The sequence below is a fragment of the Aythya fuligula genome, chromosome 18 (genome assembly GCF_009819795.1).
Source record: "Aythya fuligula isolate bAytFul2 chromosome 18, bAytFul2.pri, whole genome shotgun sequence".
In the NCBI taxonomy this organism is placed as follows: Eukaryota; Metazoa; Chordata; class Aves; order Anseriformes; family Anatidae; genus Aythya; species Aythya fuligula.
In genome coordinates, this window is record NC_045576.1 from 3,128,614 (window position 1) to 3,199,434 (window position 70,821).

Sequence of the window (70,821 nt, forward strand, 5' to 3'; positions counted from 1 at the left end):
TGCACATCCCAACCCAGTGCTTGTGCTGCTTCTGGGAGAAGAGACACTGTGCTGTGCTTCTGGGACTGCACATAGCACTTCCCTAACAGTTCTGCACACAGCTGGGTGCGTTTGCATGCTCTTGTCCCATGTTGTATATGGATTCGTGCCTGTTCATGCCAGAAAAAAAAAGGAGCATCTTTACATCACCTGGTTGTACGTCATATGCATGTTTGAGTTTGCGCAAGTGGGCTGTGTCTGCAGCAGCTGTCACGCATGGCCCAGGACCTGGAGCTGGGGGGATGATTGCACCATTTGGGGCTGTGTTCAGCTGCTTCCTCACAGCATGTGTGGGAGAGCTGCCCTAACTGTTCCAGGAACGGCAGAGATTTCTGTTCCTTCTAATACCAGAGCGCTATCTCCCATCAGTCTTGAGTGGGGACAGGAGTGGAGCTGTTACTGTGGGGGTTACATTTTACTGAAATGCGGGGGATAGGCAAATGAGTTTCATACTCCCTGTTTTGGTTCAGCTAATAGGAGAGGCCAATACAGAGCTGTTCCCTGAAATGGAATGGTTGCCCCCTGGGGCTGCATCCCGCTGCCTCACCAGCTGGCCATGGTGACCCCAGAAAGCAGCTCCAAGTGATGATGCCTTCATCCCCTGAGCACTTGGGGATTTCTGCCCATGGTCAAGTCTTCTGTAACACCATCCTAAAAGACTTCGCTTCACAATGTAAAGTCCCCTTGTGATCTCCAGCCAGACGTGCAGCTGTGCTTCCTCAGGGCACATCCATGCAGTTATCCCCGCTCCACAGCAGGGAAACTGAGGCACTGCCCACTCAAACCCAAGCTGCCCAGCACACCAGCCTCCTGGCAGCAATCCCAGTGCCAGCCACTAGTCCTGCAGTGACTGAAGATGAAGGAATACCAGCTAGGTGCCTGGGTCTCCAAAGAAGCAGCACTGGTGTTGTACTGGGGCTGTCAGGAGGCAGGGACTCAGGCACCTTGGTTGCCTTGCCAGGACTCAGGGGCATGCCAGGCGAGCCCCAAATCTCCCAAAAGGCTCAGAGTTCCCTGTGGAGAAGCTGGTGGGCTCGTAGCCTCCCTGACCCCTCAGGAGCACTCAGGACGAGCATGCTGGGGCCAGCAGCCTGGTCCTCCAAGCTCTGGCCTCACTGCCCCCATGCAGGAAGACCTGGGCCTGGCGGAGCCATGTGGTGGCATCCTGGCGGCGGCCCCGGCTCCGCTCCAGAGGCTGAGGCCTCACTGCACCGGGGCTGGTTGTGAGCGGAGCTTTTTCTGCTCTGAGCCTGGCTCTGAGTTGGTTTAGGTTTCAGAGGCAACGCATAAACATTCCCAGTAAAGAGGCTTCTTCCAAGGGGCTAGGCCAAGTGGGGCTTCCTCCTTCGTGTTTATGGGAAAGCATTTTGTTTAGACTGAAAAGCAAACGAGCAGCTCCCCGCATTCCTCCCCGGCACATCTCAGCCAGCTCGCGGGCCTCTGGGATGGGAGATTTAGTACAAGCTCGAGGGAAATTTTTAATAAAAGTCCCACACCAAAACCTCAGCAGTGTGGCTGTGGGACATGGGGCACACAGGATGGGTCAGGAGCTGGGAGAGGGCAGGAGTCCGCAGCCAGAGGCTGTCCTGGCGGTCACAGCAGCAGATAAATGCTTCTCTTAAGCACTTTTCTAGACCATGAATCAACACCACAACCTATTTACTGCCTGGGGAGGTTGGAAAATGTGGTACTGCTAGTCCTGTGTTTTTCAGAGCTATAAAAGAATTGATATTTTGGATTTTGCCTTTCAGGGCTACCACTAGGTTGAACGTTCACCTCTGTATAAACACCAGCAGAAGGCTTTACACCCAAGAAGTACCACTCAAAATGGGTTTTAAGTGAGAATTAACTGGTGTCTATACCTCTGAGCAGGAGGGATTTCCCCCGGGGGTTGAAAAAGTTCTGTCCGAGCCTTTCATGGAGTTGTTATTTCTTTGATTAAAGAGGGAGAAAAAGAGATGAAAATCTCCACTGAGAACAGCTGGCTAATTTTCTCTCTTTCTTTATAACAAAGTCCGGCCAAGATCTGGTTGCTGGCAAGCGCAGACCCAACATCTGCAGAAGGAGAGGCCTCCAGCCTCCCCAGCTCGCTGGAATTTTCCAGCTGATGTGAAATATTTCCCAAGATAATGACAGAGTCTGTCAAGGCAGGGATCGGGCAGCCAGGTGGTCATTTGGTTCTGCCCCAGCATGGTACATGGCCGGGGATGGTGAGGGTAACTGAAGGAATGCCTAGCCTTCTGCTGAGCTGGACAGAGCTAGATCACACTCCAAGGGGTCAGTTTTCCTTCTGTGGATGCTCAAAGGAACCGGAGTCTCTTAATCACATGTTGGCTCCTGAGGGCTGATGTACAGCACCCCCATGAACTTGCTGGAAGGGCTGGTCCATTACCCCTTACAGCTTTTTGATCTGACACCAGCTGCTTCCTTGTCCTTTCCACATCTGTTTGATGGTTTCAGCATGAAACACGGTGGTGGGGCTCACCCCGTGTGTCAGCAGAGCAGCAATCATATTTCCATTGGTATTTGCAGGGCTGGGAAATGGTGACAAGTGATGGCATCAGGAATGATCTTACCTCTATTTCTAATCAAGCCATAATCCCCAAGCAGAGGCATGAGAGGGCCCTGAATTACCTGCCATCAGTCTTACAGACTAATAGATCACCCTGGAGCAGTGATACAGCAGCTTCCACATATAAGCCCCTAAACCTCCTCCATCCTTCTCAAAATTCAGCCACAAACCGAAGTGATCCCGTTGCTGCCTGGTGACACTGCACATCCACGGAAAGGAGGCAACTCAGGGGTTAAGGCTCTTGGCAGCAATTCAGTTGTGCGATGCAATAAAATATTTTATGACATTTTTACAATATTGTGCAATGGGATTTCGAGCCCTCAAAAGAAAACACTATGTAAAAGTAAGATGCAGCTGAGTGGAGCAGAGACACCACAGGTAGGATTTTCTCCCTTTTCCTCCCCTCTCTGCCCTTCTCCCACTGCCCTCAGTGCAGCCAGGAGCCCTTGCTCCCTGCCCTGCGGCTCAGCCCAGCTTCCTCGGAGCTTCCCAGCACATCTGCACCAGTTTTATGTGCGTGCCACATACTTCCACAGTGAGCACATAGTACATGTTGCTGCAAACAGCCCCAATAAACGTGGGAGCCAAGTGTGCCTAAATATTACAGCATATTAAACACCTTTTAGCCTGATCCATAACCTTGTAATTGGTATAAAAATAACAAGGTTCATCTCTAAATGGGATTCCACTGTTGCTGTTGTCCAGGGCTCAAGATAGCAGTAGCAGAGCAAGCTGGTGACGAGGAGCTATAATCTTTCAGGTCACTGACTCAGTGGATGTTGAACCCCCAAAACCAACGCAAGGGATTCTGAGCCAAGTAACAACGTGCTCATCTCAAAAGGATAAGAGGGCATTTCATTTCATTTCATTTCATTTCATTTCATTTCATTTCATGGTGAGACAGGGAGAAAGGATGTATAAAGCAAGCACCAAAGTAAGTTCATCAGAAGTAAAGCTTATTGCAGATGTTCTCCATCTTCATAACCTCGTGGAGGTGGCCCTCATTGGAGGAGACCAAGGCTTATCCTCCCAGAACAGGGGATGATCCTGCAGCAAAAAGCCTTGAGCAGATGTGGGTTGTCACCCAGATGTTCTGAGCATGGGTGTATCTGTCACTGCACTGTTAGGCCTTGCAAGAGGTGGTCTAACGATGGGTGGTCCCTGAGCTGACCACTGAGGCTGCAAGAGCATCCTGGGGACAGGACATGGGATAACATCCACTTGGTCAGGACCAGCAGCGGCATTTTGACGATCTCCTGTTACCCATCCAGAAAGGAGGCTCCCTTTTGAATCCTCTGGATTGGTGGAAAATTTATCCATAGTTCCAAGGTAAATTTGACCAGGACTGCTCCAGACACTCGGAGGTCAATCAGTGGGTGGTAAAAGAGGAAACCTTAGCTCCCCCTCACACGCACTTCCTTTCCTGTCTCAACCCTTCTGGTAACAACGAGGGATAGGAATGTACTTTTTTAACCATGGCAAAGATCAGGTTCTTCTGTAATCACTTTATTCCAGGAACTCATGCTCTAGGAAAAAATCCCAGATCTCACAAGGCTTGGCATAAAATCGTACAAATTGGCAACACTACATTCGGAGCGAGGCAAGTTAAGAAAAGCCTAATCCAATCTCATGCCTTGGAGCAGCAGCAGAACGGCAGCAGCTTGCCTGGGGAGGTGGGAAGGAGCGCTTGTGCCCGCGCGGGACGTGCCCGGGCTCTGGGTATGGCAGAGAGGGGCTCTCAGAAGGAAACCGAGCGCTGGAACCTCTGAAAGCATCCAGCATCATGGCTTATTTGTCTGATCAAACAGAGCAAATCCCTCGCTCTGATCCCGCTGATGTCTCTAAATTGCTTTAACCATTGTTAAATGAACCACACAATATATTTTCAATGTAAGCAATTTTATTTTTTTTTCTTCTTAACAGCTCCTTGGCCTGACTTCAGGAGGTGTTTCACCTCCCTTGGAAGGCCCTGCTGAAAAACTGGTGTCTGTGAAGACTCACCTGGACTGGTTTTGCTCTTTTGTTTCCACCCATTGACTATTTATTCAGGTTTTATTACGGAGCTCCAGCCACACCCAGAGCTTCCTTGCACTGGGTGCTGTACACACTCACAAGGAGAGCACCTCTGTTCAGAAGCATGCAATTAGAGGCTAATTAAGCAAGAGGGACAAGGTCAATTTGCACAGGGTCAGCTGTCAAACTGAGGCTGGACATGAGCTGTCTGACCCTTCCCGAAATGGGGACTCCTCAGCTCCCCCGGGGAGACCTCGTGCTGCACCCCAAGGGATGAGGTTGCCCCATGAGGAGTGCATTGGGAAGGGTTCTCACCCCACTCATAAATCCCCATTTTGTCAGCTCCTGCCTCCAGTTCTCCACGGTGCCAAAGAAACTCCATGGGTAGAAGCAGCAAGAAATGCTGTGCACTGAATTACATTAAAATACTCAGTGATTCTTCCTCACCTTTTGCAGTTTGCTGAGTCTTATATCCCTGTGCCATCAAACTTCATTTTTTTTTTTGCAGAGCTTTTGGAACTGTGACAAACCTGGTAAAAATGGAGATATCAGAAATTCCTTTTTGCTTTTTGGCAAACCTCTTCCAGAGCTGCACAAGATCCAGTTTGCAGCAGGAGAAGATCCTGCAGTACTGGAGAGCTTTGGATGGAAAGTGGGAGCTCTGCAAAGGGACAGGCCATGAGCTGAAGCTCAGCTGCATTGGGGTGGGGAACGTAGCTGGGTGGTGACAGAAGGTGACAAATGTCCCTACCATGAGGGAGCTCTTCCTTGTGTGGCTCCTCCCCTGCCTGCTAACCCGTGTCAAATCACAAGCCTCCACCCCTTAAAAACCTTAAGGGAAATGAGAAAATCCTTTGGCCTAGGGGGAAGGAAAGGGATTTTATAAGTGATGGCAGGAGGGAAAAATCTGTCTCTCTGAAGCAGCTGTAACCAGGCACACCACACTTGTACCAAGGGATCTCCACACGGGCTGTCCTCTACAGCTCAGGAATTCCCACTGAGTGGAAAACCCAAACCCTTCCCATCCCCCTGCATATTTACCCAGGTCCCCCTCCAGCACCCCAGAGAGCCCATCATCACCTCTCAGCACATTGTCCCACCACATAGTACCTTCACCCATGGAGCTTCTGGTGCCCAGCTTGGGATCATAAAGCAGGTCATCAAGCTTGAGATCATCAAGCACCAGCAGGTCATCTCAAACACTTCTTCTTTCAGGGACCTTTACAAAGCATCTGCTGGTGGCAGTGGCTGTCCTGGAGAGCTGAGGGTGCCTGGACACCTTCCCAGGTTCCTGGGGCAGCTGCTATCGGTGGCATCACAACTAGGATTACATCAGTTCTTGTGACATTGCCCAACTGAAACCCTGCTCCCCAAGGGAAGCCCGGCTTAATTGAGTGTGGTTATTAATATTGTATTATCAGCAGCCAGATGGTCCAGAGACAGGCAGTTTTCATACATTTTACTGATGCCCTTCAGTGGAAAATTATTTCCACTTATCTTTCGTCCTCATATACTCGAGGTAGAACGAAGTGTTAGCAGCAGCACCCTCCGCTGCGAGCAAAGTCACCACGAGGAAGTGCCTGGATGGAGAGCCAGATACAAGATGGGGTTTACGGGGGGGGTAATTAAAACAGCTCCTCGAGATGGCTGGGGGTCGGGGGGCAGTGGTGGGTCCTTCCTGCCAAGCCTGGAACAAGACCAGGGGTGCTTTTCCTCCTTTGTTACTTTTTTTTTTTTCTTTTCCAGACTTTTTGGCTAGAAGAGTCCTCAGTGGTGGGTGCTGAAGACACACAACCCCCAAGGGCATTGCCAAAGGCTTTCCAGGTGCAGCCTCCACAGACAGACAGATGGACACACACAGCTCCCTGTGCCAGTCAGGGCTGAGCAGCCTGGGCTGCTGGGAGGGGTTCCTGCCCATGGCAGGGGTTGGAACCAGGTGATTCTTGATTTTCCTTCCAAAACCATTCTATGATTCTATGGTTCAGTCAAAGCCACAATATGTGAACAGATAGAGCTAAGGAGGAAGGGAAAGAGCATCTTTAACAGCACTGTCCTAGGTAGAAAACTGGCCATGGAGAGATGCTCTAGAGAGGTCCTTAACCCAGTGGCTTTCAGCCCCCATGGGAGAGTCAGTCCAAAGGGCTGGAGATGGGTGTCTCTTCGTGGGTCTTTGCTTGATCTTCATTCCAGCATCAGCAATTTCCACATTTGAGATTGCAGCTAAACTGGGCTTCATGCTGCTGAGGAAATGGTCCCAGGCTGCTCCACTCACATCATGGGGTTTGCCAGGACTCACCCTGCAGGAAAGCCTCTCTCCAAGGTGTGGTGGTGACAGGTTTACTGATGGCAAGCTAACACGTCCCTGAAAGTGTCACCAGCACGTCAGAGGGGGGACTCAGGCCTCTGTCACTAACTCCTAACGAGGGTTGCTGTTGACAGCCCCAGCACAACCTCAGAGAAGGTGTGGGGAGGCTCAGGGGGTGTGGATGGGGTCTCAGGAGAAAGCACTGGTGCTACCAGGGGCTCCAGGGAATGAGCTGCACTCAGAGGCACAATATGGTACAAATTCAACCACCTTCTTGCTGTGCAAATTACAGCTTCAGCCCAGTATGTTTTCTCCTTGTAGTAGGAAGGGTGTCATGGCCAAAGCCCACGGTCATCCATGGGCTTGGTGGGGAGTGGTGGAGGCACAGGGATGGGGGAGGCAAGGCGGAGGGGGATGCTCAGCTCTGGGCCATGCCAGAGCTGTCAGCCTCTGCTAGGTGTGATGGAGAGGCCACCAGAGATGAGGTAGGAGGCCTTTGGAGAGAGTTTGAATAGACTTTGGGTAACTAACAAAGTCGACAAGCTGTTCGGTGAGTTCTGGATCCTAGTGAGTGCTGGGGGGGTAGGAGTTCATTGTGCCCTGAGGAAGTTGCAGGGAACACAGCTCCCCAGAGAGAAACAGAAGTGAAATTCCTACCTCAGGCGTGTATTTAGGTGCAAATTGTTCACTGCACACTGTAGAGAAAGCCCAGAGCAATAAACATCTATTTTGGGGACCCGGTGAAGCACTTAGAATGAGGTGAGCTCAATGCTCTCTGAGCGACAGTGTCCAGGCAGTCACAGCGGTTTTGGGGTGCTGGATAATCCAGGACATTTTGAGATTTGGGACATCCACTCCTTGGCCAGCCGGGCGACTTGTCTGAGCTCAAGGCAGGTGGAACATCCCCTCTGCAGCTTCTCCTTGGCCCATGCTGAATGAGCCCTGGTGATGGGCCCAGTTCCCATGGGGTCCCACCACCCATCCCATTGGATATGCACACACCACCAGAAATGCTCAGTACTGGGAAGGGACCCAGCACTGCCTGACACACCATGCCAGGTGCTGCTTCTCCAGCCACCCATGGCTGCACCAGCACAGGCTGTGCTCCACGGGGGTGGCCAGGACCTGCTGCCTGGTGTGGCTGAGCCCTACTTTTGTTTATTTCCCCATTGATTCACCATCAGCTGGTGCCCATGCTCCAGCGTGCACTCCCCAGGCTGGTCACTTGCCGGGAACATCAGCAGCAAAATAGCAAACAGATGTCATCCAAGATCGTTCATAAATATTTCATAGCGGCCTGTGAGCCACCCGGTGAAAGACAGAGACCTCGGTCCAGGTCTGAGCTTATTACTGAACACCGGCAAACGCTCCTAATTGGGTCAGTGGCAATGCCAATATTATTGACGGCAGCAGAGCGAACAACCCGCTGCAGTTTATTTGCTTTGCTGTGGGTACCCGTGCTAATAAAATGGAAATTGAAGGTGATGGATAAGACTCTGTGGAGAGTCTCTTCTCCTTCTTATTAGATTAACGCAGAGACATAAGCAAAAAGAAAGAGGTGGGGAAGCAAGGGAAAGCCTGCAGGGACAAGCAAGGGAGCGCAAAGGGAGTTACCCCAAGCAGAAGAGCAAAAGGAGTCGCTCAGCATTGAGGCACTCAGCACTTTCAGCCAGCTGCACCCAAACGGGAGCCACAGAGGAGGATTTTCCAGAAATCCAAGCCATTTGCTCTTGGTTATGACAGGAGATGGAGGGAGAAGGGCACAAACCCTTCTGCAGGTCGGGTGCCCTTAATAATCCCACCGTGCTATGCGTTTGCACCACGACCAGGGCATTTTCCCAAATGGCTGCCATTGCAATCAGAGCAAAAATCCCATTTTCTCAGTGACAGAGACCTTACTGAAAAATGGGAAAAATTAAACAGACTGGGAGAGGGTGCAGGGCTCAAAAGGCTTTTGGTTTCTGTACTCAGCTCTGCCATTTGCTCCACACCACTTACTTCCCAGCAGCTGCAGAGCTGTCCCCATGTCACCAGGGATGATGTGACACACGAGTTGTTGCTGTTTGCAGAGCATTTTGAGGTTTTTGCTTGAAAGGAGCTTTTATTAAAGTTCCCACACACTAAGAACCACCTAGGACTAATAAACATGGTTTAAGAAAAGTAATTTGGGGACATGACAGCAGCTTGGTTCTGTGTGCTTTTGGGTGTGTAATCGTGTGTGTGTGTGTGAGTGCATGCAGTCTGCGAATTCTCCAGAGATCCCCTCCGTCTATTTAGAGGCAAAAGACTCCCATGTGAACAGAAGTCTTGGTATGGCAATATTTTATATGCAAGTTTTAATCCTCTCTCTAAGCAGCCCGTTTATTAAAACTCGGCAAGTTTCAATTTTTGAAGCTGGTTTCTCGAGATGTCATTATCCTCCTGCTGGAGCAGATTAGCGGATTGCTAGGAGGATGCAATTTGAGCTCAATTAATTCTGCTTCAAGTCCCAATTCAGTGCCGCTAAATAGCTCTCAAAACCCCCCGTCAGGATCCCCAGCACTCCGCTGCCTGGCGAATTCAGCCTTGGGAGCCCATTTCTACAGGGGTGGCTCTGCTGCCACTGCCCCACGCCAGCCCCATGGCACCAGCAGACACGCTCCAACCCTGCACCCTTTCCAGGAGGGCTTTTACAATACTTGCTGCTCAATCGCTCTAAAGCATCTTGTGTCTGGGGAGCAAACACCAAGCTGGTCCTGCAAAATACCAGCCCCGGCATTCAAGCTCATATCTCTTTTGAATCCCTTGTGTTGGATCAGTTCAACCAGTGGAGCAATCGTTTTCATGTCTGCTTGAGTACCATAATGAGACGGAATGGCAGAGTAAAGCAGGTAAAATGTAAAGCAGTGAAATAAAAACAGTCCGCTCACAAGTCAGAACGTTTTTTGTGTGTGTGTGTGTGTTTTTTCCCTTAGTAAGTCTTGCCTTGACTGTCATAAGCAGGATTAGACCAGCACCTTGATTAACCTGCTGGGCCCAGAGCCTGCAAGTCCTCACTCATGTGGTTAGGTGGAAATTGGGCTCCTGGCGTGTGTAAAGCAAAAACTGTGTAAATCACCACCCAAGCAGGGCCATCGGCCGCTCCTTCTTCCAGGCAGAAATTGTCTTTCCTCTACATGCCTCTGCAAAACCCGTAAAATTGGGCTCGGCTCCAAGACTACCCAAATCACTATTAATCTTGACCTAGTTTACAAACAGGTATCAAGTCCATTTCCTTCATTCCTGTCCTTCATCTCTCTTCCTTCCTTGCTCTCCCTCTTGTGCTCACAAGTACATACTGCACGTCCTCCTTCCTGCTGCCAGCCGGCATCAGTATCAACCAACCTGCCTTGTGTTTTTTACTCAAATATACACCTTTCATGACATTTGTCAGCTTCCCAGCTTACTGTGTCTACTCTCTCTGGAAGCTCAAGAGAAGGGAGTTGAGGTCCCAGGATCTCATCTAAGGCATCACCATCAGCACGAATACGAAGCAGGTGGCTCTTGTTGATGCTCCTACTGCTTTTCTTTTAAGACAAGGAGGATTTCCAAAAATGCAGACCACCTGAAAGAGAAGGGACTGGGGCAGGTGGGGGACAGGGCTGTCCTCTTGGCACAGGGAGTTTGCAGCAGTTGTATGCAGGGAGGGGAAGCCCCAGGGCAGCTGCAGCCTCATCGCCCACAGCCTCCCCTCACCCAACAACCAAGCAGCAACGTGACAAAGGAGACTGAAAAAACAGGGGGGACCACAGAGACCAGGAGCTGGAAGGAACCAGTGGAAATGCCACATTCCTGGATCTTTCTTAGTGGTTTTCTAGACACAGGGACTTGCTTTTGTGCTGCCACGGCCTGCCCACATCCTTCTGAGCATCACCCCAAGCCAGCTGCACTGAGAAGGGTTGGTCCCGCCGCATTGCTGCAAGCACAAAGATGCAAAACAGACCAGATGCTGATTGTCCCATGCCCTGAGCTCAGTGCCATCCTATACACCCAGCTGAGCATGAACAAGAACCTTTGGAGCTGGCAATGCTTCACACACAAGCCAAGAGCTGTTTGAGGCTCTGGCAGTGCAGATCAGCCTTTCTGAACCCGTGTCTCCAATGCAAGGCAGAAAACACAATTTGCTGAAAAATGTCAGCTTCAAAGGGATTCCCCGGGTGCCTGCCAGACACCTGGCCCAACAGGCAGCAGCCTGAAAAAATACTCAGTCCCTAAGGGTCAGCACACGTCTCACTGGTGGCCTGGCTAGGAGTGAAGGGCACAGCTGAGGGACATGCCAGGATGACCCCGCCGCTGGCCACAGGTGCTGCACACCAGGAATTCTCCACCCAAAATGCCTCTGCTGCCTTGGTGTACATTTTTTCATTCCTCTTTGCATTTGGGTTGGAGCAGAAAGCCCGTGCACCCTTGCTGCTGGTGACAGCCAGCCTGCAGTGCAGACCTGGGGACACGTGGGGACATAGGGCATTGCCCGCTGCGATGAGTGGGGAGCCTGGCACAGAGGTGGGATTAGGGCTTGGGGTCCGACCTGCTTGAGCCCTGCAGGGTCGAGTGTGGGAGCAGCCGGTGTCTTCTGCGCTCAGTGAGCCTGGATGCGACGAGGAGGTGGCCCGTGTCCCTGCCCTGTCCCCTCTCACTTGTGCTGTCAGCAACCCATGATCCAGTCCAAGATGTTCCCCTCCCCTGGGTGCACAGCTTGCAGGGTCGATGCCAGTTGCAGCCTTGCCTGTCCCGCATCTTACAGCTGAACACACAGTTGCATCGCTTGGCTTTCCTGATGCTGCCCATCACTCACGATCATGGTACCTATTGACCAAGGGAGCTGAATTGATGCACAATCTGTATTGCCTTTGTGGCTGGGAATCCTCCAAAATGCAGTTAAATGCTTGGAAAGGACCAAAGGAGGATTTTGCAGCTGGGGATCGTGACCCCAGCAGGTGCCGGTTCCTGTGGGGTCACTCTGCCTTTCCTGAATGTCCCCACGGGGTGATTCCCAGCTCATGGGAACCATCACAAACTACAGAGACAGCGCTCAGATGCCACCACACAAAATCAGCTTGCCAGCTCAAGGCCAGACAGCCCCATGAACAGACATAGTGGGCTGTCCCGATAACTCCTACCTGGGATAATCTTCATTATGGGGCATGATTCCCATCTTGAAGTCTTCAGGACATGGAGCTGAAAGCAGCTGGGTGCTGTGCTCTAAATTACAACCCCCAAGAGGAGCAGGAGAGCCACCCAGCATCTCCCACGCCAGGGCTGAGCCACAGGCCTGGACTGGAGAAGCCCTGCAGGCCATGGAGCCATGAAAGCTTCTCCACACACATTAATTTTCTTCAGAAAAATCCCAGGGCTTAGAAGACTTATAAGTGCATCAGCTAAATTGGGAGTGGGATCAGACCAGCTTGTGCGGTTGGAGGAGAGGGGCTTCAACTGTTACACTCTCTGCTAGAATTTCCAAAGCAGTTTTTCGCAGCTTACATCAACACTTTCTTTCATCCACTGCTCTGCCAGCCATCTAGCAGCTCCTAATGCCCAGCACTGCCAGGAAGAGAACAAACAGCCCCCAAAAGTGGTGGCCCCAAACCTTGCCACCAGCCCCAGCACCTGGAGCAGGGGCAGGGGCTGCAGGGGCAGCAGGCGTGCAGGAGATGCTTTTGGCAAGCAGGGAGACAATGGAGTAGCGGAGATTTTCTTGTCTTTAAAATGGACACCCCCCTGGGAAATGGGGGGCCTGTTTTTCAAGGATTTTCCGGGCGGTGCTGAACCCCTGCAGGAAATGACCTACCATGAGAATTACCATTCCTGATGGATTGCAGAAGGGCTGCCCCTGCCATCAGCCTCTCGGATGCGCTGCCCACCCTTGGCAAAACCAGCACCACCAAACCCCTCCAACAGGGGGTTCAAAGGCCTCACCCAGGGGTGAGAACCAACTCCACAACACCGCCTGGAAAAAAAGAGCAGCCGACACATCTCCAGAGTGTTTAGATCCCGAAAGTAGGTGATTTGTTAAAGCTGAGGGCCCGTGTCTTTTGTGCAGAGCCCGGACATCTGGCAGGAGCAGCGGGGCTGCAGTGCCCGGCTCCGGCCCCCGGCCAGCGCGCGGCGCTCGTGGAGACCTCGAGAACAATTCTCATGCAAATGGCCGGGCGGTGAGAACAGATGTGAAACATTTGGTTCTGTTCTTGCTGGCTTGTAAAGAAATAATGCGACTGGAAGGGGGGAAAAGAGGGGCGAAAGTTTATAACAATGGTTCTCCCTTGGTGGCCCGAAGCGATGGAGTTTATGTCAGGCTGTGCCAAATTCATATCTCTGAGTGAATGGGACCAGCCCTGTCAAGCTTTGAGGTAGGGGCATGCACAAATATTATAAATACAGGGAAGTGTAGAAGCTGTGTCATGTCCAGTGTGGAGCCATCCATCATCTCCTCCCCATCCTGAGTTTATAAAGTGGTTCTGACGGTGCTTAGACAGTTTACTCCGGCCGTGTGGACTGGCTGGAAAAGCTGACTGCATGCTCCAAGTATGTCGCGCTCGCTTGCAGGGAGCCCCGGCGAGGAGGTGCCCTGGCAGGTTTTGTTGATATTAGCAGACGGAAAGAAAAAAATCCACCGACGCAAAGAAGCCGGCGAGGCAAAACCACAGCCCACGGCGTGGCTGCCCCCGTCCAGGCTGCGAGGAGCACAGCGTGGCTGTTGCCTCCTCCCGCCCCTCGCCGATGCACAGGACAGGGAAACGAAGCCTGGCAGTGACACAGCACGTGATGATGCTCAGTGTCCTCACCCATTTCCCTCCTGGCTATCGAGTCACTGACAGAACACCAATATGCACATGGGTGTGTGCTGAAAAACGCACACGAGGCTGTTTTTCTGTGAACATCCATGCAGAGAAGCCTATGAACACACACAACCCTCAATGAAAAATATGCGTGGCGTGCCCGTATGTAGAGCTTGCACACTGCAAACACGCAGACACCCCCACAGCCCTATGCACGCCCAGACCGCTGCTCGCCTGTGCATGCACCCGGTGCGATTGCTCACACGCAGACATGAACATCCCTTTGTGCACACACACCGGATCCTGAGCTTCACTCTTTGGTTCTTTACCTGTGTGGAGACCTCTGTGTTGGGACACAAGATCACAAAATAAAGGGGAACCTCAAGGCCAAGCTTTTCCCACCTTTAGCAGAGACTGAGTGCTCCCAGAGCCTTGCCACTGGTGCCTCTGGCAGCTCCCAGGGGGACGTGAAAGGCTCATGGGCAGATGTGGAAGCCAGGAGGGAGAAGAGAGGGTGGGAAGGGGCAGGCTGAGGACTGTCGAATAAAATATCTGCCTAGTGCATGGCTTGTGGAGGCCAAGAGGAGATGCTGTAGGTTACCAGCAGGTTCAGACCAACCTGACCTCATCTTGGCCCCTCTCACCATGCCCAGGAGGTGACCACATCTCCCTGGGCTGGTCCAGCTGTGGCTGGTAAGACAGAGATGCTGGACATGAGCACAAAAGGGCAGGCTCCCCCCATCCCATGGTTTTAGCAGTCGTCTATCACCCATGGAAGACCCAGGAGTGCTCCAGGCATGACTTCACCCGCAGCTGAAGCCGAGCCTTCCCTGAGCTGGCAGCGCCTGCAGCAGCGCCTGGCAGGAGCGCTCCATCTGCGGATGGGATGCTCAGAATACAGAATTCAGCCCAAACTCCCGGGGTGATGTCAGCGGGCCAAATTTCCCATACAAGGCAGGAATGTGCGTCTCTCGTTCGCCCTTCCAGCAGGAACTAATGCTGTGTTACTGCTTTGCTTCCTTTTAAAGCACTCTCCCCAGCCCAGCCAAGGCAGGACATGGAGCTGTCACCAGTGCCGCTCAGCCGGGGCGCGGAGCTGTGGCCACACCGTGTCTCCATGGCTGGGGACAAACCCTGCCCAGGTGCTGACATCTCCAAGGCTTGGGCCTCCTGGGGTGTTTCAAGGGGTCACAAGGTAAGGGCAAGCCTCCCCCTCCCCATACCATCGCTGCGTTAAGGATGAGTTGTTCCCAAAAACCTCCTGTGAAGGGCTCACGGCCCCGACCTTCATTCCAGCCCAGGCTCTTCTGCCCAGCTCAGCTGCCCTGTCCCAGCCCTCGATGCTCTCCAAGCACCAGTTGATATCCAGTGATGTCATTAAAAAGTCTTCCCTTAACTTCAGTGCCTCTGGGTTAGGGTTTGGGGAGCAACAAGGCTTTGCCCTCTCAGGATGAATGAAGCCAGGACACGGGTAGCTCCCATCCCCACTTTGGTCCCTGTGGTGATTTTCTCCAGCCACCAAGCCCACAAGCCCATCCTGGACCAAAGGAACCTTGCCAGCACAGACAAAATTTCAAAAGCTAACCCTTCTCCCTAAAACTTTCTTCACTTTCCCCAAAAACACATTTGTAATAGGAAAAAGAATATATAAAAAAAAAAAAAAAGTTTTGTTGACAGTTTGAAAACAGCCTTCCCTGTGTGTTTAATACGGAACCATAAATGCAGATTTAGGGTTTAATTTTCCCTGTATTGTTTTCATTGTCTGGCTTGGCTCTTTTTTTTTTTTTTTTTTTTTTTTTTTAAGTGGGGAATATTATTAAAAAGTACAAAAGGCCCAGACGGTATTTATTGTTGTTTCAAGCCGTAGCCGGTCACAACCGTACCAAAGCCAGCACAACGAAGCACGCAGCGCACAAATAAAACGAGACACAAACAAAGGTAATAAAAGAGACAAGTATCTGTTTCAAAAGCCCAGGAAGAGCAGCAGGAGTGTAACTACTTCATGTTCCAGCTAATATAGCTGTCTGGAGTGATGCTCCGAAAGCTATACCAGGGAACGCTTTATGGGTTTCCCTGGGAGAGCTCTTGTAAATATTTGCCTGCAATGGCTGAGGAGCTCTGGTGACGTTGGGGAGCTGGTGATCCCTATGGTTTGCCAGCTGGGCTACAAAGCCAACAGGCAGGGTTGCCTGAATAGCATACCCCACACCGCAGGCTGTAGGCATGGACATGTCAGCACCCAGACCCCACAAAGCAGCACCCAACCCCCTCAAATAGCACCCAACCCCCTGCGTGCAGCACCCAGACCCCAGCAGGCAGCACGCAGACCCCTCACCCTGCAGCTGATGGAGGGAGGTGCTGCTGCTCGTGTGCCCATCTCGGTAGCAGCCCCAGTTCATCCATGTCATGAGCCTGGGGCACTCAGGGACACTGGCTGGGGAGGGAACGTAGGGGCAGCAGGGGGCCCAGGACAGCAGTGGGCCACCAAAAACACAGCCGGGAGCTGCAGCTTCAGCAAGCTGCTGGGAGGCAAGATCAGTCCCACTGGCCCATAAATCATACAGATAAATCACAGCCAGTATATCTCAGGGGAGGACAAACGGGGCTCATTCAAACGTCAGCCCTTTCACCCCCTAGGTGGTGGTGCACCAGCACGATCCCTCCATCGCGGTGGTGAGCATCCCTCCCCTCCATCCTTGGGGCTCCCCGAGCTCCTGCCAGGGCCTCGAATCCCATTCAGCCTCCTCCTCTTACCAGCTCTTATTAATTCATGCTCCGACCCGAGGCCTCCCAGATGTCCTCACATCCCTTGCCAGCTCCCTAATCAAGTTGGCCCCGTCTCCACCGCCGCTGGGGAGGAGGCATCGGATACGAGGGGGACGGAGCTGGCTCCCAGTGCCAGGGCCAGGCAGCGGGTATTGGATTTGTTGCCTCCTGCCTCAGCCAAAGCAGGAGGAAGACTTTGTCTGCTTTCTGCTCACAGGTCTGTTTGCTTTCTGGGGGCGGGCATTCAATATTCTGCAATGGGTCGAGCCATTTTGTCAGGTTAACTGAATGCAGAATAAATATACTCCCACAAACATTTTTTTTCCTTTTTTTTTTTTTCTGCTCTCTGTGACATTCTCTGTGGATCCACTTGTCCAAAAAAAATAATAATAATCCTGTCCCCACATTTTCAGTGCGTGTGTCTGAATACTTCAGGACATCTTTGCCAGCCCTGTGCCCACTGCAGCCTCCCCTGGGATGTCCCCACCACATGGCTCAGCCGCTGCCCTTTATTATGGCCTAAGGAGCCCACAAGTGAAGGACCACAAATCCTTTCTTTAAGGCTAGGGGAGCATCTGGCTGGCACCCCAATGTGCCAGGCTCTGTTCACATGTATTCTGCCCCAAAAGGCTTGGCGGGAAGGCCCAGGAACCAGAAAGCACATGGATGAGGACCAACATCCCTCCTGCCACCGCTGCCACCTGGGCTGGGGACTGCCCAGGGCGTCCTGGTGACAGCAGTGGCTCATCTTTGGCACTAGGGCTGCGGGTCCCACTGGTTATAGGGAACAATACACGTCCCCACAAGGCAAGAAGTCCTTGAACTTCCCATGTGATTTCAGGGGGGGGAAAGCCCAGGAGATTACAGAGATCAATAGAGGATTTGGGTACGACAGGACCCTCCATCGCCTCCTCCCTCTCCTTTGGGCTTGAGGACCCGCGGGCTGCTGTGGCCTGTCCCCATTAGCTATTGTTCCCATTCATTGTAGATGAAGGGGCTTTTGTTGTGGGAGCCCATGCGGGGTCACGTTGCCCCTTGGTTATCAATCTGCTTCCCTCTGCCCTGTCCCAAAGTCCGCTCCCCGCTACAATGGGATGTTTTCTTCGGGAACAGCTCCCTGACAGGCAGCGGCTCCCTTTGCCTCCAGACCTTATAATCACTCCTTAAGCTGTGCTTGCCTCGGGCTCCCCAGTCCCTTTTCCACCACACTCCCAGTTTAACCCCTGATCCCATCTACGCTATGGGTCAGTGGGAAAAGAGAAAAAATACAGCCGTGCCGGGGGGGCTGGCGTGGGCTGCGCATTCAGGAGGCATCCGGGCTTGAAGCCTTTTCCTGAGCCTTGCTGGCCGTACAGGAGCACCTGGAAATATCCAGGGCTGGGAGCCAGGTCTGCAGCTTGCCCAGGGGCAGAGCTGAACCCTAGACAGACTCACTTGTCAGAGGCTCTGCTGGCAGGCAGGTCTGCCTACTCACTGTCCCAAAAGGGAACTCCAGGGGAAGGGCATCCCAAACTGGGCAAGCTGTAGGAAGCCTCGTTAACGGGCTGCTGCTGCTGGTGGAGGGAGATTTTGGCAGCAGCTGGGAGAAGAGCCCTGCTCACGCTCAGGGGTGGCAGCAGAAACATCTCGTGCAGCAGGGCGTCCCTCGAGGCGGGGAGCAATACAATAATAAAGAGATAAAAGCAGAGAAGTACAGCCAAGCAGTGCAAGGAGCGAGTGCGAACAGGACTGGAGGGGAGAAGCTGCCAGGACCATCCCCGTGCCAGAGCAAGCAGCAGCCCTGCCACCCGCTGGGACCAGGGCTTGCCTCCACCATGCGGCCACCAGTGAGGGGACTGCGGGCACTGGAGAGCCATGCACATGTGGGACATGGGGTGTAAACAGCATAGAAATGGGTGGAATGGTCAAGGGGTGAGAAATTTAAGGGGAAAGAAATGAGGCCGCTGTAAAAATATGAAGTCAGTTGTGTAAGAGGCTGAGTAAAACAAAAAGCACCTTTTTCTCCAAGCTTCTAAAAAAAAAACCACCCCACATTATGCCTCAGGGGGTATTGTGGCAGGAGGGCCAAACAGATCAGGGTGGAAATTCTCAGAAGCGGATATGAAGACATCATCCGCCCAGTTTTTCTACCTTTACCAAACATCATTCAGCAAAGGGCCTTGGTACCAAGAGAAACTCATCCCAAACTAAGAACAAAATTGGTCTGCAAATGAACCCCCAAGTAGCTTTTTATTTGCAGCTGTGCTAGCAGAGTTTTCAATGATGTGGGGTACAGGGCAGGAAACTTTTCACATCTTAATTTCCCCAGCTTGCTCTTCCCAGCAGGTAAGACACCCTCCTTGTCAGAGAGCTGCTGCTGGAGCCCCCAGTGCCTTCGGCCCCAGCATGCAGGAGCGATGAGTCAGGCTCTGAAACAAATCGCAAGATTGCCTTACATCCCTACAGACCGTACGGCTGTTTTAAATACAGATATATTTGGCTTATTGCTTTCTAGACTCTAAAACTTTTAAATAGACTCTGGTCCTGTTTTCTCTAGGCAACTGGAGATTTTTTTTAAAGAAAGCTGAGATTCTCACCCATGTTTCCAGGACAATGCAGGAGGAAAGCAGCAGGCACCATGAGTCCTGCGCCACAGCCACAGCCCCGTGGCAGACTCGGTGCTCCCGCACATCTCCTTCTTGTTTCCTCTGCTGGAAATGACCATTTATTCAAACTGAAAACATAGCATTGTTCTAAGTGTCCAGAAAGGAGCATCATAATAAGCAGCAGGAAGAAGTCAGAGCACTTTCCATTGATCGCATTCCTTCTGCAGGGCCCGCTCCAAAGCCCATTGATGTCAGCGAAGTCTTTTCATTGACTTCAATGAGCTTGGGATCACAGCCCCGACTTATAAAGGCATTTAGGTTCCTAATGAGGTAAGTAGTTGCCTAGAGGTATTAGGGGCCTAACCTGCTTATAGCCTTTTGTAAATCACACCAGGCATCTACTTACATGTTGAAGCACTGAAATACCTGAAACACTGCGGTATGGTGAGGGCTCCAGACACAGGGGTTGGAATTGGGCTCGCGAACTTCAGATGAAGTGATCTGGCTGCCGTGCAGCTGGGGTGGGTATGGCTTTGGAAATCCATACGTTTGAGATAAGTTTCTTTGCTTAGAGAGGAGAAATGTCATAAAGTTGGGAGAAGATCTAATAGAATAATTCATTGCAAATAGCATTTGTTATTAATTTTGGCCTGTTTACTATTTGGAAACACATTTTTATTAGTCAGCCAGCTCTGCAGATGGCTGATTATTATTCATTGCAATTTTTTTCCTCTTTTCATTGAATAATTTGTAGATACACCAGCTTTGCTTCCAAGTGGTTGAAGTTTAATTCCTTAGCTAGGTCCACACAAAACAGAGGGGAGGAAAAAAAAAAAAAAAAAAGATCTAAGTCAAGTGTTTCATGTGCAAGTTTGTTTAAAAAGTCTATAATCTATGACAAACATTTCAAATTAAAAGGCCATTCCCACAGGCAATGAAATAACGAAGCCCTTAGAAGCAGGCAGCCGAGGCACGGAGCTGATAGCTCCTCGTACGTGTTACGTGCTCTCGGAGGAGAGCAAAGAGAGGAGAAAACTCGGAGAGCAGCCTCCCGATGGGGCTGTGGAAATTTCCTCCAGGTCCTGCGGCCAGGCTGCGGGCAGTTTGGTGATGTGAGCGGGGAAAAGGCTGAGTTTGGGTCCGGTGCTGGGCTGCCGGCGGTCCCGAGGGAGTTTTACAGCCCTGGCAGGCTGCCGGGGGCTGCTCCGGGCACAGCGAGGACTGTGTGCGCCAGGGCCGGGAAAATGGGGAATTTGGGCTGGGCCGGGGGGTGCCGGGGGGGGGGCCGGGGGCAGCCCGAGCACCTGGGCGGACAGACAGACGGAGGGACGGACAGACAGCCCGGCTCCATCCCGCTGCTGCCGAGAGCCGAGTGAGGCTGGCGGTGACCTGGGGGGGAAGAAAGGGGACACCCCCAGGGCTGGCAGTGACACAGGGGTTGGGGGGGAGGGACACTGGGGGACCCCCCAGCGCTGCCCCTTCCCCGCGCCCGCCCGGCCCGGCTCGGCTCGGCTCTGCCCATCCCTCCGGGGGGGCGTTTCCCGGTCCCTCCCCCTCCGTGCCATTGGCCTCGGCTCCCTCCCGTCCCTTCCCCTCCCCTCTCCCGGCTCGGCCGAACTTTGCCGCGGCCGGCACCGCACGTGGGGGCCCCGCTCCGAGCCCCCCACCCCGGCAGCGCTTCCCCGGCCGGACCCGGGGGCGGCGGCAGCAGCACCACCACCAGCAGCAGCAGCAGCAGCAGCGGCAGCATCCCTCCACCTTCCTTCTTCCTCCTCCTCCTCCTCTCCCTCCCCCCTCAACGGGGGATGCCCCCCTTGAAGCGGCTCCGCGGCGAGCCCCGGGGGGCGGCGGGGATGCTGCGGGGCTCGGCCCCCCCCCGCTGTCGCTGTCGCCGCTGCTGAGCGCTGCGGGGCGGCGGCGGAGCATGGCCAGGGCGCCCGGCCGCCGCCCGGGGGGAGCATGGCCGGGAGCTCGGCGACAGCCCCCGCCGCCGAGCCGCTGCCCCGCAGCATCTTCAAGAAGTTCCTGGTGATGCTCTGCTCCCTCCTCATGTCCCTCTACGTCTTCTACTGCCTGGCCGACCGCTGCCAGACCCTGCCCGGACCCATCATCGCAGCCGGCGCCGCCTCGGAGGAGGAGGAAGGGGGCGGCGGGGGGTACCTGGGGGGCTCCGCCGAGCTGCCCCCCTGGCAGGCGGCTGCGGCGAGGAGGAAGCGGCTGCTGCAGCGGCTCAAGCAGCAGCAGCGGCGGCGGCGGCAGGAGGCGGCGGGGGCTGGCCCGGAGATGCTGCCCGGAGCCGGGGGGAGCCGCCCGGTGGGCTCCGGCGGCGGCGGGGGCAGCGCTGCGGGGACCCCCGGCACCCTGACATCGCTGCTGGGGGAAGGCAGCAAGCGGCTGCCGCAGGCCGTCATCATCGGCGTGAAGAAGGGGGGGACGCGGGCGCTGCTGGAGTTCCTGCGGGTGCACCCCGACGTGCGCGCCGTCGGCGCCGAGCCCCATTTCTTCGACCGCAACTACGAGCGGGGCCTCGCCTGGTACAGGTAGGGCACGGCACGGGACGGCACGGCACGGGACGGGGCTGGCAGCCGTGCTGCGGGGCCGGGCCGGGCCATGCCCAAGCCAGCACTGCCCCCCGCTGGCCGCCGAGCCTCCCGGCCCCTTCCCCCAGCCCCGACCCCAAGCCTTCCCCCGCTTCCCACAGCTCCAAGTCCCCTCGGAGCCCGCTTCTCCCCTCCCCAGACCCCGCTCCCTGCTCGCCGCCACCCCGGTCCCCAAACCCCCGGTCCCCCCTCTCCCCCCGGTCCCCAGCCCCCTGTGTTGCTCCTGCCTGGGGCTGCTCCCCTCGCCCCGGGGATGTGAGGGGGATGCTGGGGTGTAGGAGAAAAGCCCCAAACCTCGGGTGTGTGGATTTTTGGGAAACCCGCTGGTAGCCCGAGTCCCAGCCGAGCCACCCCTTGCACAGCATCCTATTGCTGCCTCCTGCCACCCACAGCCTGCAGACACAGCCCCTAAAAGCACCTTTCCCATATTTCCCAGGCAAATGTTGCAGCAGCCCTGTTATGGGTAACCAAAGCTGTCAGTGCCAGGAGCACAATCCCTGTGTTCACCTGCCTTTAAAAAAAAAAAAAATGTAGCTGGAGTTCTTCTTTCAATTATCCAGTGTTTGGTTAAACCAAAGGTGTCCCTTTTAAAAGAAAGCAAACAGCGAGGCCAAGGAGCAGCGTTGTCATTATTGGTGTTCAGATATTTTCCTCGCGTGTTTTAAAGTTAAGAGGAGCGCATGTTGGCAGATCCCTGCAGAAAGGATTGCTTAGGGCACGGGAGAAGCTGCTCTTGTGCATAGTGTGTCTGTGTTTGTGGCTTTCGTGAATGCACAAGCAGAACGGGGAGGATTTGGGGTACCCCCAGAGATTGTTTTACTTTCAAGTTAAGCCCCACTACCAGCAGAGAAGGGAGGCTGATTTTGGCTCAGCTTGTGGTGACAGTACTGAAATGTGGAGTAGGATAGTACTGACAGTCCGAGTGTTTATGTAAAGTCTTAACACGTGGAAGCGATGAGCTTCCTTGTGTATCCGCCGGTGTCAGGAACGCGCCGGGTTTCTGCAGGCAGCAGTGTGGGTTCTCCGAGAGGAAAGATTTCCTTTTGTGTGGGCTGGAGCTGTCTACAGAATTATATTTTTAGTGCGCACTTATCCAATTTCCACATGCTGACCCTGTATCAGAGAGGAAACGTTTATAAGGAATCTGCAAACCTCAAGAACTTTAATCAAGCCTTGACTTTGAAAAATAAACACATGGCTTTTGGGTGGCATCTACTGAAATTTATGGTGGATATGCAGAAAAGCCCATTTATTGAGGATGCTCTTGAAGCCCTGGGGAGCAGGCAGGGGTGGGATAGCCCCGCTAGGGTCAGGAACTGGTGCCTGGGTGAGGAGAGCAGACCTAGACAGAGGAGGAGCCACGGGCATTTAGCGCATAGTGCGGTCCTCAGCACAGGGGATTTAATTTTCCAGAGGTTTGGTCTTGATCTTGCAGCTCTTACTCATTCGAGGTGCTGCCCTGCAGGCTGTTTGTATAATCATTATGTTTTAGCATTTGGTACATGAGTGCTCCTATTAATTGCTGCAGTTTGTTTGTGCTGGTATTTGATGTACTGGATTTCACCATTTTTTTATTAGCCCTGTGGAGGCTGAGGTACAGTGAATTCTTTGTATGGGATTATTCCTTTGAGACCTAATCTTGCCAGCTTTGCTTGTATGAGTAATCTTTGCTAACGCACACAGCCCCGTCGTGATGGCAGGGCTGTGGTGTCGGCCCGCTGGTAACCAGTGACCAGTAAATACTCAAAAAAAAAAAAAAAGAAAAAAAAAAAAAAAAAAAAGAAAAAACATCTCTCTTCCTCTCCCTTCATGGGTTTGTTGTAATCTTTGATGAGAGTTCAGTGCTGGGGAAATCGCCAGATGTTTGCCAGGGGTCCTGATTTCTTATCTTTGGCATCGGAGTCTTAGGTTTCACGTGCATTTCTGTTTCCCAGCAGTCAGACTAAACAGCATCATTACAAGGTATAAACACTTGGGTTTGCTTTCAGCGCCCGCAGGAAGCCGGCACGGGTGGCGAGCGCCCTGTTGAAGGGAACAAAATGCTCCTGGCTGTTTGCAGTGACACGGGTTGCTGGTTGGCACTGAGTGGTGTGGACTGGGATGGGGACCCTGGGCTTGGTCACAGGTCCCTGGGGAGCACGGGGCTGGGCTGTCACAGGGGTGCCACCTGCAGACATCGAGGCCATGGCTGTGGGGTCTTGGGCATGAAGGGGACCGCGGTTCCTCCTGAAAACAAAAGAGCGTCCCTGGTGCCAGCTGTGGGGTGCTGTGCGTGGTGCAGGATGACTGGGGTGATGAGCTTGGGCTGCAGCAGCAGCATGGTGTTGCTGAAACGCTGCGTAGATGGTGGTGCCTGGAGGTGGATGAAGGTGGGAGCTTGGCTCGGGGGAGTCCCGGGGTGCCCCAGTGCACAAAAGCAATGGACAGCGCCATCCCTTAATCAAGTGGAATAATCGCTCGCCTTTTAGCTGGCATTGTGTCTGGGCAGGAAGGCAGCTGTCCTACAGAGAGGCTGATTTTAAAAAAACAATCTGAGTGATTTAATTTGGTAAGTGTGACACCTCCGTGCTCGTGTGTGGGTTGAATATCAAGGGAAGCTGTGCACCAAAAGCAGCTTTCTCCGTTTCGGGGTTGCGAGTCTCCTATTCGTACGGGGACAAAAGGAGGGAGGGGGCAGCCCACAATGCTCTCATTGACTTCCCAGCACAGAAATCACTGCTTCAGCGCTGAACAAGGCTATTGAGCTCCCAGAGTTCAATAGCAGGTGAGCATGTGTTTTAACAGTGTTCAGCTGCCATCCCCCACCCCGAGTACGGCTGTATACAGCCTGGGGACAACTCCAGAATGGGGGCTAATCCAGTCAAGTGGGAAAAAAAAAAAAAAAAAAAAAGGCTGGAATAAAAACAAAATCTGTGTTTGTGGGTGATATTGCGAGTCTGGCTGGTTCCCTCTGATCCTTTGTTAGTCTCGTGCTGATTGAGCTGCCTGTTGGAATGTCATTAGACTGTCAGTCACCCCAGGAACATTTATTTCATATGTTTTAATCTCCCTGCCTCTGCAGCACCAGTGCCAACTCCACCAGAGTGAAGCCAAGCTAATGTCATTAGATTACACCCGATCCAGGGGGAGATGAAAGGTGCTTCAAAGTTACCCCGTCAGGTTGGGAGTTTAAGCATCACTCCTCCCTGGTGCTCCCAGAGCTGGGGAGTTCTCTGTCTCCTAATTAATGTCCTCTGGGGATTTTTCTCCAAGGCTTTTTTTTTTTTTTTTCCCTTCATTTTTTTAGTCTAGGCAACCAGTGATGTTTCTGAGTCAAAGGGAACAGAGAATGTCTCAGAAGAGGTCTGGGATGGAGGACAAGGAGGTTTGTTTGAGAGCAGGGGGGAGCAGCTTAGAGCAGCTGCTTGCAGCTGCATCCCACCTTCTGGTGCACTTTCCCAGCCTTGAGTCACAGTGAAATCAGAGCCCAGGGGACGGAGGAGTTGGACCACTCCTGCAGTGGTGGATGGCCTGGAGGTCCAGGGGGCTTTGTGGTCCCCGTAATTCAGCAGCACCATCTGGGAGTGCTTTGTACTCCTGGAAGTGAGCAGGGGAGCGTGGGCGCAGGGCACAAAAGGGCATGGGTGGTGGCAGAGAAGACTTTGGGGAGCGAGTACAGTTCATGAACGGCAGAAAGGAGAAAGGACCTTGATGCAAACATCTGTGGGAGGATGCTGCTGTAGCAATAGTCACCTTGGAGTGATCTTATCACCCAGCTTTGCAGCCTCTGCAAGGAGCACCAGGTCTTTGGTGGGGCATTCAGAATGTGCCCTGCCCAGGACGTGGCTTGTGCCATTCAATACCGAGTTTGAGTTGTTTTGATTTTCTGCTCCCTGGTAGGTGCACGCCTGCTTGTAAGCAGTTCTGGTTGAGCAACGCCTCCTCCTTGTCCTGAGAACATCGCGTCTCCCAAACACATCTGAATTTCTAATAGCGTTGGGTGCAGCCTGCAGCAGTTTCTCTGAAAATTGCAGCCTTGGACAACCACATGCTGAAGATGATCAAGGTCCTTGTTTATTTATTAACTGTGTAATCAGATATCTTGTACTGAGTTCATTGTGCCAGGTGCTGTATAAAAAAGGAACAAAAGATGGTCTTGGCCCCAAAGCACAGATAATTCAGTGTAAACAACAGGTGGAGATAGGCTGAGACAGGCGCAAAGACAGGGTTGGTCTCCTGGCCAAGGGGTTGTTATAAAAGGACAGTAACTGGTTCTGATGCTCACGTGCTTTGCCGCTGCCTTTGGGGGGGAGAATCTGGACTCAGATACTCCAGGACATTTTGCTAAAGGTTTGAAATAGTTTGAAGGTTGTGCTCTATGGCTTGGCTGATGTCTTGGTGTGCCTCAGTTTGCCCATCTGTAAAATGGAAGGGATGTCACTGCCTTGTGTCTGTGATACCTCTTTCCAGAGATAAGGTGGTATTTAGGCTCTGAGCTTCTTGTGTTATTCTGTGGGTTAAACACCACTCCAAGAAGAAGAAGCCAACCGGCCCTGCTGGCAGAGGTCCTGAAGCCTGAATAGAGCCACGTTTTGGGCCAGGTTCACTGGTAGGTCCCAGCTTTTCTCTGTCCAGCCAGTGACTGTCACCTTCTGTGCTGCGTTTGGCCAGCAGGACAGAGATGGGCTTGTGCCCTCGTGCACAGCACCAGTGAGCCCACACCTCGAGTGCCGAGTTCAGATTCAGGCCCCTCAGCACCAGAAGGGCACTGAGCTGCTCGGGCCTGGGCAGAGGACAGTGGCGCAGCCATGAAGGGGCTGGCAGAGAGGAGCTGGGGGAGCCACTGGGGGAACTGGGGTGGCTCGGTCTGGAGAGGAGGCTGAGGGCAGGCCTCACAGACCTCAGGTGGCAAGTGGAGGGAAGCAAGGGCACGGCCTCAAGGTGTGCCAGGGTGGGTTACATCAGATATCAGGGAGAATTTCTTCATGGACAGGGTGGGAAAGCGCTGGAAGGGGCTGCCCAGGGAAGCAGTGGGGTCCCTATTGCTGGAGGTGTTTGCAAGACATGGTGTGGTGCTGGGATGCTGTAGGTCAGGCTGATGTTTGGGCTTGATGACCTCGAAGGCCTTTTCCAACCAAGGTGGTACCATGACTTTGAGGTGATGAGGGCACCAGGGAGGCAGCTACAGAGGGACTTTTGCCTGCCACAAGTGTCTTTAAGTGTCTTCATCCCCACTAATCTCATGGTTTAGGAGCTTTAGGACAGCCTCTGCTCGCCATCCCCTCGCAGCAAGGTGGAGTGCCATCTAGTGTACATGCCTGATGGCACCGTCTGGACGTGGCATCCCAGTGACATCGAAGTGCAAAGAGATGGGGCTGGATTCTTTCCCCTCTTATTCCTTAAATAAACCCCAAAGTGTTGTTATTTTTGGTGGTGCTTTTAGGTGTTTTGCATCCATATGTATCACTTCTGTTTTCTGGTCGGGGAGAAGTTCATTTCTAGGGTCTGTGTCCATTCCTGATAATGGGATGAGTTCCCCAGTTGGCATATGGGGAGAAGTCAACCCCATTCCCATCAGCAAGCATCAAAATAAGTAATTAATGTTCTACTGGACTCTTTTCTCTGCAGATCCTATGGTCTACGTGAGGAAGTTCCGAAGTCTGTAGGCCCTGTCCTCCTCCTCAGCACAGCTTCACGCCCTGGTCCCTGGTCACAGGAGGCTGGAGGGGGATGGCACTGTCCTCATCCACCCCATGGCTCTGCCCAAGCCCTGGGGTGTTTGGGTCTTCTTGCAGCTGGGTCTCCCCCAGCCCTGCCTGCTGGTGCTGAGCAATCTTGAAAATATGGCCTCAACTGTCCAAGATTTTGTCAGTTAAATTCATAGAGCCGTGCCTCGTGAAAAGCAGTGTGAGGCTCCAGCTGGCTGGGGCTGGAGCCCATTTATGGCAAAAACTGCGATGCTCTTCTGAGAAGCAGCGAATTCATCCTGCTTATAAATCGCAAGTCCTCCTTTGAGGTCAGATCCTGCAAATCCCAGCCCAGCGGGCTGCCCTCCCTCCTGCCATCAGCTCCGCTGCCTTCGGGGGCTCCTGGCAGTAATTAGGCTGGGTCTGGGGTGCGGGACTGCTGTGCTGTCCCCACCAATGTACCCGCTGACCGCAGCCCAGCTAGGGTTTCACCCCGACCTTTTGAAGTCTCTAATAAGAGCAGTTGGGTCTGGGGAGGGGGAAGGGAGCTGGGCCCTTTCCAAAGAGTTCAGAGCAACGAACAAGTGATCAGCAAACCTGAGAATAACCCCCCCGTGCTCCCTCCCTGACGTCTGCATTAAAACTCCTGAGCTGCTAATTACGCTTTTCCCCTGGAGAGCATTGAGGTAACCCAAACTGCCTGCGCAGTGAAACAGAAGAGGCTGGCGAGGGGGAACAGGGGCCGTTGTTGTGGCCATAAATCTCTGCAAATTCTCATTACGCGCAGGTATTAGGGAAGGGAAGCAGATTAGGTTGCAGCTAGAGTTACGTTCCTAGGGCTGGAGGTTGTGGTTCTTACCCTGTTACAGAGCCCTGTTGGGTCAGTGGGGCTGCTTATGCAGGGTCTGTAGGACCAGGGCCACCCCGGTGTCCTGGCTGCTGTCCCTGCACAGCCCCCTGCCTGGGAAGCTCAGGTTTTTGTGGTTTGGAGTCAAACACGCTCACCCCAAGCTGCACCCGGCTGAACCCGCGTGATTCCCCAAGGGGTGCGTTAGCAGGACAGCGTCCACAGCAAGAACAGAAATGGAGATGCTCAAGGAAGTGAATTATTCTTGGTGTTTCTTTCATCAAACACGATTCTGCAGGAGGAAATCTCTCAGCAGAAGTAATCACTGCTGCCCTTTGTGCATGGCAAGCCCATCCTTCTCGCTTCCTGGAGGAGATTCATGACCTGCTCTTTCTGTTCCAACGCCATCTCTTGCGGAGATAAAGCTCCCCACTGGAACTCCCCTGGACTCAGGGCTGCTGCCCGCTTTCTCATGGGAGATGGAGGAGACGCTGGGTGTAAAACCTCACGTGGGTGCCATCCCCTCTAGAGAGCAGCTTCAGCTGGGTCCCACGGAGCCACCTCCTGGAGCAGTGTCCCCTGCCCTGGCCGGTGTCTGGGAGCAGTCATGTCCGCAGCCTTCCCCTGGTGAGAGACCTTTAGCTTCCAACGCGGCTGCACTGTCTGAAGCTGCTCAGTTTTTATTATTATTTTTTCCTCTGGCAGGACATTTCTCTGCTGAAAATTTCAAAAAGTCAGGGTGATTTGTTCTGACATTTCCAGCTGGAAAAGGGCACCCTCCCGGAGCCCATGCTTGCTGGGGGAGCCTTTTATTGGAAAATATCAAAACCAATTGTTTTGACTTCCGTGTTTATCTGATGGTCTATATGAGTGTGTGCATTCACACGTGCATCTTTGGGCTCCAAAATGTTGCATTTTGTCATTAACGTTTCATTTTCACTTTCATGTTATTGTATTGTAACATTTAGCAACATAGATGAGCATCTTTCAAGATTAGTGAAATGCCTTCGCACTGTCTGACCTGAGAAGTTTGGGAAGCCCTTTTCTGGGGAGAAATCCCCATGTTTCAGCTCAAGGTAAAACAAGTGAGGAGGCACCTGGATTTTCCACTACAGGGAAGCCCTGTGTCCTGACCCCTGCAGCACAGGATCAGCAAGAGAAGGTCCCTGCTTCGCATCTCAACAGGCTTTGGGAAGCTCCATCAACCTGGCTGAGTGATGTTGAGCAAAGGCCAGGTCTGTCCCAAGCCTCGATTTCCCTGTCTGTGGAAGGGGCTTACTCACAGAATACCAAGATCTTCACTAAAGCTGCTCAGCCTCAGCACTGCATTCACAATGTGCCATGATGCCGCCTTGCCTGCCTTCTCTGGGCTCTGCCTCCCACAGGGAGTCCACAGGGAGGGAGAGAGAAGGGATTTAGTGGGATGTGCACACCTGGGAGTCCCCAAAAAGGCCAAGAAGGGGAAAGGACTTCCCAGCCTAACCCGTATGCAGAGCACAGCTGTTAATTGAGTCTGACCGGCACCAGCACCATGGGTGTGGGCACAATCCCTCCTGGTGAGATGTGGGCAGCAGCCCCATGTGAGCACCCAGCAAGCAAAGCCTTTGGGTGTGGATTTCAGGGGCTGTGCCTCTGCTTTTCATAGGATTCATCTGCTCATCACTTCCTAATTACAAGTGGGATGCTCAACCAAGTGACAGCAACCTGCCACCTGCAGCTGGTGACCAGACGTGTCCCCGTTCCTGACCCCATCCCTGCAGCCTGGTGACTCAAGGGGCTGCGGCAGTGATGGAGCCATGCAGCAGCCATCGGCCTCCCCTCGGCTGTGTTGGCCAAACCCAGCAGCATTGCAAAAGCCCAAGGCTGGGTGAAGAAGCCTGTGTGACCTGCTCCTAGGGGCTCTCTGGGACATCAGGGACAGTTGGGTAGAGGAGTCCGGACATCTCAAGGAGGTACAGGACAGCGGGCTGCTCACCTGCTTTGCTCCACAGCTAGTAGGAGCCTCCCTTGCTCCCCCTTGCTCCAGGTGTAATTTAAACCCTGCTATCCATCTTCTAGGAATCTGGCTTGGACTTACCCCCAATAACAGCCAGCTGTGAGGGATGGAGGTGTTGAGGAGGTGACGGTCACCCAGTCCTCCTGGGGGACATGAGCAATGGGGCCCTGGAGCCCATCAGAGGGATGCGGGCAGCAGGGGACGTGCAGGGCTCCCAGCTGAGCTCCAAAGCCCTGGCAGCCTCAGGAAGAGCTGCCTGGAGCCCCCCAGCCTCATGTTGGGGTTGGGTTTCCTCTTCAGAGGGTGTTTCTGTAGGGATGCAGGAGAGAGGTGAGAGGGGCCACCACATCGCACCTCAGCTTGGGTTCCTTCCTCCCCCTCCATCCAGATTCACCTTGGTGCCTGTGCCTGGGGTGCTGGTTCTCCCTGAAGGCACCGATTGTCCTGCTGGCCACCCACCGATTGCCTCACGGCCACCCTGCCCTGCCAGGGACCAGACTGAGCCTTCCCTTTCATATACACATCCCCAGTACAAAGCCAGGTTTATCAGACCAATGAGTTTTGCAGACTCACGGCAGTCTGGCTGGCTGGCTGGCTGCATCTCACTGTAGCCGATCCCATCATCCACACACTGCGGCTCCTATTTTCAGAGTGAGTCCTTCCAGCCCGAGTTCTGCACTGCTGACTTGGGCACAGCCCCCCTGCCATGGGTTTCCAGGAATGCCATCCTGAACATCTCCTGCTCAGCAAATCGTAGCCATCATATGTTTAGGGGAAAAATTGGATTTGCCTCGTAATCTAATCAATGTTAAATAACAGTAATTCTAACTCCGCGGCTCTATGTTTAAAGTGCAGTTGGTCTCCGGGGATCATCGGAGTTATTTAATCTAATGAAATCACCATTACTGGCTAATGAGGGTGCACCACGGGGATGCCTTTCCCGTGAAAGAAAGCAATGGTTAAATAATTGGCAGCCAGGGCCAAGCATTCAGCGGGGGAAACTGGGCAGGGTGCAGCAAGATGAAGGGTTTACCTGGCAGGGACCCGGAGCTCTTTTGCTGCCTCTCTGATGTCCTCCCAATGGCAGGTGTCGTTTCTCAAGCAGTGTCATGGTAAGCAGGTTCCTCGTGTCCCCCTGGCAGCCCTGGGACACACTGGTGCCACTTTTTCCCTTTTTCTGGCCCAGGCAGGAGTTATATTTTTTAACACCTCAATATATCCTCCTGCATTGTGCTAACTCCAGCAGGTTGCTCTCTGCATTGGCTTTCCCTGTTGTGGTCCAGACAGTTTGGCCATTTTAAAAACATTTTCCCCAAAACTTTCCATACTTTTTCATTAAGTGGTGCTTCTTTATCTCCTCTTAGAGGGAGACAGGATGTGTTCAGGGCCATTTCTGAGCAGCCCCGTCAGTTCAGTACCTGCAGTCCAGGCCTAGACGCATGCAGCCAGTGGCTCTCCTACGCACTGAACACATTGCGTGCAGATAAATTGGAGTTAGGGCAGCAGCAGCCAGGGACTGTGCTGCTGTCAAATGTCAGCGTGGCTGCATCCCGCATAACCAGGGGAGTGTTCCTTCCCCGTAGCGTGTGCTCTAATTTCCCATTATGATTTCTTTAATAAGACTGATACTTACTGTACATCGCTCATTTGCTGCTAAAATGGGAACCATTAGAGCAATAAGTGGCAATTACCTCCTGAGCGCGTGAACTGAGCGCGGTGCCTCCCCGAAGGAGGGGGCTGAGCCCTGCCTTCTCAGAGCAAACGCCCACAAGCTTCACAAAGCTGCAGGGCAGCTCATTCGGGACAGCTGCAGTGCCCACAGGAGGGTGCCCGGCAGCCTCCAGGTGCAGGATCGCACCCCACGTCTGCTGGGAGCAGAAGCATCTGGCTTGCCGGCGGCAGCTGATGGAGATGAGGAGGAGTTGTGGCTCTGCACATGCTGCTGAGCTACCTGGGGATGTGGGCCCCGTCCTCTGAGCAGCTCGTCCCCAGTGAGTGGCTTTTCCTTGCAATGCAGTTTCCATGCTGAAAGTTTATAAAAAGAAGAAAAGAAAACAAACAAACAAACAAAACAGGGACATATCTGGTAATTTACTCATGTTAAGTGCTCCTAAAATCCCATCTGTGCTGCACAATAGCATGCCGGAGGTCTCTGGAGGAGCGGGTGCTCCAGTGAGGATTTGGTGTGGAGATGCTGGGGCACGGGAGGGTTTTTGGAGCAGGGCTCCTGGGTGCCGTGGGCAGCCCCCAGCCGGGCCGGCTGCAGTCATTACACACAGCCTTTCCACGCCGCCTTCCTTCCTCGCATGCTATCTGGTGTCATTAAGATATCAAGTTCATTTAGGTACATCCACATTGGCAGTTTAATTATGTCTGGGTACTACTCTGTATTTTATTCATGGACTATCTGGGGGCGGTTGTCAAACACAAGCCCAGGAGATAAAGGTTTGGTGGCTGCAGAATGCTAATGTCCTGCTGGCTCCCCTTTGACAAATACACATGCCAGTTATTACCAAACTGATTATTTCATTCATTAACACCACATACATCAGCTCCCTTCACCCGGTATTATTGTATACATTCATCTTTTCATAAACAATTACCTGACAAGGTTGGGAAAGGCAAGTACTGGGGAATTAATGCTCTGATGGGAATTTCCTGGCGTGGGTTCGTAACAAGGTGCGGGGGGTGTGTGGAGTGCCCCGTTAGCGTGATCGCTTCATTAATCAAATTAGGGACAATAGCACATCACATGTGCGCCCTGCCTCCCGACAATACCGGCCCCGCTCGCATTGGGCTCCATGTCCACGTCGCGGAGATGTGGATGTGAAATGAAAGCCAGGGGACACGGTGGGAAGGTTCGGAAACATCCCCTGTGACCAGACCGTGGTGTGCAGTTCTCATCTGCCCTTTTCTTTTTATCGGTGCTGTTACTGTCCCGAGGGACATTTGCATGAGAACAGTTCTTTGTTTGTTGTTTGTGCCTGCTTTCTGGGCTACTTTCCTGCTGCAACCCTCCAGGACAGCCTGAGCAGTGGTTCTGCAATGAGCAAGGCACCACGAACCACCTGAAGGCACCACGAACCATCTGGGGAACAAAACTCTCAGGTCTTCTTTCTACATTTTTTTACTGTAAAAGGCTAGTGATGGAGAAAAAACGTACAGGGAGACATTAGAAGTGAAACATAACCAAACCCATGAAATGAGCAGTTCCTGCAGCTTCCTTGGAGAGAGTGGAGAGACCCAGCAGAGAGGAATAGCATCCCTGGAGGTGCTCAAAAGGCGTGTAGAAGCAGTGCTTAGGGACATGTGTCAGTGGTAGGCTTGGCAGTGCTCAGTTAGAGGTTGGACTTGATGAACCTAGAGGTCTTTTCCCACCTAAGTGATTCCATGTTTCCATGGGTCTGACTCTGCCATCACTTGCCCAGCTGGAGGTGGCTCTGCCACAGGTTGTGACCCTGAGCTCTGCATCCAGCATTAACCACAGTGAATCAGAGCTGGAGCACTCGAACACAGCCCATGTGGGTTCAGCGTGTCGTTGGGCCCATATTTATTTCTTTAAATACATTGGACCCTCAGCTGTGTCCACCAGAAAGCTTGTTCTCCCTGCTACTTAGGAGGAGCAGCTGCAGGAGGCCACCAAGCCAGCCGGAATCAATTCAGCTTTTCACTTGGGCAGACATGCCTGGGAAGCAGTGCTTCAGGGGTCGCACTCCTGCACTGCTCCAGCACAGGATTTGCAGACTAAATAAAGGATCCGAGTGAGGTTTAAGTGCCTAACTCCCCTAGCCCCCTTTGAAAAAAGACCCAGTGGGATAACTAAGAAGCTTTTGTGAAAAGCATTAATCCTCCTTGCTATCTCCTTGCATCTCTTTGATCACGCTTCAAAATCTTCATCTCCAGGGGTCCTGGCTGGGCTTTCTGAAGTGGCTGCAGAGCAGACGAAGGGCTGTGCTGGGAAGGAGGTGGCTCCTGCTGAGCAGCCTCTGAGTGTTCCTGTGGGACGAGGGCTGCGGGTGCTGAGGGAGCTGACCTGAAACCTCCAGCCCCGTTCAGTTCGGTGCCAAGAGGGGAAGAGGAGACTTTAATGGCCTGGATCCAAATGAGTCAAGTTGGCTCATAAAACACAGGTCACTAATTGGTTTTATTTTCATCCATTCATATTCTGTCAATCCCCATTATTATTATTACTATTATTATTACTATTATTATTATTATTACTATTACTATTATTATTATTACTATTATGATTATTACTATTATTTGTTTTACATTAATGACCTCGATTGCCTCTCAGAAACCTCAGTGTCACACTGATGCCCAAGTGATACCCTCTGCATCCCTTCTCTGCCCCTGTGGGGGATGTGGAGGGAGCCTGGGGCGAACACCCGGACCCACCTCAGGTGGGCTCCAGCTCTGCCTCTTCCCCCACTTGCTGCATGATGCGCTCATGAAATGTAGATCTGCAATCAGCTGAACATTCCTGAAATAAGTCAGATGGCTTTATTTGATACCGGGTGAGACAGTGATGCATTCCCTGGGAGGAGGTGGAATAGCTGAGCATAGAAAAGAGCTCTTAATGCACGACCTTTTGAGCTGTGGCTAAAATCCCTTAATAGACTGTGGGGCTGGAGGAGGCCCGGGTTAGATTGCTCTGCACGGTTTCTCCAGCACTGGCCCCTGCCTTGCCCAGAACTTGCAAATCAGGCTACGAGGAATCTTTTTAAGCTTTCTATTTTCTGGAGACTTTTGCCCTCTTTGCACTTGACTGCTTTGCTCCAGGAATGAAAGTAGGCAGCCCTTTCCTAGCCATTAAAGTTTCATTTAGCAAAAGGACAAAGAATTGGCACGGGAAGGATGAAGAATGACTGCAAGGGTAAACTTGTGTGACTCCATATATTTTAGATCATAGCCTGAGGTCAGTCTCTCTATTTTATAATACAGATAAAGGATTTTTTGGCCTTGCAGCAGGAGGAAATGTGTGGTGATATATAAAGAAGTCACTTCTCAGCATAATTTAAGAAACAACCTCTGTTCTCAAAAGCAGGGGTCCTTCCAGGTGTCTGGCTCTCTCATAAAGCTCACGCACAAATATACCTGCAGTGTCTCCAGCAGTAATGAGAACATCACAGTACGGTCCAAAACCAAATCATCGCTACCAAGTGCCTTAGGACTCCACCACAGCATCTTGGGGGATGCTTTTACCTCCATGAGAGCGCACCTTATCCCCCATTACACTGCTGCCATTGGGAGCTGAACAGCCCAGCACCTTGGTGCTGTGCCCTGCGGATTCACTGCAGCACGGAGGACAGCCTTGTCCCTGCTGTGAGAGCCCGCAGGGCCCTCAGCCCCCATTCTCTTCCCATTTCAGGTATTACCAACGAATCTCAGGCTTTGGCCGCTCTAGTGCAGCTGCTTCAGTTCGGGCACTCACTGGGTGCTGATTTTGGTCTCTGAAACATGAAGGGACTCCCCCTCCAAAGGGAAGGAGGATGGAGAACACCTCTTTTTTTTTTTTTTTTTTTTTTCCCCAAATCACTCCTATTCAGTGATTTTCTACATCTCTCCAATTTGCAGACATCATTCCATCCTCCTTCACGTTGCCTGCAGCTTCCCAAACGCACCCACAGTCCTGAAACCAGTTCCTTGACCCAGCTCCTCTCCTATCCAAGAGATTTCCAGGGATGCTCTGCAGACCCACAGCACCCGATCCCACCAGCCTCACTGCACCGACCCTGCAGGCTTATTTTCAAAGGCTATCTGTAACGCACGGCGACGTTTTCTGGGCCATTTCGTTCCCATGAAGAATGCGTGCGCTGCTGTGAGCGTGCATGTCTGAAGTGTGTTTGTGTCAAAGAAAAATGAGGCAGACATGGAAAACAAGCAAATCACATTATATATTGCAGGCAATAATGTAGCTCCCAGGGGACAGAGATAATGCAGCGAAAGACAAAGGAACAATAGACTTTGCTGGCCTGAGTGCTCGCTTGATTGTGGCTTTGCTGGAATTATCCCCGACTTCCTCGGTGCCAGCCTCGGGGCTGCTCGGGGACTGGGACACAGTGTGGGGCAGTGAATGGCATGGTTTGGGAGCTGCCATCCTACCTGCTGCTTTGTGGGGCTGTCTTGCTCTGCACAGGCGTCCCGCAGCACAGAGGATGGATATGGATTATGGCAAAGCTGGCTGTGATTTTGGTGGTTTGGAGAAATATGCTTTGGGCTTGGGGCGGCAGCACAGGTGGCTGTGCCGTCAGCAGCAGGGGTGCCCTGCGTTTGAGGTGTTTGAGATCCCCAAAGTTCTCTCTGCAGAGGCCACCACTGCTTTGAGATGTGTTTCAACTTCCCCCTTTTTTCCTTTCCTTCTTTCTTTCCTTCTTTTCTCCTGTTCTCTTGTTCTCCTTCTTCTTTCTTGTTCCCTTCTTCCTTCCTTATTTTTCCTTTTTCATCATCATCTTCCTTTTCTTCTTTCTTTTCCCTTATTTCTTTCTCTCTCTCTCCCCTCTGCTTTTCCTTTCTGTCTGCCTGTCTGTCTTTCCATCTTTTTTAGACCTCAGCAAATTCCAGGAAGGCATCAGTTGTCTTTAACACCCAAAGGAAAAATCGAAGGGAAGGGTTCAATTACTCACATGAAAAATGAGTCTCCTAACCGAGGTCTATCCATTTGCTAGTTGTGCTTGTTTTAAAACTGAATTATAGAGACTGCACATTTTTCTGGAGACAAATGCATTAATTTTTCTCAAAACAGACAAGAGGGAAGCAGAGGGAAAATAAGATAATAAGAGTTTCCACAGTGATTTATAAGCCTTTGTGAAAAATAATGGGGGAGGCTGCAGCGTGCGCTGGCGGCCAGGGGGAAGGGGCGGCGGTGGCAGGGACGACTGCAAGGGAAACTGCCAGAAGTCCAAGCGAGGTGTTGGTTTTAGATGATATAAGATCGCTTTACGTCTCTAGCCGGCTTGAAAAATCTCTCCTTCTCTCCCTCTGTATATACACATGAAATATATGCCATATGATGCACTTAAAATCAGCCCGAGCGATACTGTTTATACAGGAAAGGATTGTGTTTCTTGCCGACCTCTCCCCAGCCCTCCCTCTTCTGCTGAAGGATAAACTGGGACCTTCAGAAAACAAAGTAGAGGCTGCGATTTTTAGCAGATTTGCTCTCGCATGTATTTATACAGGGCAGGCAAGCCCTTCCCCAGGGCCAGCTGCCTGTGCTCTCGGGCAGAGAGCAGTGGGGTCGAGTTTATTTTTTTTGTTATCTGCTCACTTTGTTTTGATTTACATACTGAAAGAGATATTTTTATGATAGCGAATAGCAAATTGGGTTTCTTTATTGCTCGTGAGAGCTGTTTTACAAAATTGGACTATTTATGTAGTTTGCTGATTGCAGCGTAGTTCCAGTTTTAGTGTCTAACCATAGTGAATAAAAGGAATTATAGGGAAATGTTCTTTTTAAAAACTACCAGCTTTTCTGAAATACAATGTAACTGGTAGCTTCTTCCTGAAAAGATGCTGGGGTCATCAGCAGCTCTGAGGAAATCTTACAGCTTGACCAAATAAAGGTTTTTGGGGTGAACTGAAAACCACTGGAAGCGGTTTTGGGCAGCACTTTCCTATGGGTGCAATTCCTGGGAAATCCATCCAGGAGGCCAGCAGCTACCACAGTTGTAGAGCCCGTGCCCGTGTCTCCCTCCAGTTACTTACAGGAAGGACTCAATGAATTTATTCCCCGTTGGTTTCTGAGTAGAAAATCCCGTGGTGTTCACAGGGATATGAGAACAGAGAGGCTGAAAGTGATGCTTGAAAGCAAAACCCAAATCTCTTCCAGGGCAGATGGCTAATTGCGTGGTTCCGTTTATTTGCCCAATGCAAATCACATCCCGCTCAAACATCACTACAGGGAGCTGGGTTCCTGTTTGTTTTGCTAAACCAGGGCTGAGATTTTGCTGCATCCTCTGTGGTGTGCAGGTGAGGCTGCCCACAGCCGGGGGCTCAGTGGTGCCCAGCACAGCATCGTCGTGTCCCCGGGGCTGGGGGCAGCTGGGGCTGAGGTGGGGATGGGCCACCAACACTGCCGTGGTTTGTAGGATCCGACCTCCTTGTCCATGAGGGCAGGCCTGCCAAGGTGCCATAAACAGCTGCATCCCCTTCTCCCAGCCCCAAATCTGTCTGCGCTGTGTTGGTGGGTATGCCCCCCCCCCCAGCCACGCCGCTCCCCTCTGTCCTCAGAGTAGGAGGGCATTTCTTGGGGTGCCCAACTTCCCGATCAGCCCTAATTGAAGCCTAAAGAGATTTTTCAGATTCCCAGGTTTTCGAAGGCAAAATTTGCATATTAATAAGAAGCTGTTCAGACTGATTGGCTTAATGTGTTTGGGGTAAGTATAATTAAATGTCAAGGGAAATATATCATGGGGTAATGAAGCTGAAGCTAATTTATCAAAAAATGAGACCTAGAGAGGGAGACATTCCCAACAATAAACAGTTCCTTAACCTTCCCCTTTAGGTGATGCACTTGAGGCGTATGGTGCTGGCAATCCGTACGGGAGCTGCTTATTGCTTTGGGCTGCAGGGGCCAAGCTGAGCCCTCCAGGGGGGCTCACCAGCAGTGATGGTGGAAGGTGCTGCTCTGGTCCCCCTGGGGAGATGCTGGGGGGCTTTGCATGATGTGCAGGATGCTTGGGAGGACCCGGTGTGCAGCACTTCAGGGGTGCTCTTAGGGAAGAAGAGCAGCCATGAGGTTTTGTTGTACCAGTCTCGGCTTTGCTACTCGGTCACTTAGGCCTTTTTTTTTCTTTCTTTTTTTCCTCATCCCTCTGTATTTTGACTCAGTAAGCTTTTCAGAGCACGTGCTATCTCCTGCTCTGTTTACACACGAGGCTCCTATAGACACAGCTTGGCTATGAACAAAAAAAGCAGCCTGCATTCAGAATGGCAAGGCAGGTCCCCAAACAGAGCATTTTACCATCAGACTGGAGGGTGAGGTGCAGGATGACGTCCATGTGGGTCCCTACAAAGGCTGTGACCCTTCTGCATTGTGAGGTGTGGTGGGAGGAGGCGTGGAGCTCCCTTCCCATGGCACAAGAGGCACGCACCTTGCAGCATGCCTCTTGCTTTAGGTGAGGGCTGGGTTCATGGGATTCGCTGTCAGCCATGCAGGGCCTCCATTCCTATTGTCTCAGTGGGAAAATTCCTCGGTTGGTGTCATCTGGGGCAATCAGCAGGTTGCACAATCACAGAAGCAGAGAGCAGAACCCGTGTCAGCCTTCATCAAGGCACCACATTTAGAGTAACACCAGCACCAAAAAGCCACCAGAACCAGCTGCCACAAGCCTGGATTTAGCCAAGTGAATCCAGCTGGGAAGTGAGGAACCACATCTCATTTGGGAGCTCTGCTGGAAGCATTAGGACATTGTGGGGGTCCCTGCCCTGCTCCTCTGCAGGAATGCTGGTGCTGTGCAGGGCTGGTGAGCAGCTCATGCCTGCAGCTCTGTGCCCTGGCTGCTGCTGCTGTTAAGCTCATGTCAGGAATGTGGGGCTGGAGAGGCTGTGGAAAGGTGGAGAAGTGTATTTGGTCACCACTGGAGGTGCTGGGCACTGGGTGCAGACACGGTGAGGTCGGGCAGGGTCTGGGCTCCCCAGCACAGGGTGTCCCAAACCCGCCCGCTGCCTGCAGGCAGTGCCTGGAGGTGCTGAGCAGGGGCAAGGAGCTCAGGGGGAGGCCGTGGGGAGGCCACCATGGGGAGGCCACTGTTGGTCTGCTCTGCTGCAGGGTGGCCAAAGCAGGAGGTGGCAAAGCCAACAGTAGGAGGCTGCCTCAGCTGGTGCCTGCTGGTGCCCCCATCCCCATAGAAACTGGCGACGTGGGGTGGGGGGCTGTGGCCAAGGGCTGGGGGGCTCGCTCATGGAGCTGCTGGCACCAGGGTATTCCTGCCTGCCAGTGGCACTTTAGCACCACTGGGCTGTGGGAGGTGCCCAGGTGTGTCCCAGATGTGTCCCAGCACGGCCACGTCTCAGGAGCCCCTCGGCATGGGTCCTTCTCCCAGACAGGTGCTGGGCACCAGGATGCTGGCATCGCCCCTCGGCACCACTTGAGCAGGGGTTCTGGCCATCACTAATTAATCAGCGCAATTAGGCAGAGGGCTCGTGTGCTGTAATTAGGATCAGCGCGTGCCCCAGGGAGCAGTGACAGCACGGGGGGACACCGTGCTGCCGAGCACAGACCCCGCTGCGTGCAGCTGCTCCCTGCCCCTCCGCAACCCCAGTGCTCCCCATCAACGTGTGCCTGCAGCTGGGCACAGCGACCCCACGGCCCGAGCCCACCACAGCCTCAACCCTTGGCCAGGTATCACTCCTGCTCCTGCTCTTCCTGAGCAAGTTCACGGTCCTGAGATCAGGACGGAGAGCGTGCACCCGCGGTGTTATCACCCGTGGGCCCTTGCAAACGAGCTGCTTGCTCTGCGCTGCGCCTCTGACAGGTTTCTCAGCTCCCCTGAAGGGAAGCAGGCTTTTCCTGGCACTCAGCTCGGCGCTGGGCTGTCACCCATGGAGGCTGCAGTGACAGCTGAGTGCCCAGCTCCCTGCTTTGGGGGCAGCGAGATGCTTTCTGGAGAGATTTTCTTAAATGCTGAAGTGGTGGCAGGCCTGCAGAGCTGCCGGCGGTGCTCGGCATGCAGCAGGGGTGCAAACCAAGGAAACTGCTTTGTATAAAATAGATTAACATATATTAAAATCATTATAAATTAAAAGAATATATACATATAATGTATTTTGTATATATAAGTTATTTAATATATTTTTTTCTTTACCAATAAAGCCAAGCCCCTGGTGCAGTGCTTCGGGCACAGGCAGCAGTGCTGCTCCTCACCATGGACAGCACTTGTGGCTCAGAGCCTCCCTGGACACCTCCAGCTACCAAGTGGTGCTTTCCCTATCCAGGCACTGAAGCAGCCCAGTAGGGTGTGGGACAGACCCCCGGGGCTCCCCACGTCCCCGCAGGCTCCACGTTAGGGTGCTGGCTGCACGCTGTATCAGGCTGGCCTCGTTCCCCTAAACTTGTGTTTTGCTGCAGCTTCCTGTGGCAGGAGCTGTGATTCTGTGACGGGCAAACTGATGAAAATACCTTGCAGCCACAGCTAGTCTCTGTTTGCAAAATCGGGACAGTTGTTAAGTATTTGGTCCTCCAGGCATTAATGAGAAAAGGCAAAGGAGCAGCATGAGAAGGACTTGGCCAAGGCGGTGCCCGCAGTGTCCAGGAGCTACCCCAGTGGCAGCGGTTCTGCTCCAGCACCTTGGAGCGGCTTCTGGAGATGTGAGAGCAGTGCTGGACTTAGCTAAATTCAGCCACCCCTTGGGGATGCCATGCCTGTCCCTCTCCCACAGCCCAGAGGGATTTTGGGTTCCTCATCCATGATAAGGGAGAGGAGGGGAGGGCAGCGGTGCAGATCAGATGCCACCTGACAGATGCAGCGTGGAAGCAGATGCTGCCGGCTGCAGATGTAACGAGATACAGAAATACCGAGGCTTGCTCAAACAAACGCCGGCACTGCCGAACGGACGAGCTCGGGAGCTGCCACTGCTGCCGACAGCAAGCACCGCGCGGTCTGAGCCACTGAGGGAGCATCTCAGCCGGGCAGGAGGCTGAGCAAAGCCACATGCCGTGCACCCCGCCTGCTGGTCCTGCTGCCCCCTGCCATGGACAGGGCATGGGGAAGGTGCCCGTGCCGCACCCGCCCCCCAGGTCTGGTTCTGGGGACGTAGAAGTGCAGAGGAAGTGGGAACCTTGGGGCCCTTTCATCTAAGTATGGGTCAGCACAACCAGACACTGGCGTTATGCATTGATATCCCCTCCGGAATATCGGGGAGAATAAATCTGTGCCCTGGGAGGTCCCCGTTTGACACTGCTGGCAGCTGGGGCTGGGGTTTTGTCCTACAGAGCAGCGCCTGGCTTCCCTTGCTCCTTAGGGATGCCTCTGATTATTTATCAAACTCCTTTCAGCTTTCCTTAGGGATGCCTCTGATTATTTACCAAACTCTTTTCAGCTTCCTCACTCCCACAGTTTTTTTCTGGGCACCTTTTTTGCACTACCAGATTCCTGGAGTAGGTCTTTCCACATATGGACTTCCCCTGACTTCTAAAGGAAGGCCAAGGAGGAGGCCCCCATAACTCAGCTGTGCCCTCGCTGCCCAACAAAGCCGTGTCAGAGCCTTGCTGGAGCTGTCAGACCGAACAGGAAGGCCAGGAAGCCTGCTCGCTTTAGGCCCTGCGTTTTCATTTATTTATACATGCACACTACTGTTACGTTGTCACTCCTGCCAGAGCATCTTTCTTTTCAATCTCCTGTAGGGGCTGCAATGGCACCCCTGGGAGCATGGGCCTGAGGGTGGGGAAAGACAATTGCGTGCGATCGCAGGGTTGGGGTTATTTTTTTAGAAATTTCTGCTGCAGAAATGCTTAACGTGGTTTGGAAGAGGAAGGGGAATGGGATGGGAAGGAAGAGGAAACAAAAGGCTGGTGGCTGTAGTAGCACAGAGAGGAGTGTGCACCACTCTGGGGCGTGATGCTCACCATGCCTCAGTTTCCCCACCCTCCTCGTCCGATGGCTTTGGGCCAGAGCAGGCTCTGTGCTTCCCCCTGGGCTGCCGGCTGTGCTACAGCCTCACATCCACGTCCCTGCTGCGTCTGGCCCCATCCTGGCGTCAGGAATTGTGTCAGCATTTCTGTGTAGAGGTGAGAGGTGAAATTAGCTGCTCAGGGTGATTTTCCCTCTCTGATCTGTTCTGCACAGCATCCTTGCCAGCTTCTTAAGACTTGGCGTAGAGCTGGCAGCACACTTGTGGCAGAGATCTCCAGCAGGGACTGACAAATAGCAGTGCCCAGCTTGGGCTCTGCTTGGCTTTTTGGGTGCTTTGTTTTTCAGATCCTTGGCTTTTGGGGCACTCCAAAACCCACCCAAACCATGGCCGTTGAACCAGGAGCACACCCAGCCTGTGGAGGCTTGAAGCTGGACGTGGTGCCAAGCAGGGCAGTGTTACAATGGGCTGGGGAGGGGACCAGGGCTGTGGCACAATACAGTGGGGTCGGGGTGCTTGTTCTGCCCCTTCTCTCTCCAAGCAGGGTTCAGCAGTGCACGGCATGGGTTTGGGCTGGCCATGTATCAGGAGTGCGCACAGAAACCTCCCAGGGCTCCTCGGGTGCCCTAAAAGCTGCTGGGGGGCTTCTCTTCCCCCTCCCCAGTTCCTTTGCCTGCACCCACTGACTGGAGCAGCAGCTTAGGCCAGTGCAAGGTGGAAAATGCACCTGGAGGCTGGAGCCAGGTGCTCCTGCCCTGGGGAGGGCATCTCGGGTACAGGGGGTGAGCGATGCCCGTGCATCCACCGTGTCTCACCACCTGCTGCAAGCTGCAGGCTGTGCAGTGCAGAGCCTGGGCTGCACTCACCGGAGGTTTCACGGTTTGGGGAGCTGTCGGGTCGTTACAGTTGTGTAAGGATGGAGCCCAGTGCAGTACTGTGGTTTCGTGACATGAAGCGGTGCTTTATTCCCCAGAACCAGGCTCCTGTAGGGGCTCAAGATCAGGTGCTGGCTCCGCGGACTCTGATCTCTGTGTCTGGGGTCAAGCCAACACCCCGCTTGGAAACACCCCTGGGATATGTATGAAGCCAAGATTTTGGACCATTACACAGTCAATAAAGATATATAAACCATAATAAACATGACATCAAAGGCCAGTTCCCACACCAGGAGTGCCTGAGGGCTGGGGGCCAGTTACTGGGATGTCCTGATGTGACCCCAGCATGAAGGTGTCAATGTGAAGGCCTTGCACAGGGGCTGCACCAGCAGGAAACCCGGTGCTGGGACCAGTAACCACTGGTGCTCAGCCCTGTGCAGCATCACCAACACCATGCCTGTGCTTTTCCCCCTCAAGCCAGGCGCTACAGCAGTTGCAAGGGAAAAATCCCAAATCCCCAAAGCGAAAGGACATCTCTGTCCGATGGAGACCTTTGGGGTGGGGAAGGGGCTGCAGTCCCAGCTCTGCCTCCTGTTTTGGTGGGACACGGCCACGGCCACCTCGGGCAGTGCTGCTGGGGGCACGGCACGGCCCAGCAAAGGGCCAACCGTGAATACGCACGCAAATCCCAAATACTCCCTTTGAGGAGAGTCTTCCTCTCCTATTAAGTAATTAAATAAAGCCCCGAGCTCTACTAAAATTAAAATAACAGAATCCATTTATTCTGGCAGGGCCCACTGGTGGCTGTTCTTGCCAAAAACATTTTTGTGGTTCTTGTCTTTTCAAGTGGCTCTTTTGCAATAAAACCCAGATGCCATTAGTCCAGGGAGGCCTCCAGGCAACTGTTTACGTCCATGAAAGATGCCCTTTGTAATTAATTAATCTCCCAAACGCTGTGGCAGCACATTCCCGGTGGCTCCTGGCGTGTCCCTGCCCGCCGACCTGGCAGCGGAGGTGTGGGCTCGTTCCTGCACTGAAGGAAGCCTTTGTGCTGTGGCCTCCCCACAGAAGGGGTTAACCTGCTCCTTGGGGAGGTGCAGCAGAGATTTCAACGCTTACCAACACACACAGAGCTCGGGTGCCTTCCCGCTGCTAGGGCTCCTTGCTCCACAGCACAGTGCATGCAAGAGGCTGGGGATGGAGCTGGGCACCGGGCACCCCAGGGATCCCTCCCTGTGGACGTCCCTTCCAGTTTTAGTAGTTCCTCATGGTACAGCAGATACAGCTGGAATGGAGGGAGAGACACAATCTTCTCATCAACTTCATTCCCACTAAAATGTAGCTCAAAATCCGGATGCTTTCCCTTTTGCCTCAGGTCACTACAGTCCCCTGGTTTCCTTTCCCCTGTGCTTGCCCCGCTGAGCCCCTGCTGCACCCCCTGAGCCCAGGGCCCTGGGGACGCACACTGTCCCTTGCTGCAAGCCAGGGGCTGGTGCAGGTGCTTGTTGGGCCCAGAAGCCCACAGATTGCCTCACCTGGCCTGACCACAGCCAGCCAGCCCAGCACCTTTGCCAAAGTGGCCAACAATGTTGGGTATTAAAAAAAGTCAGTAATTTGCAGAGGTCCTTCTGCCATCTCTGCCCCGCTGAGTGTGACCAGGGCTGGGGACACCCCAAGGCTGCAGTGACTGTGGGGCTCTCACATTTTGGTGCCACCAACTGATTTCATCCACCAGAAATGTGACCAAGCCGTCTCTGAACCATTTACACTCCGGTCTGTGCAACGCTGGACGATGTTCAATCCCACTACAGAACTACGTCTCTCCTTAGCAAAGGTCTCCCCAGTGCCAGTTCTGAATTCATCCACACCCCTATTGCCCAAAGTGCCTTTGTGTCTTCAGGTCTTTTAGGAAGAGACAGCTCTTATACCCCTCAGCCTGTTTCTTCTCCAGCCTAAATGTCTCTGATTCACGGAGTTTCCCCCCCAGAAACCCTCAGCAGCAAACAGCAAATGTTTGGCTTCTCTAGGACCATGTCCCTACTCAGCCTCTCTGTAACACGGCTTCAAACAGAAAGAATTGCTCTAGGGTCGGTCCTCGCTGCCTCATTTGTAACAGAACGACTCAGCCTGGGGTTTGGTTGTTATTGGTGCTTTTAGCAATTGCTGCCTTTGCATTGTTGCTTTTTTGATAGATGGGTTTAATTTTGCTGGCATATTGCACAGGTTTGCAAACCAGACGTTGCTGCCCGAGACGGTCCCAGGCGTCACAGCCACAGAGAGGGGTCAGGGTGAGGGGGACACGGGGACCCGCTCCAGCGGACACAGGGCCACAACTGCCATCAGAACCACTGGGAGGGGACGCGCTGCGGACAGGAGAAGTGCTGGGAGGTGGGATGGTGCAACCAAAGGACCCGCTGGCACTTTGCAGATATTGGCTCCCATTTTGGGGTGATAACGGGGTGAGGCAAGTCTGAGGGATCTGCCGTTGTGTGTCCGTGCAGCAGGTGAGGAGCAGCACGGAGAGGAGATGGAGCTCCCAGGAGGAGCTGATGGCTCAGGTGACACCTTTCAGGCTTGCCTTGTTGAACACAGGGGTTGTCCGGTGCCCAGATCCTGCAGTCCTTCACCAAATCGCACCCAATTGCCAGCTCAGAAAAGCTTTGAATTCTCAAGGGGCCCCTTGCCTGAGCCCACCCCCAGAGCTGCCCAGCTCAGCCTGCCGTATAGGATTTCTTTGGGTGGAAGGAGGAAATTGCTGAGGTCAGAGGGCTGATACTGCACATTTTTACGTGACGTCAGCTTGCTGCCACCTTGAAAATACCAAAAGATGGAGTCTTACACCCTTTCCGTTGAAAAATTCCTCATGCCCTGCAGGAAGGTAGAGTTGTTACTCAAGAAATTCTCTGTTATTCTGGGGAATTTAAGCCAATGTGCAGGAAACCCCAGCGTGGGCAGGCAGGAATTTAAAGGGGTAGGATGTTAGGAGTGTGGAGGTTTGCTCTGTTCTGCCAGCGTCAGGGCAAGAAGACAGGTGGGGTCCACCTCAAGAAGCCCCTTAGAGGTCTTAAATCACAGAATTAGGTCTAATTTCTGGTGTGTGCTGATGCTTTGCTGAATTGGAGCATTATGGGCCTGAAGCCAACTGGGCTGGGGGTGTGAGGCACGGGGACATCCTGGCCGTGGCACCTGGAACCCCCCCTAGAGCACTGCCTGTGCCCAGGTGCGTTCAGCCCTAAGGTGTTCCTCTGTCGCTCTCTCTCAGGGACCTCATGCCCAGGACCCTGGAGGGGCAGATCACCATGGAGAAGACCCCCAGCTACTTCGTCACCAAGGAGGCCCCGGCCCGCATCTCCTCGATGTCCAAGGGCACGAAGCTCATCGTGGTGGTGCGGGACCCCGTGACCAGAGCCATCTCGGACTACACCCAGACGCTCTCCAAGAAGCCCGATATCCCCACCTTTGAGAGCCTGACCTTCAAAAACAGGACTACGGGCCTGATCGACACCTCGTGGAGCGCCATCCAGATCGGCATCTACGCCAAGCACCTGGAGAACTGGCTCCTCTACTTCCCCATCGGGCAGATCCTCTTCGTCAGCGGGGAGAGGCTGATCAGCGACCCCGCGGGGGAGCTGGGCAGGGTCCAGGACTTTCTGGGCCTCAAGAGGATCATCACCGACAAACACTTCTACTTCAACAAAACCAAGGGCTTCCCCTGCCTGAAGAAGGCGGAGGGCAGCAGCAAACCCCACTGCCTGGGGAAAACGAAAGGCAGGACCCACCCCGACATCGACCAGGAGGTGGTGCAGAGGCTGCGGGACTTCTACCGGCCTTTCAACATGAAGTTCTACCAGATGACGGGGCAGGACTTCGGCTGGGACTGAGGCTGAAAAAAAAATAATTTAAGAAAAGGAAAATATAATATAATATATATTTTTTTTACATATCAGTAGAAAGGGGGAAAATACAGAAAAAAAAATAGTTGTGCTGAAACATGATTCATTCTGATTTATTTTTTTTTCTTTTGACACTGCCTTGGTTTCTTTCTTCTCCAGAGGGGCGGTGATGTGTCCCACCACAGAAGGAGGCTGTGAACTGCAACCTGGTCCTGTTGACATCCCTGAGGCTTGGTTGCTTCCTTCAGTGGGCCCGAGGGTTTGCACTGGCTCTGTTAAAAAACAAAAAGCATTCAGGTGCAAAATTTTTCCATGTCTGCAGGTCCACCCTCAGAGGTGAGCGGGGTGCATGTGGGAGCTCAGAGCCTGGCACATCAGCCAGGTTTTGGCTTGCAAACACCATTTTAGACCAGACCTTGTCACACTTGACAATGAAAAAATGGCGACGTAATATTTAATTTGGTTTTCAAAACCTTACCTTAGGATATTTTTATTGTATGAAACCTTTGAGAATTTTTCATTTATCCAAATTTTGTTTGACTGTTGCTCCTTCACTAAATCAACCTCTTTTCATCAACCAAACTTATTTTTCATCATATAGGAGCCAAAACCAATGTTCCTTCGGTTTGTTTTGACAAAAATATTTGGTCACCAAAAGTGTAATAAAACTAATGATTCTTTTGACTTTCCAATGCAAAGTGCCAGGTAGTCAAAAGACCTCATTCACGGGAGCTGGCTCCAAACCTGCGCTCCCCATCCCCAGGAACGTGCACCCCTCACACCAGGCTGACCACAGAGCGCTTCTCCCAGTGGGGCCCATCTGAAGGGAGCTGGGTGATGGGCAGGGAAGGGTCCACACTGAGATGATGCTGATGGTCCATCTCTCTGGGAGGTGACGGGAGACCCACCATCCCACCACTCGTACGCAGGAAACAAGTTTACCGTGTCTGGCGGATGATATTTAAGCCATAATGAAGAATGCGCTGGGTTGGGTCGGTCTGAAAAGAAAAATGGTGGGGAAAGGGTTGTTTGGGAAAAAAATGAACAAAAATCACATCCAGAAACGGGGGAGAATGAGGAGAGGTAGATGGGATGGAAGGTTAATTGTCCTTTCCTAAAGGAGAACCGAGGGGGAAGCAGGAAGAAGAGCACTGACTGTGCAGGGCTTTAAAAACTGTCAGGCAAAACAAATCTTCTGTTTGGTATAACCAGGAGCTTTAAATTCCTTTCTTTGATCATTATCACCTTTTTTTTGGCCAGCAGAAATGGCTCAGAGACAAAAATCTATTAGTGAAGCAGGATCTTGTATTACCGCGGGCTCCTTATCTGCTGCCTCTTTATCTTCAGCATTTGCTGGACTAGAGGAGCACCCAATTATTTCTTGGTGCTGTGTAACAACACAATTATGTTCCCTCGTTTAACTTTAAAAAGCCACTGATGGGGTAGAGCAGACTAAGTGGGGATCAGCTGGTAAATCTGGTCAGGAAGAAGCCTGGGGTCCCTGCCCACAGGCTGCTGGCACACCAGGCAACATCTTAATGCAATCACAGCAGAGATTTCAAGGAGCCCAAGGAGTACTGTAGGATAACCAGGGCTAAGACATAGAGGATATATCAGAAAATGCCATTCAACCCAAAAGAGTCATTTCCACCTTGGCTGTCCACCTTGATGGGTTAGGAAAACAACTGAGGGCCAGGACAACCTCGTGGCACCCACTGCCACCGCACGTGATGAGCCACAGCCCCTCCTGGCTGCCTGAAGCCTTCCCTTCCCTCCCATCCCTCTGCTCCTGGGACACCACTGTGCTGTCCCTGAGACACAAACCCACCTGGTTTTGCACAAAACCTTCCCACCAACCCTTCCCAGCCTTTGCCACCCCGTCCCACCATCCTTGGCCAAGGCACAAGGCTGGAGGCTTTCCAAGCTGAACACAAGAGTCAAGCAGGTAGCTCCTGTGGTGTTTCAAGGAGGCGTGGGGTTGGCTAATCTGCACAGGCTTTTGACAAGTATAAATATCACTTGAGTATGATTTTAAAAAATCAATACAATTATATTGCCACTGTCTCTCATATGGTCACATTTAGACTCGTATAAAGCTGCTTTATAGTGCCTCAGATTGTTCTTCCCACATTGAGCTAGCTCTAGGGATGCAAAGCACCTTCCTACAAATGAGATTCTGCAACTGCCACCAAATCACTGCCATTAAACCCAGATAGTTTCGGTGTGTACACAGGCCCAACTATCACACGTGCCTTTAAAACACTGCCCAGCACACTGAACTCAACTCCATGGGCACACCTTCCCAAAAACGCTCTGATGCTTTACTTCTATTAATTTCTGAGGCTTTGACTCCCTCGATGCACACCTAGTAAAACTATTTGGGGATCAGAGGCTGTAACTGATTTTTTTGATCTGGGCCCTAAGTATTTTTGAAAATCCCTCCACGTATGAACAATGGCTTTTAAAAAGAGATCATGCAATCAAATCCCTTTGAACTCTAATAACATTTAAGCCTCTAAACTCTTCAGGCTTATTTTAAAATCCAGCCATGAAGTTTAGATTATTTTAACCTAAGAAGAATTGGAAGTGAACTGTCAAAACCTGCAGCCCTCCTAGGCCCACAGGATCGAGCATCTGTACTAGGAGGAGAAAGCAAAAGCAGCTATAAATAAAAATGAAAGTGACCTATAGTGTGCTTTAAAAAAAAAAAAAAAAAAAAAAAAAAAAGGCAGAAAAATCAATACATTAATGATAAGAAGCTAATCAGGTATACTTAAGTCCTTCTGGTTTCAATAATCCAGCGTGCCAGCAGGCACTGATAAAGCTTACGCTTATTATACACCACGTAACACTTGGATTTTTAGAACATTTGTTTTAAAAGCAAAGAAAGCCATAAAACACCCTGAATGTTTCAGTCAGCTTGGGTTTTCCTTTGCCAGTGCAGTTTGGCAGGATGCATCCCAGCCTCTGCTGCGGCTCCTGGTGCTGGGATTTTGGGAAGGGTGAGGACGGGCTGTAGCCACGTCACAGTGAGCAGTGTTCATGCTGCGAACGTCATAGACTCCCACCAAAAAGCTGCCACCTGAGAATTTATACAGCTAAAAGGAATATAAAGGCCAATATGCCATGAAGATCAGTACAGGAGGCTCCTCCAAGTGGTATTTGGGGTGGGCTCTGGGGTGCAAAGCCCAATGGCCAGCACATTTGTTGATGCCAACCTGCACTTCATGGTCTTGATGCTCATCCTTCTTAGCCTCCTCGGTTCTCTCGCACACACACTAGCAGATACAATGTTCGGTCTCCCGATCTGGGGAAAAAAATGCCCACTTTCTTAACCATTAAAAAAAATTCTTGTTCATATATAACAGTTTCTGGGTTTTCTCTCCTCCCTCCCCTCTGCTCTGTGATACTGTCATCTTTCTCCCTTTGGTGCTATTTCAGTATGAAACAGACTGATTTTAATTTAATTTAAGAATGAAAAAGCACACATTTAATAAAGTTTACGGGTACTGAGAGGCTGTGCTCTCTTTTTGCTGGCGGCAGCAACCTGGAAAGAGTGGGGAGGTTTGTGAAAAGAGGGGAAAACACAGAATCAGCCACTCACGTCAGGTCCAGCTTGCAAAACCGATTGAGCTGGGGGGGCTCTGCCTGGCTTGAACTCCCCAGCTCAGCTCCCGGCCTTGTTGGCATTGTTTCCCCAGCTTTATCTTGCACTTCAGGCTTCTCCATGTCTTACTACTGCCTTGAGACAGCCAAACACCTTGAGAAGTCAGGTCCTCGCAGCTCTCCCTGCCGTTCCCCCTTAGCCTGCCATGTCCACAGTGCTTTGGCACCAGCTTTGCCGAATTCCTGCTCCCCCCAACCCCGCCGAGGAGCGGCCCCGGCTCACGCCACGCGAAACCCAAGGTGGAAGCAATGCACCAAGAAATACACACGGCACGGCAGCCCCCGTAGATCGGGTTTTCTGTGTGGTCAAGGAAAGCGATATTCTATTTACTTTTTTAGATATATAAACAGATTAAGTCCCAGGGAAAATACACTCCCAAACTTCATAATATTTTATTAAACCGAAGAAGTTTAATATAATCTTTTGGCTTCCAGAGAAAAATGTTCCATTTCTTTTCTGAGCACCTTTGATTTTATTTTCTTTTAATTACTGTTATCCGGAGTTAACAATGTGGGTTTTGCACTCCACCCAGCCAGGACTATCCAGATTAGAAGTGGGGAATTTTGCTGAAATACAGAAATGTCTATGCAGTGGTAAGGAGTCAGCGACGCCTGGGTGGAAAACTCTGGGAAAGCCAATGTGTAGAATGAATTCCCCTTAGCCAGGCAATAACAAGGCTGCATTCCTCCATCCACAGCACTTATTACCTAAGACATTGGCCAGCAACGTTCCTGAAAAAAAAAATAAATCAGACCTCCTTCATCTTAGTGCCTGTCCTCACCGCTGCTCAGCGGCTGGAGCACGGCTCCTGCTTGCTCCATCGTGCAGGCAGCACGGCTCACTGCTCCGTGGGGAAAACCCTCCTTAATTCTGCTCTGACGCTGTGCTCCAGCTCAGCATGACTCGCTGGGACCACCCTTGGGTGCACCACCCAGCCGGGTGCTCAGCCCGGGACCTTCAAGGAGCCCAACGAGCCAGCAGCACCCTATGGATGGGACGAAGGGGCTGGAAGCCAGCAGAGCTTTCAGAAAAGACTCAGCACCTGCCTTTCAGCATCGTTAAATACTACTAATAATGGTAATAATCATCTGATGGGTCTTAGGACAACTGGGTGATTTCTGGAGGGCGAAGTCGCTGCTTGGAGCATTAACTGAGGTTGTTCGCACAGCAGAGGAACTTTAAAAGCAGCTTATCAGCCACAAGTACGTGTTCCCGTGCCAAACTTCCTTGCTATTTCCTCTCTACAGCAGTCGCAGGCCCTAATTTGTGGGCCTTGTTAGAAGAACGAAGCAAGTTGTCCAAGAAATACATTTGATGTCACTGAAGAGCTGCCCCATGGCCACGTATGAATCCTCCCAAGCCTCCTGCCCCTGCCCAGAAGCCCAGGCTGGTGTTACAGCTGCTGATATTTTGTCGGGAAGCTTAAAACCTGCAACCAGAGCACTCCTGCTGGTGGAAGGTCCTTCTTCACCCACACCCAGCACCTGGCCTCCGTGGTTTCCTCCATCAGCGCCGGGTAACGGTGGTGTTTTAGACAGGATTAGCCCTGCTCGGTCACAGTTTCTTCAGCTCATTCCTTTTGTTCTTTCACCAACAGCCGTGATTTAGGGCATGTGAGCAACATCTGAAGGAAATGACTGAAAGGTATCGGCTGGGGAGCACTTACCTCCCCGCGTATGGGGCTTATGGAGCAGAATCAATACATTTTCTATCCTGCTCGCTGCCAGAGACCCCCTACGGCGGGGCACAGAAGGGAAGGCAGCCGAGTAAAACAATTCTCCTGAGAATGACAAGTTTAGGAGCACAGAGGAGCGGGGCTGAATGCACTGCATCGACCGGGCAGACGCAGTCACTGAGCTAATTCCTGGCCTCTCTGCACGTCCCAGGGGTCCTGGGGCAGCCAGCTTCGAGGTGTGCACCAGTGTTTGTGCTTTTACCACGCTGCATTTCACCTCCCAAGCAAAAGGAGGCTTGTTCAGCACTCAGAGGGGAGATTAGGGAGGCAGCCACAGGTTTATAATGCTGTCGGTGCCTACAACAAATGCCGCGGGGCACTTATCGCTGATGGCACCCCCGGGACGGGCAGTGTCCATCTGGCTGTGGTCTGGGGACACTTCGCAGCACGCCTCCGCCTCCCAGCCAGGCTGTAGCTGAGCTAATGGCACGCAGCCCCCAGGGTCATTTCCTCCAGACGTGGGCTCCTGCACAGGGCTGGCTGGCAAAGGGCACAGCTCCGTGAACAGCTCCTGTCTGCCTGCTCCAGTCCAAGCGCCATCAGCACCGTGTCCTCCCAGGCTGCAGCAACCTTTGAGCACATCAGGCTGCACTTCCAGACAGACCAGCTGCCACCTGCAGGAGGGGGTGACTGCTATTTAAGCCTTCTGCTTGCACCGCACAGGCCAGCCCAGGAATCTCGGGGTGCTCTGCCTGCAGCATCCCTGCCTCTGCTCCCCGGGGGGCCACAGCAGCACGTGGGGCTGGGGGCTGCGAGTGCCAGCCCCCCAGTAATGGGAACAGCCTCCACCCACAATGGGGACCACATCACCAGTTCAGGAACATCCCTCTATTTGTTGGAATTCCAGATGTTTTCTACCTGTTTTTTTTTTTATTATTATTAAAAAAAAAAAAAAACTACTTTGACCAAAAGATCATTTCAGCTCAGCGAGGTTGCCCCAAGTGAAGCCACAGCCAAGGATCCCCAGACATGCCTCTCACCGCCTGCTGCCATGGGTATGACAGAGAGAGAACCAAGAGCATCACCAAGACATGATTAAAAAACAAACAAAACAAAACAAACAGAACAATAAAAACAAACAAACAAAAAAACATACTTTGGTTCCATTTGATTCAAAACCAGTGTTGGTCTGAGGCCCAAGTGCTCCACTTCACACAATGAGAAGATTCAAGCTTAAGTAAAGAAATTACTCGTGGCTGCCCATGCGAGCTGCTGGCAGGGCTGGCTCGCTCAGGGCATGGCCAAGTCAGCCTGGGTAAATGGGATCTCTCTGATGTAGCTCTCCACGAGCAAGAGGTGCCACACGAGCTCCACCTGGCCCTAGCTGGCACAAGCCACGTCTTCCTGAGCAAATCCCGGTGTAAGGGGGTCTGGAGGATGCTGCTGGAATAGCGAGACTGAGCATCTGCATCACTGCACCCGTCAGCAGGACCCAAACCACACGTCTGGGCTTTCATCGCCTCAGAGGAGGTTACGGCAGGGAGGACAGCAGGAGCCAGCCCTGCCGACGACATGGGATGCTGCAGGGACTCCGACACGGCTCAGGGCTCGTCCTGCTCCACATTTCATACCAGCTTTCCGAAAGGGAAAACTGTCATATGCTTCTACTTTTCGAGGAGCTGAGCTGTCCTTTAGATACCAGCTGCCAGCATAAATATACATCAGAAACAGGTTTTGAGTTCCTGAAAAATGTCTGAAAATTGTAAACACTTTTCAAGGCATATGGGGATAAACAGTCAGAATCTCAATATTGTTTATAGTTCAAAAAAAAACAACAGTCGCTTGAGTTCAGTCAAGCCAAGCATTTTGGATAGATAATTTTTTAAACATTTGGTTTCAATTCTCCCAAACCTTTAGCAAAGAAGCCCCATTCATGCAATACTTAACTTACAATTCAACGTATTATGGACTAGAAAGATAGATGTTTCTATTTCAAAAAATAAATGGTCTCACATATTGGACAATCTTGGAACATGCTGTCAGAAAATAAAAGAACAAAAAAAAAACACTCGGCTGGGAAATTTGTCCAGGCTGATCTTCTCCTGCTTAAAGTTTAAGTTATGTTGAATTACTTGTTTGTTTTTGTTAACAAAACTAAGAATACTCTGTCAGAAAATCCTGAGCAGTACCATTTGTCAGCCTGAGCGCAGAAGCTTTCTTCCTTGGCCTCCTCTGATCCCCAGAGTGCATTAAAGCATCCGTCCCTGACACCGGCCCTGCTCCCAGTGCAGATGCTTTGTGACTGGACCGAGTGGAAAACAGAGCTCTTTAATTTCCTCTTTGCATTAGAGTTCATTAGGAGAAACCCAGAGTCACCCTCACCGAATAAACCCCTGCATTCGTGTTTCTTCTGTGAATGTTCAAAGCATATTTTCCTGTAGTTTTCTTGTCCCCTTTTTTGTCTTTTTCCTATGGGATGGAGACCCTACCTGCACCATTGGCGCTGGGCTCCCTCTCTGTTTACAATTAATTCCTGATATAATTTCTTTTTACTTCCTTCTCTCGCTCTCTGCACTGGACAGCTCACAGGGCCGTAATTTGCTAGTCCTGCTGTTAGGGAATTCTCTGTTTATGCAATTTGTTTATGCTGTTATGGTGCTGGTGGTTACTCAGACAAGGCACGTGGCAGTACGCCCGTTCCCAGGCTGGAGAACAAATGTCTCAGGGAGCAAAAGGGACAAAGTAGTTCCTAGCATACTTTACTGAGTGCACTTTGGATGACTGGCTGCCCCTCCTAAAATTCATCAGGTCTGGGGCATACGCTCATTTCTTTAACCAGCATTTATTGCTAGCAGTTTGCAACCACCACATCCTGCTTTTTGATTATATTCATGAAAACAGTCGCGGATCTGGGCTTTTAAACACCATTTAGTCATCTCCATAACCAGCCCTGAGAACAGCCACCAAAGGTCAGGATAAATCATGCAAAGTAAGGCCGGGAAGTGGAAGAGCACCGGTAAGAAATAAATGCCAAGCCAGGCAGCGGCCAGGTACAGGCTTTAAGCTGCTTGCCTCAAATCCACGCGTGACACCCCAGGCTGTGCTCACCCAGTGGCAGCTGCCTGCTGGTAACAGCGGTGTCACGAGAGCAGAATGCAGGGACCATGCCCAAACTGAAGCCAAGCCCTGTATGAGCCCACCTGTGGCACAGAGGGGATTCTGCACTTTTCTTCCTGAATACCCTAGAAGACGACAGATTTGGGCACTCAGTGCTGCAGAGCACCCAGCAGGCACGTTGCTCTCGGCCAGCCGCTGTGCTCCGTGCTGGCAGAGGCACGGACACGCGCTTGCCCGTGTGTTGGTGCAAGAATCTGGAGCATCTGGAGCTCTGGACATCTGAGAGTTACTGCTCTGAAATACAGGGGAGGTAAGAGGACGAAATGGACTCCCAGCTGTTGCACTTGACTTGGTATCAGGCTCGCTGCTACCTGTGTGGCCCTGGCAGAGAGCGGGGGCTTCTCGGAGGCAGGCTCCCGTGCTCCTGCTGGATCCATCCGGAGATACGGAGCTGGCTGCTGGTCGGGGAGGAGAAGCCAAGCTGCAGCTTTCCCCTCCCAGCCCGTGGGCTGTGCTCCAGTATCTCTGCTGAGAGAGGGAAAGGGGTTTTTATTAGGCAAATGAAATAAAGACTGAAGGAATGGAAGGGAAGGTTCAAGGAGCTGCAGGTGGGGAGACACCAAAAAACTAGAGCGCGGCAGCTGTTCCAACAGGGCTTGCTCTTGTCGCTGTGCTGTCAGTCCTTCACAGCCCGGCTCTCTGCTCCATCCCCAGCCCGGCCTTGGAGCAGCACAGATCCCCCATCCCAGCCCTGCCACCCCCCAGCACCCCCAGGCACCTCAAGCAGCAGCCATCACACCCCGCATGTCGCCGCTCGGAGCTGCCCGCACCCCCTGCTCGGTTAAAAACCCGTCCAGCTCCGTCAGATGTGGGTTTGGGGGATTTCCACGACTGAGTTCAAATGACTGAGCTTCAGAGCGTAAGAATTGCTCTGTACCTCTTTAATCCCTGCTTCAATTTATCAGCATAAAAACTATCAGTTTCCTTTGGTCGCTTCCAGTTGGAAACTCTTTTCCCAAGCTCCCCTTTCTTCCCAGCACCCCCGCACCCATCTCCAACCAGAAACGACACCGAACCCTCCCAGCCATCCACGCACAGAAGACGTAGCTCCACACTCGGGCTTAGATTTAGGCACTTTGCACCACGGGCAATTGGAAACAGAGACACTCAATCATCCTCCTTTTCTTTTTATACTGCATCCCACAAGCACTGAAACGCAGCCAAGTTTGGGAGGTATTGGTAGTTCGGTGGACAGCTGATCTTTGTAAAGCGATATGCAAGCAAGCTCAGAAGGATATCATGTTCCAAGGCAACTGAAGCATATTTCTGTTTTTACATCAAATTTTCTGCTACCTTTTGGCAGCAGGCTCGCTGTACATACGGTCTTGTTTGAAGATTCAGTCGCTCGGCACCCTGGTGCTTGGGTTCGGTGCTGCAGAATTCCTTCAAGTCTGCAAGGGTTTGCACGCCTCTGCTGACACACTCAGAGAGCAGGGCCAATATTTACCTCCCTGATGTTTATCTCTACCTACTTCGAATCTTAAATGCCTTCTCCAAGCCCAGGAGCTCCTGGATGTCTCCTGGTTCCTCAGCTTTGGACCACTAGCCAGGGACTGGACTCAAATCAAGTTTCTCCACCTGTAGTGATTACATGCCAGAAGTGGGAATCTGATGGAGTTAGGCAGTTTGCTTTTTGAACCATCCCCCAGATGTTTTGTAGGCTTTCCAACCCATGTGTAGTTGTCACGGGGCTTTTGATACCTTGGGTGCAAACAAGAATGGCTGGAAGGACTCACCCCAACTTCAGCTGGTGCCCCATGGGACGTCTGTGGCTGGGCTAAGCTCCTTCTGGAGCCAGTGCCCCCCAAAGGGAATTCACCTGAACACATCTGAAGTCTCTCAGTTCCCCAGATAGTCAATTCTATGTGCCCAGACACCATATTTTTCTTTACAGGCATCCAAAGGCATCATCTTTCCTCCCTCGACTTTGTGTGGGAGTTAAGTCACCAACTGGGCTTGCTGCTCAAGGCATCCAAAATTTAGGCTGGCTCCTGTCTGTGATGTCCTAGGCAGCTCCACACCTTGAGACGCAGGCTGAAAAACTGGAGGAACATTCAGAGAAGACCCATGAGAATGGCTGAAGTCCTGGAAAACCCTGGAAATCCTGCCATGGGTGGAGGAGCCAAGCAAAATCTATCTGGCTTAGCAGCAACCTTTCCTCAGTCTGTAAGCGAGGAGAGCCAAGACCTACAGGATCTGAGCTTGGGTCAGAGCCTTCAGTCACTCACTTAGGTGCTTAGCTTGGACGTCTAAGGCTGGATTTAATCTTCCTCTGATGAAGGTCAGCCAGCTGTACTATGGAGTAGAAATTAATTCTTCAATTTCTGCCCCACGGATCTAAGATTGAATGGATGTAAGTAAGTTTACCCTGCAAAAACCACCACAGGGGTGCTGAGAAAATAATTCCTGCCCATGGGCCCTCAGACTGCAAGATTGGCAATTAAGTAAAAGAGTTAAATAGAGCTTTTTGAAAAGAGAAATCTCAGAGAAATCATCCCTCTCCTCTAAAACTGTGGCATCGTTTTACAAAGCAGGGATTCCTGCATGGGATAATTAAAGACAGACATTTCAGCAAGGAACAACTCGGTGGGTAATGAGATAATGGGGGGGGAGGAAGGGGGTCCCCACGCAACCATCACGGGTACGCCAGCACAAATACTGTCCCTCTGTTTTCATACCCACCTGCATCCATCTCCTCCCCACCTTCCCTTCAGCTTTTTGAGGCCGAGGACCTACAGATTGCAGCCGTGACCTCCCAGTGCTACCACAGTGGAAACCTTCACGTGCAGAGGGTGCTCAGCTGCTCCCTAGGAGCAGGATACGGCACGGCCGGGCTTTTCGGAGGTCTGGTGGGAGCAGGGAAGGCAGGACCATGAGCTGCTATTGACTCCGAAAAGGAAGGACCAGGGGACATGTGTCTCCCTGGAAGGATTTCCGTTTCCACAACACGCTTTCAAGAGTATGAACCAGCACAGCCCGAGCAGCAGAATGTCTGTTTGTGGATAACAATCTCAGACAGATGCCTCTTGCACGCAAACAGCCAGTGCCTGTGAGACAGGAGGCTCTAAATAAATAATCAACAAGTCCTAGAGCCGAATGCACAGTTGCTATTTGCATCATAAATAAATGAGGAGGCTTTTATTTACTCATTCTGGTGGCAGAGCACATCACAGGAGCTCCTCAGAGCTCATACGCCAGCGCTTGTCGTTGCTTCAGCTCAGCCACTCGGCTCCCACCAGCTGCTGGCTCCTGCTCTGCTCCTTGGGCTATGCACGGCTCACCAGCAAGAAGGGAGAACAAACGAGAGGGCTCCCTCATCGCAGAGCACTCGGATCCCTGCTGACCCCTCTTAGCGTGGTGCTGGCAAGGTGGGGAGGAGACAGGGCCAGTGCCTGGGGATGTGGCTGAGCCATCACAGCCCTGCTGGCTGGGAAGGTTGGAAGCTCCATCACACCGGGAAGGTCTCCTCATCCACCAGGATGGGAGCAGTTGCACAAGAAACCTTGGCCCTTTTTGCTGCTGAAGCTGCAGGACGCTGTTTTCCACCAGGATGCCATTGCACAGTCTGAAGAGAAAGTCACGATCCAAGCAGTACTTTGAGAAGGAGCAACACAAAGGAAAATCAGGTTTGTTTTTGATCAAGAAAAGCAGTCCTGCAGTGGTGGAGAAAGGCTGGTCAGTGGCCCAAAAGTCCACAAAATATTTCAAAAAGGAAAGAAAAAGAAAAGAAAAGCTCTACCAAGATAGATATATATATATAAAACTGGGAAAACTCAGTTTTGCAGGACACCCCACTGCAGAAGACACCTCCTCAATACCCCTTTTCTCCCCACAAATTCCTTTCGGGAATGCAGAGAACCAGCAGCTGTTCTTTCTGCAAGGCAAATAGCAAATCCTCCATCTGCTGCCACTGCTCAGGATCAAATCTGCCCCTGGACCAGCAGCCACAGTGAGACTGCACAGACCTTGCAAAGGGGCAGGAGCTTGGGTGCTGAGAACCAGCATTTGGGATGTTCTCAACAAAAGCCATATAGAGCCAGAAAGAATAGAAAAGCTGCCGTTTATTTCTCTTAATACTCATAAAATGGGGAAAGCAGCAATGTGCCATTTCCAAGGAGGAAAGCCACCTTTTCACCTTTTCAGCCACAAAATATATCCCCAGAGATGTAGCAGGCTGGGGTCTGGCTCAGTTTTATTTAGGTATGTATCAAGTGTTATTGATCCGTTTGCTTCAAGCAAACCAGCGAGTGGTGAAATTTTTTTTCCCCTGCTCTTTATGTCCTGAAAATTGCAGTTTTTCCTCTTTGGGTTCGGGGATGACAAACGGCAGAGCTCACGGAGGCTCAGAGCTCACACGCACCCCGACCCCATCCATCAGCAGCTGTGGCATCCACAGCCTGAAGCTCTCTGTGGCTTATTAATGAAACACAAACGGGTCCAAGGAGGTCCCACCCCGGACACCACGGTGCCTCCTTGCCTTGCTGCCGGCACAAAGAGGCAAATGTGTGCAAGAGAAACAACGGTGTTGGCCCGGGACCTGACTTCAAGTCTTGTAGGTATCCAAAATGCACGGTGCCCTGCCCCATAAGGCACCCTCCTGCATTCCCTCATTCATCATCAGTGGATAGATGTGGCCAGTGCAGGGCAAATACAACACAACACCGTGGGGCTTTGCAACACAACGTAGAAAGCCCAGACCAGAGCCTTTAGGAACAATTTCTCTCCACATGAGGTTGTTATCTCATCCCATCACGAGCCCAGCTGCCTATTCACAGTTATTTTATCATTCATCTGATAGCTAAAATGCTCTTCTATATTTGAACAGTTCATCATAGGATTTATATTTCTAATATAACTATGAGAAAAGCCCAGCTCTGCGCACTGACCCTACTGCAATGGGCTTCTCTCCTGGCTCCACACTGGGGTATCTCCATCCACAGGGCCCCGGTGAGAAAAGCCCATCACGTGCTACAGATCTGGGCAATTTGGTGCCAGGATTTATCCCTCTTTCCTACACGAATGTAAGCTGCTCCAGCACTCATCAGGCTGGCACCGAGCTACTAATACTGTTCAAAATTAGGGCTGGTAGAAAAATGTGTCATAAAAATTATTTTGCAAAGGAAAAGTAATTTTTAGGGTGGTTTTTTTTTTTTAAAAAAAAAAAAAAAAAAGAAAGTATTTCCTCTCCCTGCACCACCACTCCATCCTCCCCCACCCCACTGAAATCATGTCTCATCTTGCACAGGAAATTTTGATTTTTCATCGGAAAAAAAAAAAAAAAAAGCCAAACAACCCTAAGTGAATTATTTTGGCATGAGGCTGATACGTTCCAGCTCCAACACGCTGCCACGACACCTCCGGCATGAAGGACCCCAACCAGGGAATGGCAGCAGGAGCACAGCTGCCCCAAGGATGTACAGCAGCACAGCCAAAGCAAACTGGTCGGATTTTCCAGTAAAATATGCCACTTTCCAGCTCAGAAAAAGGTTGGTTTACCTCTTGGCACATGCACGTTGGCGTAGAGCCTCCACCCTGTAGCAGCAGGGTAGGTTTCCTATAGGGCCTGGTGGGTTCCTTGCTGCCAGGGATGAGCAGGCGGAGGAAGCCACAAATCATACGTAAGACAAGATGCTGATTGGGATCCTGCCTCCAACACCACGACTTTTAAATCTCCAAAAACCTTACCTCGGCGGGGCTCCTGCTGACCAAGAGGGCGGTGGGGTCCCACAGGGAAGCAGCATGCATCCAGGGGCTAAAACCTGTACCCACACGCAGGGCACGGCACAAGCAAAGGTTGCTCAGGCAGGAGGAACTCTGGCTTGATGTCCCCCAGGTTCCAAGACTTGGCAGCTTTATCCTATTTCCCCTATTTTTAGCACAGCTGGGCTTTGTGCAGCTTCCCAGCGTGTAACAGAATCGAGAAGAAGCAAACCTTCACCTGGAGGTGACACCTCCCGTGGATGGCAATGGGTGATGTGCTTCCACCTGAAAGATTAAAGTTTGGTGGTCCTATAAACAACCGTAACGAAGCCTCCGATAATGGGAAATGTCAGGAAACTTAATAACAACAGAGATTAGCGCCCTGCCTATAACACATTGTTGCTGCGTTCAGCCAGCTTTTTATATAGAATGTCGACAGCTCCGTACAAGTTGTGAATAGTTTCCTATCTCCTCTGGCCTATTTGAGTCTCAAGTAACTCGCCTGACTTCCCTAGAGCTGTTTTGGATTTACACTGGCTCTGCTGAAATCAGAATTGAGCAGACAGAGCAGACTGAGGCGAGCCAGCCCCACCGCGCCGAAACCAGAGGCGCTGGATTGCTTCTCACCATGGGAGGATCTAGGAAACGCACTTTGGATCCCCGTCTCTCCTTGGCACACACCGGCAGTCCTGTTCCAGCTCGAGCAGAGCTGTGCTGATTTACTGTGCTAGGGGATCGGGGCTTCTGCCCCACTGCTGATCCCAGTAAGAACGAGCCTCCCAGTTTAAGCAAAAGGATGGAAGGCGAGCGTACTGCTGTGAGAGGGTCTGAGAAGAGGCAGGCCTGCCAATGGACACCCCACGAGCCCCCAGGCCCTCACCAACCCACTCGTGATGCTGGCTGGTGCCAACAAGGCACTGACTGCATCACTGCCTGCATCGCTGCCCCCTCCGCCCACCTTCCCAGAGCCCTGCTCTGCTCTGGAGCTGAGCTTTCCCCACCAGACATTTCATTCCCTAGGGTTCCTCAGACCACTTCTTAAATCTCTGCTAAGGAACAGGGTTTTGTCAGGAATGTCCCCTTAAATTCCTCCCTTGTCTCCAGATAATCTTCTACAGTGTTTAGGGCTGCTCTCCTACATGCGATAGCCCTAAAAAATAAACAGAGAAATGAAAGAAATTCCCTTCCTAAAAAATAAACAATGTGATTAATTATTCTGAAAAAGGCTGTTTATAGTTTGGACTTCATAAAAGAGAATGCCTGATTTAATACACTATCTGAGAATGTGCTGTTTTTCATTTCAGCACAATCAGGACCTAAATCTGTGTCTCCCTCTCCCTCATCTGAGCTGGAAATGGTTTTATATTCCATCTTGCTTTAAATTATACACATCAAGTTTATAATGGGACACGGTCTATTTTGTTGCCAAAACCTGCTCTGTAAGATCATCTATTAAACTGTATTTATTTTTTATGACAAACAAGAAAAATGACAAAACAGCTACCGAGCTTCTGCTAATGAGGACCAAATGCCTCCTCGGGCACCGCTCCTATCACAGGCGGCTGCTCCGGGGCTGAGTGAGCGTCCTTCCACCCACTGCGATGGTCAAAAGGACACACTGGGGCTTCGTCAGCCCCACACCATCCCCAGGGACCACAGCTCTGTCTGTCTGCACTCAAGTACGAGCTCTGGGGTCAGGAGTTTTATCCCGCTGGGATGCAAGCAAGGAAACACAGCCCCAGCAGCCAGGGAGAAATGTTACTGGGAATCAAAATGCTGTTTGAGTCCTGATTCTGCTTACCCCCCCCCCCAAATAAATAAATAAATAAATAAATAAATAAATTGGACAAAACTTGACCCGGAGAGGCACGCTGAGCCCATCGCAGCCACAGCCTGCTGGGTGACAGCTGGGCAGGGGGAAGGGGCCTGGGCCCCCACCAGTCCCACTGAATGGATTTTGGCAAACACCTCCTGCTAAAAGCCTACCACGGTTGGGTGAAATTAATCCACGGCCCATGTGTATCTCAAGACACCCTTCCACCAGTCCAGTGGTCTGAACGGCCCATCTGGACACAAGGACAGCAGAAACACATCCAGCCTGCAGGAGTGTCAGGAAGCTGTGCCATGGGGTAGCCACAGAGGCACAAGCTGCGCTGGGCACATCCCGCCTCTGTTTTTCCTCCCAGAAGAGTTACAGACAGCATTTGACCAAATCCCAGAGGTGTGCTGCATCTTGGCAAGGCTCTTGGGATGTTCTATGAGAGTTGTGGTTTGGCTTCCTCCCTGCCTTGGTTGTGTTTAGGAGTCCCCCGATGTACCCGAGCCTCTCGAGGCTGCAGCCCAGCGCGGTAACGATGGCAGGGAGCCCAAGGGAGCGAGGAGCAGGGCTCTGCAGCAACGCATCAAAACTGCAGGATCTGGGGCCTGATTACAGTTCTGCAGCTTCCCCAGAGGCTGCCAGAGCAGGACAGGGAGGACCGGGAGCTCTTGGCTCCTTCCCTTCCTGCCCTCAGTCTTTGGGTGGCCGACGAGGGAGCCACGAGTGAACACGAGGGTGGCTCCATCCCAGGGGATCCTCAGGGCTGGCTCTCACCCAGCCTCCCACGAGCCTGGCTCTGAAACCATCAGGGCAGACCCACGTGCAGCCATTTCTCACATCCACAATTTGTTTCTGGAGATGAGGGCAACAAAAAGACCCTCCAGTGACCAGTACAAAGAGGCCGCCGTTCACATGGGGTACATTTTGTGCACCTCAAGGTTTTGGATGTTGAAGGAAAAACCCAACGCTGTACAGATGGCAGGAGACCTCTGGGAGGAATCCCCTCAGCCTGATTTCATCTGCCAGACACTGAAAGAGTCCCAGGACTTCCCTCGTGAGCATTTACTTTGGATGTTTCCCTCAGGCCCATGACTGCTTATTATGGCACAGAGCACTCGTCCTGCCTGGCTGCTCGCCACCGCCGCAGTGGTGGCCGCGCTCCGCAGCACTTCGGGATCCCCGTTAGAGGGGAGCACGCCTGCCCACGTTTCCTTGGCAGGGAAGCGGGACATGACATGAGCTCTGTGGCTAAAATTCACCATGCACCTAAGGCTATTTCAGTTTTAAGGACAGCTCCACATATATAACAGCCTTAATGCAGAAAATCCTTCCCCTGCCATCCTATTTACTTCTTTTTGCCATGCCAGTTGCCAGCGAGCACAGCAGAGAGTTTTAATGCTAGGCATGGCAACCCATCCCATTAAAATAAATTCCTTATGTATCGTATGAATAGCTAGACACATGAATAATTTAACCATGGTTTAATCAGCGTTAACCTAATGCTTTAATCAAGACCAACTATGTCATCTTTTCTTAAAAGAATTACAGACCAAGGCTCTGGCTCTGGTTTCGCAGCATAGGAAGAACACACGTATCCTCAGAAAAGTTTTAAGCAAATTAATCATGCATTGCTCCGTGGCACCAGTGAGGCGAGGACTGGAGCGCGTTAGCCATCCCTCCTGCTTCACCCGAAACGTTTTCTGTGTGCTTTCTGCTGGAACCACAGAGCCAGGCGGAGGCAGTGGAAAGGAGATCACAGAAGCAGCATCTGTGCCAGCCCGTCCTGCGCTGGGTGTGGGCGTGTGACCAGGCACAGGAGGCAGCAAAACCCCCAGTGGTGCCCTCCCCTGGTGAGGCAGACACAGGAGGGACCATCCAGGAGCATCTGCTGGCCCCAGGAGGGATCACAGCCCTAGGTTCCTCTCCCCAGGGCCCAGCTCGGCACCGAGCCTGCAGGGTGATGACCCCTGATGGGCCAGGCAATGCCTGGCTGAGGTGCTGCTGCGGTGGCCCACAGCCCCGTTTTGGGATGCACAAGGGTCCCGTCACTAACAGGGTGTCATTTCTAACCTAAGGCAAGACACCTGGCCTGGGACAATGTCAGTGAAGCTGCACTAATTTGGGTTTCTATTTTCAAAGAACTGAAATTCACCACAGAAAATACTGATGAAAGCAGCATCTTCTACCTTTGTGCCTCCAACATCTGCTGTGCAAAATGCGGGGTACGTGCTGCATATTGCCAACTCCACCAGTAACAGAGAAAGCAGGTTGGACATCCAGCCCCCTGCAACAAGCATAGGCTTCTTCAGTATCTGCATTTATCAACTGATGAGATCTTTGAAGGAGAAGATCATTAGTTACAAGCTCAAACAAACCAGCAGCCAGTCCAGTCTTCTCTCTCTGGACCTTTTGAGATGTTTTCTAAAGCCCTCGTGAAGCCCAGATCTCACTCTGCCCATGTCTTCTAATTTATTAATTGTTTTAAAGGGAGCTCATGGCTTCAGTCGGAAATCACTGCAAGCTCTCAGCCCGCGCTGCTGGCTCGGAGCTGCAAGATTTCTCCTCTACAAAATTCACAGCAACAATGTTTTTATTCCAAGCAGTTCGGGCATCCTCCAGCCCAACGGGTTCATTATCTGCAGCTTTCTTTAAAAGGTCAAGAAATGCTCTCTGCCTGGCAGATGGACGAGTGCAGGAGTCGTGAAGTCTCAGGATTTGTAACATAACAGGGTTATTAAATGGCAAACTCGATCCTGAGTAGAGGCAACATGAAAAGTTTGTCTAAAGTTTTTAAATGGAGAAAAAAAAAAAAAGGACATTTTGAGAAAATTATTTTTTCAATTTTCTTTCTAAAATCAAAGAAATTAAAGAAGTTGGATCTTAAACAAGTAACTCTCTTCCCCAAGGAACTATTTCTCATTCTTCTGGTATTTGTTTTCCAACCTGTTGCATCCAGGCCCTTCTGTCCTTTTTTAAAACTTTTTTCCCCCTAGTGACACCAGTGGAAGACGGAAAAAGAAAAAAAAAAGGCAGGGAGGAAGAACTCCCTCTCCTCCCCCAGACACACCACCCACTCAGCAGCTCTTCAGGCACTGCCCTTGTGCTAACCCAAGAAATCCAGAGCTCCTAAGCATCAGATGTGACCTCAGTATCCACAGGCAGCAGTTCCCAGTGCACCAAGTGAGCATTGCTGGGGTCACAGTGATTTTGGGGCTGGGAGGGCACAGATCAGCACCCACACACACGTCTCAGCCGGGTGCCAGGAGGCACAGGCAGGTGTGAGAGCGCGGGACTGAAACCTCCAAGCACCACCTCTGTCCCCGGAGTGCTCCGCTACCACCCCTTGCTGACCTTTGAGCTGGAAGAGCTCAAATGAAGCCAAATGCAGCAAGCACTTCGCTATAACGATCCCCACAACAGAAAACCTCTGGGAGTTGGCGGTGCTGGTGCAAAACACGGATCTGATCGGCGTGAAATCGTGCTGTTTGCCTGCAGCCACGCTCCCTGGCTGGCACGCAACAACAGCTGTGCCTGATCAGCTCCGACTTCAACGTGAGCGGGGATGCTCGGGAGCTGCTCCCACCCAGCCCCGAGTCCTCGCTACCCTTTGCATCCCCACAGCTCTCCACGGAGCTTTAGTGCAGTAATCCTGAATGCCAGCCCCAAATTCCCAGCCAGGCAGGACCTGGAGTGTTACAGACCTTCACGGAGCCCACACTGAGCTACCACTTAAGCACAGACTTTATCAGCTCCAGCATCTGCCTGCATCAAGCATCCTTTACAAAACCCTTCAAGTTCCTGATTTTAGCGAACTTTTTTTTTTTTTTTTTCCTTTCTGTGCCATAATTATCTGCCGGAGCTGCAGAAGTGGCAGGTAATGTGTCGCAGCAGCAAAACCAACCTATTTTTGGAGTCATAAAAGAAACTGTGAGGGAAAGAGGAGTGCATGGGGAGGCTGTGGGCTGGAGGGCGGGGAGCAGCGGGGAGATGCTCTCTGGGGTGATGCTCCGTGCTCCGCTCCTCTGCTACTCCCCACAGCAGAGGAACCAGCAGGTCCAGAGCCACTGCTTCACCTGCCACTGAAGCAGCTCAAGGGGTGCAGGCAGTGGTGGCAGATCCAAAAATGTTGCCACCAGGCAGACCTCAAGAGATAGGAAAGGAATAGCTGCCTGCAGCTGGGTGAAGTGGCTTTGCACCAGCAGGGGATGTGGCCCTTCTGTCCCCTGGGGCAGAGCCCTCTGAGAATGCCCGAGGCTGCCTCTGCAGCCCTGCCCTGCCCTGCGATCCCCACTCGTGTCACTCCCTGAAAGGCAGCCGAACCCATAAAACAAACCATTGTACCTTTAAGGCACTGCTCCAGAAAGAAAAGGCCTTTCATAGCAGTGAATAGCATCTCTTTTACTCCACGCACCATCTGTTTGCCAAGATGAAGAGCTCTGGGCTGGCGGAGGCTTAGTCATTCGGACAAGAATAGGTCCCACTGTACTTACACTTCCCAGCTCCCAAAATAAAAACCATGGCAAGTCATTGACTTTGCTTACCCTGTGGGGAGCATGCAGAGCTGGGAACACCTCAGCCATTCCCTCCTCCTAATGCAGAACCGAAAGAGGAACACAGCACCAGGACCCCCGTGGTCCCCACAAGAAGCCTTAGCGCTTTTTTTTTTTCTTCTTTTTTCTTTTTGGTGAGGGGCAGAATTGGTGCTTTAGAGAATCCCTACAGTCACAGCTGCGAAGTGTGCCACACGAAGCCCCACCTTGTCCCACTCTATTGGAAAAAATACACGAGGGATCCCAATAGCCGAGACAGACCTGTGCCAGCAGGTCCCTCCACGCTCCAGTGCCCATGGGGCAGCTCCATGTGCCCAAACTTCAGCATCAGACTTCCCACTTCCCTTCTTCCCAGCCAGCTCAGGAGAGGACTTTAAACACCTGCACACTCAGGGCCACCTCCCCACAGCCAGAGTAAGCCAGGTGTCTGGGTGGCCCTGAGACCCACTTCACTACATCAAATTTTGCCCCCTTCCAAAGCCCAGCCAGCTGCAAAAAGGAGGCAGCAGGCATGGGGATGCAATTCATTTCAGGCTTTCCCCAAAGATCCCCTTGGGGCAGCTCCTTTGGGACACCCAGAGCGCGCAACCCCCTTCGCAGCTTCAGAAGTCCATGCATCAGACGTTCATCTCTCTGCACCCCAGCAGAAATCTGGTGTCAGCCCTTCACCAACACTAAAAAGCCACAGACTCCAGTTACTTGGTGCTATGCCCCAGGACGCACAGCACCATTGCCTGGGCACTCCCAGGAATTAGTTTACAGGCAGCTGAACACACACCTGGGAGCAGTCCCTGTGTCCCCAGCATCGCTGTGACCCCATATTTTCATTTGCATTTGCTCTCTGGGTACCCTGACTTGACACGGCGCCCAGCAAACTCCAGGCTGCTCCTGTACCATAAACACGCTGACTCAGATGGGGATTTGGCCATTCATCTCCAACCCTGAAACAATCTGCTCAGGACGGGGTCTCAGCCCATCAGCAGGGGATGCGGGGCCCCATGGGGAGCAGGGGCTGGGACGAGCTCCTGGGAGCAGCTGGAGGAGCCGCCGACCTTGCTGGGATTTCCCAGCTTCTTCACTCACGGCCTAACCTTTGCAGCATTTAAATACCGTCTTCTGGCTCCCCCTCCCTTTCTTTTTGTCACCTGCAAATTTAGATTAACAAGAAGGTTTGACAAAGTGCTACTGTATATGTTAATAAACCCATTAGTGTCGGCCCGCCTGACATATAACCTGCAGAGCCTACAATGTTTACTAATATGATTGTCAAAGCAGAGGAACATTACTTTTTAATGACATTTCGTATCACTTCAGTTGAAGTAATATCCTGGGACATGATAATCAGAAAGCCATTCTGCCACAGAACTACGTGCTGAACAGAGGCTGGTGCATGAAAAATACTCATTTTGTCAGAATTAAAACATTTGTGTTTGCTTCATAAGTTGTAAGCGCACTTGTGGAGAAACATGTTGTGAAATATTTATTGGAAGCAGCTCGGCTTCAGGTAAATGGGGCTTCAAAATGAAATGTTGGAAAAGGTTATTGCTACATTCGCCGTGCCTTTCGCATGCAATGCATCGGTGGACAATTTATATGTATGATATGCTTAACAAACCGACAAGATTTCAGATCTTCTCCTTAAAGAAAATTTCCAAAGTGCTACAAGTGGTCATTACCAGCCCAGACGAATTTACTGCTGCCTTCAGAGCAGGGGAATGGCTGCAAGACCGAATGAAATGGAGTTTGATTTTATGCTCCAGGTGCAGGAGCCTGGTATGAAGCCAGCAGTGGCACTGTGGCTGCAGAGGCAGCGGTGCTGCCCCTATGGGTGGCTCCATCCCTGACACGGCCCCTGCGGCCCCCGAGCTGCACCAGGGGCATTGATGAAAACAAAGAAATCATCCCGGGTCCTTTAAGCAGATAAAGAAATAAATAATGAACTATTTTCTCCTTTTTAGAAGTAAAGATCCAAGGGGATCCCTCCATCAATCTGGTCAGAACAAGCTTTCTGACAGAAACGAGCAATTGATTCAGTTCGAGTCTCCCATCGGATGGGGGACAGAGCTGATTAAAGCTGTGCATGCACTATTAATAGGAGCAGGATGCCTTGCTGTCATTATTATTAATTATGCTGCTGTGATTACTATCTGTTCATCCATCCACCCATCCTCCCTTCTGTAATCCCAGCCCTGGCCAAGTACGTATGAATACAAATTCTTACTCTCTTTTTGCTCCCAGCTTTCTGGGGTGTGGGCTATGGGGAACTCCTTGATTTATAGGATTTCTTATTTGTATGTGTGGGCGTGAGTGTGGCCGTGTGTGAGAGAGTGAGCGAGTGGGTGGTGGGAGCTGCGTGGGTGCGATGTGTGTATGAGCGTTGGTTTGTGAAAAAAGCACAAAGGGAGAGTTAAAACCAAAGGGGGAGCCTTGGCGTTTCATGTCATGCCCACCAGACTCAGGCACCCTCCTCATTTCCGCAGGTCCCTCGGGGGAGGCCTGACCCCAGGAGTCCCCCCTCCTACGCTCACCAGCTCATCCCTACCTGGAGGCCAGGTTCTCCTGAACTCTCAGCCACTGTCCCCACGATCGGCAGAAATTTTCCTTCCCCAAATAATTAGACTGTGATAAGAAGAAACAAATGGGCCCTCAGAGCAGTGAGGGCCGCAATAAGAGATGAATTATTAGTCCAAGATGGAAATCTCTTTTGAT

The 70,821-nt window shown here is 51.9% G+C and overlaps 1 protein-coding gene across 1 annotated transcript; it reads left to right on the top strand.

Annotated features, from left to right (window-relative positions):
- Positions 1–20,999: 20,999 nt before the first annotated feature.
- On the top strand, positions 21,000–47,561 carry HS3ST3A1 (heparan sulfate-glucosamine 3-sulfotransferase 3A1). Its single transcript, XM_032199673.1, has 2 exons — positions 21,000–21,614; positions 46,894–47,561. The coding sequence occupies exons 1-2, from the start codon at positions 21,034–21,036 to the stop codon at positions 47,510–47,512; spliced, it is 1,200 nt and encodes a 399-aa protein (XP_032055564.1). The 5' UTR covers positions 21,000–21,033; the 3' UTR covers positions 47,513–47,561.
- Positions 47,562–70,821: the final 23,260 nt, after the last annotated feature.

Coding starts and splice junctions, on each gene's coding strand:
- HS3ST3A1 (XM_032199673.1), top strand. CDS start 21,034: ATGGCCGGGAGCTCGGCGACAGCCCCCGCCGCCGAGCCGCTGCCCCGC. Junction 21,615..46,893: donor CGGGGCCTCGCCTGGTACAG/GTAGGGCACGGC, acceptor GCTCTCTCTCAG/GGACCTCATGCCCAGGACCC.